This window comes from Miscanthus floridulus, chromosome 9 (assembly GCF_019320115.1).
Source record: "Miscanthus floridulus cultivar M001 chromosome 9, ASM1932011v1, whole genome shotgun sequence".
NCBI classification, from domain to species: domain Eukaryota; kingdom Viridiplantae; phylum Streptophyta; class Magnoliopsida; order Poales; family Poaceae; genus Miscanthus; species Miscanthus floridulus.
Genome location: NC_089588.1, coordinates 102365119 through 102437207, shown reverse-complemented (window position 1 = coordinate 102437207; position 72089 = coordinate 102365119). Strand labels below are relative to the sequence as shown.

The 72089-nt window shown below is 47.0% G+C and overlaps 1 protein-coding gene and 1 non-coding gene across 2 annotated transcripts; both read right to left on the bottom strand.

Moving 5' to 3' along the window:
- Nucleotides 1–34687: 34687 nt before the first annotated feature.
- Nucleotides 34688–39663, bottom strand: LOC136480440 (uncharacterized). The gene is made up of 4 exons (XM_066477978.1): nucleotides 39481–39663; nucleotides 35360–35672; nucleotides 35182–35286; nucleotides 34688–34839 (listed from the first exon to the last, which is right to left on the bottom strand). The coding sequence occupies exons 1-4, from the start codon at nucleotides 39661–39663 to the stop codon at nucleotides 34688–34690; spliced, it is 753 nt and encodes a 250-aa protein (XP_066334075.1).
- A 19193-nt stretch (nucleotides 39664–58856) lies between these two features.
- On the bottom strand, nucleotides 58857–58963 carry LOC136484500 (small nucleolar RNA R71). Its single transcript, XR_010766022.1, has one exon. It is a non-coding gene; the product is annotated as a small nucleolar RNA R71 (small nucleolar RNA).
- Between the last annotated feature and the right edge of the window lie 13126 nt (nucleotides 58964–72089).

Genomic DNA, 72089 nt, shown 5'->3' with positions numbered 1-72089 from the left:
GTCACAATAGATAAATGAATTCACGTACCCATGCTTGTTTGTATCCGGCGAGGCTACGGCTGCCTTGATGGTTGTTGGACCTTGCATCTACAAATGACGGTCTCGGGCATCCCTGTGCATGTTGAGGTACTCCTCCGTGAACCACCTCTCCACCATCAGCGCCCAGCACTCGGGATACGCTTGGCACCACCAGGGAATTATCTACACGTCATCAAGTATTGGACATATAAGAAGATCATATTAAACCAACTTAATCTCAAAACGAATCAATATTGATGTTCTTCATTTACCTCAAGGTACTGCTCCTGGGTCAGTTGCATCTCTCTTGCGTCTTTCTTGGTTTTCCTCTCTCCAAGCTTTGACCCGTAGTAGGTTACGATGGCCTAGATGTGCACCTCGTGATGCATGTTGGTGACGAGTTTTTTATAGGCTTTGGTAGTCACCTGCTCCGCCCTGGCCTCAAATCCCTCCTCGCATCTGTAATAAGTCTGCATACAAAAGTGATGTATCCATTCATTATTTTAAGAAAAGTCCAATGAATGCGACGTATTGAGCAATGTTGTGCGAGGGAGACTTACCCAAAACTCTGCCTTCACCCGCGCCGCCTTGTTGGGGTACTCCGCATCAGTGGCGACGGCGTAGTGGTCAAACGAGTAGGCCGGCTCCATCTTCGATGCGTACGTGACAATGCCGGGGAAGTGTTGCCTGCACAGAAGACCTAGGATGCCGTTGACTAGCCGTGCGCAACCACCTGACACAACCACCCAGTTCCTGCATAAGTGATTAAGAAAAATTATTAGTTTTTTTTATCATATCATATGAAGTAGTGGTGATAACATTTAAAGTTACTTACTTTTGCCCTTCGGGGCAAATCACTGGGCGTTGGTGAGGAAGCGGAACCTGTGGGAGGCTCGCAGGACCTCGTAAGTAGACACTCGAAGAGGAGTCGGAGGAAGCCAAACCCGTGCCTACCGCCTCCAACTCGTTGTCCTCGTGCGGCCCCTCCTCGTCCGTCTGCCGAACCAGCTCATCGTCGGACTCATCCACGGGCGCCACCTCCTCCTCCGGCTCCTCCTCACGTGGCGTGGGAGGAGACGGCCCCCTCATGCGTCTAGCGGTCCTCCTTCTCCTCCTGTCCGATCCCTCTACCTCCTCCTGTAGCGGGCTGCGTCTTTGGTTAATCGAGTTCATGGACCTATGACGGTCGCCCGCCATCTTTGTTCAATCACCTGCAATAAAAAAGAAAAAACAAGACATAATTAGAAATAGGTGCAAAAATGAAGAAAACATAATTACAAAAAACATAGTAATACATGTATTAGAAATATTTGCAAAAATGAACAAAACATAATTAAAAAAAACATAGTATTACATGTATTAGAAATAATCTTCATGATTGAGATTAGCTAGATCATAGGTCTCGTCATCACTATCAACATTATCCAACTCATCAACACTACCCAAAGGAGGAATGTTGTCTTCATTGTCATTGCCTAAACGTAATCGCTCAAGCATTTGTATGTCCTTCAGATTTCGCACCTTGTCTCCAGCGTCCTCGTCATTATCCCTTTCATTGTCTACTTCCATTACTATCTCTTCGGTTAAGTCTATGTCAAACCTCCCTTGTAGGCCCTCTTCTTGATAGAACTCTCCATCATATGTATTTGGATTGAAGTTGTAATCTTCATCATTTGGGTCAGGTAGTTTACCGTGTGGCGATACCTTGTGCACAGTAGACCAACCCTTAAGATGCTCGGTGTCTTTGCACGCGTATGATGTATAATAAACCTGGATAGTTCTGCACGGGCCCCCTCATTCGTGCCTCATACGGGAGGTGCACAATCAAATGCTGCATCGGCAAGAAGAAGCCAGGTGGAAAGATCTTCTCCAACTTACAGAGCAACACGGGTGCCGCTTTTTCCAAGTCATCAATGACGGTCCAAGAGAGCTTCTTGGCACAAAGTTGGCGGAATAAGTAGCTCAACTCTGCCAGCACTTGCCAGACATGCTCTAGGACATAGCCTCGAACCATCGCCGAAAGAAGCCGCTGAATCCATATGTGGTAGTCATGACTCTTCATCCCGTTGACTCGCAGAGTGCCTAAGTTCACTCCCCTCTTTAGATTCGCTGCATGCCCATCAAGGAACATTAACGTCTTGATCCATTCAAGTACTTCCCTCCTTTGATCCTTTTTCAAGACCAAATCGGCCTTAGGCCTTCTACAGGTCTTGCCATGACTAGGAGGCTACATCCCTTGATTTGGTCTATCGCTCAATGTTGCCAGGTCCACTCTAGCCTTAGGGTTGTCCTTAGACTTTTCAGTGTCCATGAGTGTTGCCCAAAGTGCCTCAGCGACATTCTTTACAGTGTGCATTACATCAATGGTATGTGGCAGAAGAAGGTCAATGAAATAGGGAAGCCTCGTTATGCCCGAGATATGAGTCCACATATGTTGCTCACCATATCCCACAAAACCACCTTCTTCATTGGGCACGAGAGCATCTATATGAGCATGAACCTCGACACCAGTCATCATCCGTGGTGCAGGGTTTGTCACTTTGACACCTTTCGTAAAGTTCTTGATGTCTTGTCTAAATGGATGGTCAAGAGGTAGGAATTGACGATGTCTGTCAAACGACAAATACTTGCCACCCTTCTACAACCAAATGAACCTCACACCTTCCTTGCATATTGGGCATGGGAACTTCCCGTGAACACACCAGGCATAGAATATCCCATACGCCAGGAAGTCATGCAGGGAGTAGTGGTACCAAACGTGCATTTTGAAGGTTGTCTTTGTAGCTCGATCGTATGTCCATACCCCTTCATCCCAAGCATGAACCAATTCATCAAACATGGGCTCCATGAACACACCCATATTTCTCCCTGGGTGTCCTGGAATTATCAACGACAAGAATACGTTATGTCGTTGAAAGGAGACATCAGGGGGGAGATTAAGGGGGATAACGAAGACGGGCCAACATGTGTATGGGGCAGCATCATTCCATAAGGATTGAGCCCATCTGTTGCTAGTGCGACACATACATTACGAGCCTCATCTGCTTTGTCACGATGTTTGTCATTAAAGCGGATCCAAGCTTCACCATCGGATGGATGTACCATCTTGTTAGGATTGTACCATTTGCCATTTTTGTGCCATGTCATTTGTTTCGCGGATTCCTCGGTCATGTATAGCCATTGGATCCTTGGTAGGAACGGAAGGTACCGTAGGATTTTCATGAGGATCGTAAGTTGCCTCTTCTGGCCATCATCAGAGTCTACCTCCAGGTACCTAGAGAATTTACACTTTGGACAAAACTTTGTATGCTCGTGTTCTTTCCTAAATAGGTCGCACCCCTTCGAACAAGCATGTATCTGCTCATATGGCATCTTAAGTGCACGAAGGAGTTTCTGTGACTCGTACATGCTCTTTGGTAGAATGTGGCCCTCCGGAAGCAATGTGCCAATCACAGCCAACATTTTATCAAAGCCAGGTCCACTCAAGTTTAACTCGGACTTCAACCCCATTAAGCGTCCAATGGCATCCAGTTGAGACACCATTGACCGATCGTGAAGGGGTTTCTGTGCCGAGTCCATCATGTCGTAGAACGCCTATGCAGCTGCCTCCATCTCCTCCTTCTCACATCCCTCATCGAACTGTCCTTGGTGAAAGTCATCTAACATGTCTGCTACCTCGGCATCAGCATCAAAAGCCTCCACCTGTGGTCTCACCACCTCCTCTCTCATACAATGGGCTTCACCATGGTGGACCCACCGGGTGTAGTCCGACGTAAATCCATTCTTCACAAGATGTTTACCCATTTCCACCTTATTTACCCTTCTCCTGTTTCCACATTTGCTGTAGGGACACAAAACTAGGCAATGTCCTTTAGCAGGCTTGCCAAATGCACTGTTCAAGAAAGCATTGGTCTTGTTCATCCATTCCGTGGTGTAATCACTCTGACTTCTCTAGCCCGTGTACATCCACTAGCGGTCATCCATCCTCTAACATATGTATTAGCGAGTAATGTAACCATCAATTGTATCTACATGGCGTTCCTACTGTCTAATAGGTGAGGATAGGTCCTAATCCCACCGCGGATGCATAGATGAGGTTAGTTTCCATGCTCTACTCCTATCCAAGATAGAATTTTGGCAGCACCTCCCCGCTGTTCTCCAGATACACGTCCTGCCAAAGAAGAGTGTGTATCCGAAGAACAACAGGGAGGTGATGCTAAAACTCTGCCTCGGACTAGAGCAGACCATGGAAACTAACCCATCTACACATCCGCGGGCTGTCCAAAAAACGTGGACAATCCGAAATAGATACGGTCATAGATATGCAAAGATCTGCATACCTCCAACCGTATCTCTTTCGAACGGGAGACGCCTAACTAGGTTACGCGATCTATGACCATGGTACGGAAAGAGGGGTTATACCTAGGGTGGCGGTGGAGTCAGGCTAGCAGGGCCGTGGCGGGTTGGTGCAGTGGCGAGGCGACGCAGTGCAGGCAGACCGGCATGGCGACGGGAACTCCGACTCGGCTCTAAAGGGCTCTTCTCTACAAAAATGGAACAAAATACTGTCATTTAAAAAAATTTGATAGAACCTCCCCTGCACGGTGAGGTTTCCAAAACCTAGAAAAAACAACGGCACGATGGCCGACAAGCACATATGTCTCAAGAGAAGCCATATAGTTTGGATATCAATCCATGCGGAAGAATATATCCAAGTAGTACCACTACTTCTACTACTACTTCCACTATTGCTACTACTACTACCACTAGTTCTACTACTACTACTACCAATATTGGTACAACTACTACCACTAGTTCTACTACTACTACTAATACTACTTCTACTACTACCACTAATTCTACTACTACTACTACCACTAGTTGTACTACTACTACCACTACTTCTAACAATACTTCTACCACTAGCACTACTAGTACAACTAATACTACTACAACTATCACTACCACGACAACAACAAGAGAGAAGGCATACCTGACGGGCGCCGGGGGTAGGGGTGGGCGGCGTCGGGGTCGGAGTCAGGGTCACTAGAGTCGAGCACGGGCGGCGTCGGGGCGGCCGGTCCACGGGGCACGACCGAGGGCAGGGCTGGCGTGGCCGGGGGTAGGGCACGGCCGGGGGCAGGGCGCGGTCGGGGGCAGGGCATGACCGGGGGCAGGGTGCGGGCCGCGCGGGAGGCGCGGGTGGCACGGGAGCGCGGGCGGTGGCGGCGCGAGCGAGCGGGCGGTGGCACGTGCGCATGGTGTGTGTGCGGGCTGCGTACGTGACAACGTGCACCAAACCTTCTCAAATTTTTATCATAGCCTCCACATACGATATCACGACATCTCAACAAGTTTCATGATTTTCAGACTTCGTTTGCTTTTTATAGAATTTAAAAATACTTTGCACGCAAGTTCGCGGTCATGTTTCGTGAACAAGATGTCCGAAATTTCGGGTCTGTTCCTAGACACGGCCTCACACTACACTTAGTAACAGGTCTATCATTTTTTGAATCATTAAATTCCATTATTCGTACCACATGCAGTTCAAATTTATATTTTTCGAAAAAATTCAAGTAAACGAAATAAAGTAACTAAATATATCAAAAAGCTACAAAAAATCCCCAAATTCTAACTAGGAGTTCCTGGTACTTTAAAAGGGCAGCACAAAAAATTTGGAGGCCAAAAACAAAAAAAATAAAAAAAACTTTGCCGAGTGTCGGGTCATGGCACTCGACAAAGGGGGTCTTTGCCGAGTGCCAAGAATAAGGCACTCAGCAAAGAGGGTTTTGGATTTTTTTTAAATATCCTCTTTGCCGAGTGCCTTCACAGGGGCACTCGGCAAAGAAATTTTGAAAAAAAAATTCTTTGCCGAGCGCCGTGTCAGGGGCACTCGGCAAAGTATTTAAAAAAAACAAAAATTTTTGCCGAGTGCCAGATCTAGGGCACTCGGCAAAGATTTTTTTTTTATAAAAAAACCTTCTTTGCCGAGTGCCTAACAGCAGGCACTCGGCAAAGAAGGACGTGGCCAAACACCGTTACGCGGGTAGCCTATGCCGAGTGCCGCACTTTTGCCGAGAGCTTGGCACTCGGCAAAGAAGTCCTTTGCCGAGAGTTTTTTTTTTGCCGAGTGTCCGATTTTTGATACTTGGCAAAGCAGTTTGCACTCAGCACAGATCCCGTTTCTGGTAGTGCCCCCACCCATACCCCCACCTCACACACACAAACACACAACTCCCTCTCGTGTTCCTCCCCTCAAGTAAGCAAGCAGGTGCCAGCTGCATCTCCAACCAAATTAATTTGCTCTCATCGATCTCTCCTGCTTTTGATTTCCCATTCTGCACATCATCATGAAGAGGGAAATTTGATTCTCTAGCAAATGGGTGGTGCCCAAGTCAGGATTTCTTACCTGAGAAAGATTAATGAACTAGATCACAGAGTCTGGATTAGATCACTGCTTTGACAATCTAAGGTGCTTCATCCACTACTGGAAACAATAGGTATGCCGAGTGCCTGGGGGTTTGCCGAGTGCACAGCAAACCTACTATGTGTCGAGTGCCGCCGTGGAAACATTCAGCAAACATATTGCACTCGGCAAAAACCCTCTTTGCTGAGTGCCTTAAAGTAAACACTCAGCAAATAATAACGAAACACTCGGCAAACATCGAGCACTCGACAAAATAGCAGCACGTGCATCGGCCGCCAACTAGAGCGCCCTATTGTTAGCACTTTGCCTAGTGTTCGTTAGTGACACTCGGCGAAGACATTATTTACCGAGTGTTTTTTGTTGGCTCTTGGCAAAGCCTAAACTTTTTTCCCTCTGCTACCCTCAAAAATTTTTCTAATCTCTACATATAGTACGTGGTACTCCATGTTAAAATTTGATATATTTCTCGGTCTGTTTGCTATATTTAATTAATTTATTTCATTTAAAGAAATTTTTTGGTCTAACTCAAATTTGAACTGCAAGTGATTCAATTAATGGAGTAAAATGAGTGGAAAAATGATATTCATGTTCTTGAGTCTAGTGTGAGGCCTTATGTGGGAAATGAAAGGAAATTTCAAACATCTTATTCACGAAACACGACCACAAACGTGTGACCAAATTATTTTTAAATTCTATAAAAAGCAAACGAAGTCTAAAAATCATGAGATTTGTTAAGATCTCATGATATCATACATGGAGGCTGTGGTAAAAAATTGAGAAGGTTTCGCACAATCTATCATGTACGATGTTTACAAACCAAAATATCTCAGAAGAGCGATTCGGTAAGATTTGGAGTCAAAGTGACGGTGGAATTGGGGTTTGACTTCAAAATATTTTGTATAGGCAATAGAGAACATAGATTAATTCATGTGTAATTTTGGTAATTTTTTGAATCTGTTTGATAATTTTAATTTATTAAGTGTAATTATAGAATTTTAATTGATATAAATTGAATTTGAGCTATAACTGCATGAAATAATAAGTTTTTTCTCTTCTGACCATGAAACTTTTTCTGCTATCCACATACAATATGTGGTACTCTATGTTAAGATTTGGTATATTTCTACATCTGTTTCCTATATTTAATTAATTTATTGCATTTCAAGGAATTTTTTGGTATAAGTCAAATTTGAACTGCAAGTGATTCAAATAATAGAATAAAATGAGTACAAAAATAATATTCATGTTATTGAGTCTGGTGTGAGGCCTTACCCTAGAAATGAAAAGAAATTTTGAACATCTTGTTCAGGAAACACGACCACGAATGTGTGCCCGAATGGTTTTTAAATTCTAAAAAAAGCAAACAAAGTCTAAAAATTATGAGATTTGTCTAGATCTCATGATATCATACGTGGAGGCCATGGTAAAAAATTGAGAAGGTTTCACATAATCTATCACGTACGATGTTTATAAACCGAAGTATGTTAGAAGAAGAATCGTAGCGTTGAGAATGATTCAGTAAGATTTGGAGTCAATGTGACGGTGGAATTGGGGTTTGACTTCAAAACTTTTTATATAGGCAATAGGGAACATAGATTGATTCATGTGTAATTTAGGTAATTTTTTGGATCCGTTTGATAATTTTAATTTATTAAGTTATAAGATTTTAATTAATATAGATTGAATTTAAGCTATAACTACATGAAATAATTAGTTTTTTTCTCTTCTGACCTTGAAACTTTTTCTACTCTCCACATACAACATGCGGTACTTCATGTTAAGATTTGGTATATTTCTGGATCTATTTGCTATATTTAATTAATTTATTGAATTTCAAGGAATTTTTTGGTATAAGTCAAATTTGAACTGCAAGTGATTCAAATAATAGAATAAAATGAGTAGAAAAATCATATTCATGTTATTGAGTCTGGTGTGAGGCCTTACCTAGGAAATGAAAAGAAATTTCGAACATCTTGTTCAGGAAACACGACCATGAACGTGTGGCCAAATGATTTTTAAATTCTAAAGAAAGCAAACAAAGTCTGAAAATCATGAGATTTGTCAAGATCTCAAGATATCATACGTGGAGGCCATGGTAAAAAATAAGAAGGTTTCATACAATCTATCAAGTATGATGTTTACAAACCGACGTATCTCCGAGTAAGTATCGTAGCGTTGAGAAGGATTTGGTAGGATTTGGAGTCAAAGTGACTTTCGAATTGGGGTTTAACTTCAAAACTTTTTTGTATAGGCAATAGAGCACATAGATTGATTCATGTGTAATTTTGGTATTTTCTTGGATCCGTTTGATAATTTTAATTTATTAAGTGCAATTATAGGATTTTAATTGATACCGATTGAATTTAAGCTATAACCGCATGAAATAATAAGTTTTTTTCTCATCTGACCTTGAAACTGTGTTGTTAAACAAATAATGTGATGTGGAGTTAGTGTGATGAAATGTCTATTTGAGCATGAGTTAGTAGATCAGTTTGCTAGTGTATTGCTAGAAACTCTAAACCCCCAATAATTTGCTAGTGTATTGTGTTGTTTTCAACCTTCCTATAAACATTAGCACCTAGAGCCTTGACCACCTAGATGCAAGCTATCAACTAAAAGATCAAATAAAATGTTAGTTGGTGCATCCTCTCATTGAAGAGATTCATTCCATCGGTGCTCAGGCCAAACCGTACATTCCTTGGGTCATTGCTGAATTCTTTGTGCTTCTCATCAAACCTTTGCCACTGACTACAATCAGCCGGGTGTGCAATCTTATCATCATCCACCTTGCGCTCATCATCCCACCATGTCATGAGTGCAGCTTCTTTAGGGTTTAGGAACATATGTCTCAAGCGGTCGGTCACTGGCAGGTACCACATTACCAGGGCAGGAATTCTTCTCTGCTTTGCATCATTGCCTAATGGAGTGTCCTCTGGGGGCTGAGATTCTTGTACCACCTTTTTTGTACCCTTCTTATTCCTCTTTTTCCCTGTGGATGGTTCGTCCCCACCGTAAAGGTCATTGTTCTTGTACCGGCTGGCCCCACACCGGGGACATTTATCCAATGACTTGAACGTTTCACCACGAAAAAGTATACAGTGGTTGGGGCATGCATGTATTTTTTCAACCCCCATTGTCAATAGACTTATGATCTTCTTCGCTTGGTATGTATTGGCGGGAACTGAGTTTGGTTGTGGTAGCACCCATGACAGGAGATGCAATAGATCATTGAAACTACAGTCTGACCAGCCGTACTTAGCCTTCAGGATGAGCAGCTCAAGTACGAAACGTAGCAATGTCCAATGTGTCGGACAACCCTTTTCAACACCATACACAGTCTCCTTCGATGCTTTTGTCACTCTTTCCAAATTTTCTAGACCTTTTAGGCTATTTAGTAAAATCTCTGGTCCAAGGGTTCGAATCATGTCATCTAAATCATCTTCAACTCCGACACGTGCTCCACCATCATTATTGGCACCACCTTTGTCGTTACCATCCCAACCACCAGCATCACCACCTTGTTTATTGCCAAACTCGAAACCCATTTGTGCATCAAGCTCGGCTGAATATTGGGACAGGGATTCTATGGTTTCATCATCGTATTCCTCCTCATCCTCGTCGTTAACAATAACCGTTTCACCATGATGAATCGACACTGTGTAGTCCTCAACAAATCCTCGTATAATCAAATGTGATCTGATGATAGTCACATCTGTCCATGCCATACGGTTCTTGCAATCTTTACAGGGGCAAATAATTGTATCCTTATTCTCTTTCAATGTCGTTGCATGCTTCGTTGCGGCTTCAATAAATTTATCCACCTCTTCACGGAAACTTGCCTTGAACCTTAACGAACCATACATTCAAGAGTTCCTGTACTCCATCTTTTACAACAACAACAAAACAAACATTAAAGGACTACTTATTCAGATATATATAAAAATTAATCAAAGTAATAATTATTTGAGAATAATTGTATATACCTCAGATATATATGAATATAAATCTAATATAATTACATGAAGCATACAAACACACCATGGTAGAGGAAAATTAATTAATGGCCCATTTATCCATAAATAATTAAAATACATATTTATTGATTACAATAAACAATTTCAAAGACAACAATTAGCAATAATTATACTTTACCCAATATCTTTCGTACAAATCCTAGTCCAATTTTATCAAACATAAATTTACAAAAACGAAATTAATAAAAAAACCAAACCCTAGATCTAGATCACATGCACATGAAACATCCATAAAACTAACTAATGGTTCACTAAAATCAAGAAACATGGACCAAATAAGGGTATGGTCTTGTTCCCCTCCCTAATTTACCCTAGTACATTTAAAAGTTGGGTCTAATTTGCTCATAAATAACTCAAGCACCATAGAAGAGAGAGAAAAACAAAACTCTAATTATTCACTAATCAACCATTAAAACTTTAAAAAAAAGTGTGGAATAGCATTTTCTTACCTTCTAAAACCTCTCAACCAAAGGATTTGAGACCAAAACCTTCCCCCCTTAGTAGAGCAATTTTTGGGAGGTGCCCAAGGCCTCTCCACCTTTCTTTCACGGGTTGGAGTGAGTGACCTGAGGAGGAAGAAGGTGCTGCCTCAGTTTTATATGGGGGCCATTTGTAGGGGCGGCTGGTGATTGAGCCGCCCCTACAAATAGGAGCTATAAATACGGGGCCATTTTTAGGGGCGGCTCAATCACCAGCCGCCCCTACAAATAGAATTTCCAGGGGCGGCTGGTTATTGAGCCGCCCCTACAAATCAGACCCTATTTGTAGGGGCGGCTCGTAACACCAGCCGCCCCTGCTGTTCCATTTGTAGGGGCGGCTGGTGTCTGGGCACCCAAGCACGTCACTGTAGGGGCGGCTCCGTCACCAGCCGCCCCTACAAAAAAATCGATCCGTTGCTAAAAATCGTTTTCTACGTAGTGTAATCATTTGCAAAGAAAAGATGAGTTGGTTACACAAGTAGTCACTGGTCATATATCAAATGCATTTGGTCTAGGTAACAACAGGACTATAGAAGGGTAGGTTTAGCTAAATGGTTCATGCTTCAACAAGAAATGCCATGCCTAATCTAGGTATAGTTGCGATTGTACTGATGAAATATGGGAGTGACATGCTAGTTCAATCGGTTCTTTAGCTGTCATTGTTGTCCAATTTGACTAGTATCAGCATGAACCCTCCCTGGGTCATGCTTGACTGTTAGTTTCTTTTAGCTACAGCCTTGTGTTGCTATGGCTGAAATTAACTCTCCTAGATAAAGTCCTTCCTTGGAACAAATTTAGAAAAACACGGTATGGAAAAGAAGGAAAAGAAGAAAAATAAAAAAACTGGGTTTGCCGAGTGTCTCTAATCTGGCACTCGACAAACCGGTGTTTGCCAACCGGCCGCACACACGAACAGTGTGAAAATGAAAAAAGGTTTGCCGAGTGCCCCTGATCTAGCACTCGACAAATCGGGGTATGTCGAGTGCCAGATCAGGGGCACGTGGCAAACCCCACATCATATCCACCCCACCTGGGCCGGCCGCACGCACACACCCACGCACACACACAGCCACCCGTGCCCGACCGCTTGCCCCGCGCCCGCAGCCGGCCGCGCTCGCGCGCCAGCGCCGCCTGCCCCGCCCCCGTCGCCTGCCCCGTGCCTCTTCGTCACCAAGCCACCTCTTCATCACCAAGCCAGAAGCCACTGCCCAGGACCTACTCCACCATGGCCACGACGCCTCTCGGAGCCCTGGACCTGCCTCGAGCCTTCGCCACCACGGACCGCGGCGCCGCGTCCAACGCTCCGCGTCCAGAACCCCGGCGCGACCTCTCGGAGCCACCACGTCGTCACCACGAACGCCGGCGCGCGCACCTCTGCACCGGCCCTGCCTGCACCGACCCCGACCGGCGTCACGCGATTTGCCTTCACCTAGCCCGCCGGTGAGCAACCTGACCCAAAGCTCCACCTTTTGGCCTTGACAACATCCCTCTCTTGCTTGACTTGGTCAGACACTAATTTCTGTGAATATAACTTATCGATGATTGCTTTACTTCAAGTCTGGCATTGCCAGATGTCTCTATATGCTTGATAGCTGTTTCTAAACCTTGAAGGAACAGATTGGCATTGGTTGTTCTGTGGATGATGCAAGCAGCAGAATCTGCCATAGTCTTGCTTGGTGCATATATTATGTACAATTGTTCCTGTCTTTTCGGGAATGGGGAAAAAAGTAGGCTCCTTTTTGAAAGGCACACATGAGCATGCCGATAACATGCTGTTGCGTGCAGATTCTTGATTAGTTCAAACAGATTTGTTCTTTATCAGTTCAAACAGATTGCCACGAACATGCTTGATTGCCTTCATTTGACAGAGAAACCAATATTCTAAGATTGGCTGGTGAACATGGGGGACATGATTTAGGCTGGTGGTGCCGTTGCACAGCCTTGTCATGCCCTGGTGTTTGTAATATATAAAATCCATGAGCAGAGGTCCCTGAACCTTGGTATTATAGTGGGCCTCTGGGTACTCTGTATCTGCTCTAACCTTAGACTAATCCAGGCATTAGTTTATGTGTTGCTACCTGTTTGTTTACTTGATATAATATATGGTTGAAGTTAGATATTTGGGGAAATTTTGGTGTGCTCTTTCTTTTTGTGTGTGTGAATGGATTTACGGCGGACTATACCCGGTGGATCTACCATGGTGAATCCGATCGTGTCAGAGACGAGATCGTGAGACAACGCATCGAGGATTATGATGCTAATGCCAGGGTAGGAGACATGTTAAATGACTATCATGAAGCACACTTCGATGAAGGACGTAGGGAGGAGGAGCCAGAGCCAACCACAAAGGCGTATTACGATATGTTGTCTGCGTCACAGCAACCCCTTCATGAGCATGCCAAGGTTTCTCAACTAATGCCATTGCACGTCTAATGGCCCTAAAGTCCCAATTTAACTTGAGTTGAGAAGCCTTCGATGTTATGCTGACAGTTGTTGGTAGCCTGCTCTCGGATGGTCACATCCTACCAAAGAGCATGTATGAGGCACAGAAACTCCTTCGTGCACTTAAGATGCATATGAGCAGATACATGCTTGTCCGAAGGGATGCATCTTATTTAGGAAAGAACATGCGGAAGCAAAGTACTGTGTGAAGTATAAATCATCTTGGTTCTTGGAGGTAGACTCTGGTGATGGTCAGAAGAGGCAGCTCGCCGTCCCTGTGAAGATCCTACGGTACCTTCCATTCATACCGAGGATCCAACGGCTTTATATGACCGAGGAATCCGCGAAATAGATGACATGGCACAAATACGGACGTCAATACAATCCTAAGAAGTTGGTGCATCCATCCGATGGTGAAGCATGGACAAGGTTTGATATGATTCATCGTGAGAAAGCTCCAGAGGCTCGTAATGTACGTGTTGCGCTGGCAACAGATGGGTTAAATCCTTATGTTATGGCGGCTGCCTCATACACTTGTTGGCCCATGTTCGTTATCCCTCTCAATCTCCCCCCCTGACGTCCTCTTTCAATGACAGAACATATTCTTGTCGTTGATAATTCCTGAACACCTGGGGAATAATATGAGTGTGTACATGAAGCATCTGATTGATGATTTGGTCTATGCTTGGGAGGAAGGGGTATGAACATACGACCGAGCTACAAAGACAAACTTCAAAATGCATGTTTGGTACCAGTACTCCCTGCATGACTTTCCGGTGTACGGGATATTCTGCAGCTAGTGTGTTCACGAGAAGTTCTCATGCCCAGTATGCAAGATGTCTCTGATGTTCATTTGGTTGACGAAGGGTGGTAAGTATTCTTCGTTCGACAAACATCGACAATTCCTCCCTCTTGATCATCCATTCGGACGAGACATCAAGAACTTTATGAAAGATGTAGTAGTTGAAGGCCCTGCACCCTAGATGATGATTGGTGCCGCGGTTCGTGCTCAGTTAGACACTCTCGAGGTCAATGACCAAGGAGATCGTTTTCTGGGATATGGATACACATCAATGGCAAGGGTACACATCAATGGCAAGGGTGGTCCATGGCCCAGAGTACGATCCGAGCGCCCATGACCTTGATGGAGAAGTGGTCATGAGGGCGGGAGGAGGCAAGAAGCATGGCCGGTTCTGGATTGGCGACTACACAATCGACACGGTCAGTACTCCCACTCTCTCCTAGATTCGAGCATGGAGCACGGGTTCTAGTCCGGCGATACGCCCATGGCCGGACTCTACACGGTTCCAAATGAACGCACTCCAGGTTATTTCTGTTTTATTCATCGTTCATTGATTTTTACATACTTTTGCATTGCATTATAACATTAGGATGAAATATTGTAGGCTCAGCTGGAACAAGAAACGAGACACCGAGAGAAGCTAGAGGCAAAGATGGAGGCAGAGCGGCAGAGGATGGAGGCAGAGCGGCAGAGGATGGAGCTGCAGATGTTTGAATATATGAGGGGTGTTTATGCTGCAATCGGTCAACCTCCGCCACCGATGCCAGTCCCTCCTCCTCAGCCTGCTCCAAACACTGTTTCAGGCACTGTGTCGCTTTACAACCTTATAATCACCGTTTCTGGTTTATGTAGAATCAATCTTACAAAGATGCCCAAACACTAAAAACTTAGTGACTAATGCTATATGTTTGTTACCAACTAGTACTTAAGCAATCATACTAGAGCACAATGCAACCGAGAAGATATTGCTGATAGTTGCAAGGGTTATACTAGTTAGGCAGCAGAGAGACCATACGTGTTGTTCAATCTTGACTCACACATGCAATCTCTTCTCCTTTGTGCAGCATCAATCGGCAGCATCGAATGAGCCTCATGACCCAGCGTGGTCACAGTGGAACTCGTGGCCTAAGTGACTACATGTGATTTTATTTGCATTTGCATTTGTGGATTACCTGTGACTACTTGTGACTATTTGTGGTTGTGAATGAACCTACTAGTGATTCTGAAGTTTATTTGCATTAATATGTTGTCGATATATCTATATGAACTGCCTGTGATGACTATTGTGAACTATCTGTGATGGATGTGATGTTTATTTGAATGTGGTACGTGGCTGTGACCGAAACAAATAAACTGATTTGTGGCAGCTTTGCCGAGTGTTACACTCGGCAAAAGGGCTATTTGTCGAGTGCCATGGAAATTACACTCAGCAAAGAGGGACACGTGTCAAAAATCTGTGGGTTCTGGGACTAAAATGACTTCTTTGCCGAGTGTCTGCGCTGTGACACTCGGCAAAGAAGCCAATATTTGTACGTTCTGGGCCAGTCTTTGCCGAGTGTCAGGTATTTGACACTCGACAAAGAAGGCAGGTTTGCCGAGTGTCTGGAAGTTGACACTCGACAAAGGAGCCAGGTTTCCCGAGTGTCTGGAAGTTGACACTCGGCAAAGGAGCTAGGTTTGCCGAGTGTCTGGGAGTTGGCACTCGGCAAATGAGCCATGTTTGCCGAGTGTCTGGAAGTTGACACTCGCCAAAGGAGCCAGGTTTGCCGAGTATCTGGTCCGGGGCACTCGACAAACGCGCCGTGACCGTCTCGGCGCCGTCACGTTACTTTTTTTCACCGAGTGTCGATTTCAGCTCTGTAGATTCCATGTGCTGTTTGCTGAGTGTTACACTCAGCAAAGCCTTTACCGAGTGCCTGTGGCACACGGTAAAGCCAGTGTTTCCGATAGTGATATGAAAACAGTAGGGACAAAAAATTAGGGCGCATGATAGGAAAATAGGAGCAGTGTTCCTACTGGAATGAATGCATAGATAATAAGCGAAACCTACCTTGGTTAGTGCTTATTTCAAAAGTTATATATGGAGAAGCTACAAGACACATAAGTGATAACTGAAAATATGAAACAGGCGAAGATGCACAACTGAACTTTTTTTTAATAACGATGCATAATTGATTTGATATGAAAAGGATAGACAAAATGTCCTACTCCTTGTCAAATCCTCACCAAACAACCCGCTATAGTCTGTAAATAGCAAACATAAATAAACTGTTGATCTCTAAATAAGCTAAAACAACCTGCTGGCTCATCTTTTATAACTAAATAGGAGATCCCCACTAGCTTATTTTCCTGGCTTCTCCTTTGAGCCACGTCATCATCTTTGTTTTGAGCTATTCCTCCGTGCGCATGATGGAACCGGCCCGTCGTTTCTCCTGGCGCACTAACCGAATAGGCACAAAAATTATTGCCCACCGCATCGGTTCCTCTACCACAACAAACGCACAAGAAAACGGACAGGCATCGTTGCAGCCGAGTTTAAATGCTCCGCCTCGGCTACGCTCGCCGTCCATCCTGCTCCGCCTCGGACGTGCCCTATCCAGCTTGATTGTGCCTCGGCGCGTCGCCTCCGTCGGCCTTCTCCCTGCTCAGCAGTCGCGACGTCCCATGCACCGCGCTCACCGGTACCTGGGTGCAGAAGAAGAAGATGGACGTCCGGGGCTCAAGACCACCCTTTGCCGGACTCTGTCCTGCACGTTCGCGTGCGCCGATGGTGCCTGCGGAGCTTCGCCTGGCTGGGGAAGGAGAACATGGACATCCGGGGCTCTACGTCGCCTCCGCCGGCCTCTGCCCTGCCTGTTTGCTCGCGCCTGCGTAGCTTTGCTCGACAGCTCGCTCGCCGCGCCAGCCCCTCTCGCCGGCGGTAGAGCTCCCGTCCCCAACTCCGTCTTCTGTTTGGAGGATACGAGGGGGAAGACGACCGCGCGACTGCATCCGCACGACCGCATCCGCCCGTGACCGTGTGGGGTTGCGGCGGTTTTTTTTTTACGGAATTGTTTTTGAGCCGTACGTGATTTCCTTCAAGTGGGTCCCACGTTTGATACCGTAGGCCTGTTATTATATCTATCTATATGTGCGCGTTTTTTTAACAAAATGTAAACTACAAATTGCAGTCTTCCGGAGACCGAAACATATCCGAGAAATTGCAGAATTTGTTTGTACAGGTTGGACGCAGAATTTGTTTGTACAGGTTGGACGCGAGTTATGTAGGCTAGATGGATCATTGTTTTCCATTAATATTTGAAGCAAAAATCATCAAGAAACAAAGGTATATTTCTCCCTCCACGATCATCTACAATGCTTAAAAAATTTTTCGCAGGAACACGCGGGGTGTCATCTAGTTTCAAGAGAAGGCAGTACCAGAATAAAAAAAGTGACATGATTATCTTTTTTCATTTGGAACTGATGACTGTTTCTTCTTTTATTTCTACTTTTGAAAGTTCAGTGCTGCCAAAACAAAGTAATAAGTAAATCTTGACATGATCCAGCCATTACCTCTTGACTGATGTCAGCAGCGTCTTCAGGATCAATTGCTCCACTTGCCCAGATGAAAGGGGAGAATAATTATTAAATCTGAGGTCAGACAAGATGGCACCTAAGAATATGGAATACAGTTTTGAGACCAAATTTCAGACAAATACATTTTCAGGAAAATTTAAAACAATTTTAGCAGGAGAACAATTTTTAGGATCAAATGCTCCAATCCATTCATCATGCTCCAGTTATTTAGAATCTCGATCCTTACCATGCTCTTCTATCCGCTGGTCCTATCTAGCTTCTTGCCACTTTGCCATGCGTCACGAGCTGGACGCGTCCCGTACCTCCTCGGCCTCGCTAGTCCCGTGGCCCGACGCCGCCTCCTCTCTTCTCCTCATGACCTCGGGCTCGTCAGCAACTACGCGCGAGCATCTGCGAGGACGTGGGTGAACGCGACGAGCAGACTGCGGCAGAGGACAGGGGAGAAGCCGCCGCTGCCCGCACCAGTCACTGCGGAAGCTGCGAGCGATGGGGCGCCAGCGACCGAACGCCGGCTCTACAGACAGGGAGGTGCAAGGGCTGGAGCGGTGGCGGGCGCGGCCGTTCGAGCCGCGCCGCAACGCCCGCCGCGGACTGTGCGGGCGCCGTTGTGCTCGGAGAAGGCGGGGGCGTGATTGGGCGGCGGATGGGCCCGGGTTGGGCAGCGAGGGGCCGGATGTGGCGAGCAACCGCCACTCTTCCCTTCCCCAGCGGCTGGCTTCACCGACGGCGGGCTTCACCAGCGCACCAGGGCCACGCGACCGCCTCTTTTTCCTTCACCGGCGGCGGGCTTTACCGGCGGCGATCGCGGCGCGGCGAGCGACAGATTCTCTTCCCATCCCCGGCCGCGGGCTTCACCGGTGGCCCGGCGAGCGGTGGGAGTTGTGCGGCGTGCGAGGGAGACGCGTCGTGGGAGGGAGGCGCGACGTTGGAGAGCTGAGGAGGCAGCGGGTCGTGGCGGGGTGGGCAACTGGGCGGGTTAGCGAGCGGCGGGGCGATTACGAGTTGAGCGAAGCGATTAGTCGCGCGCTCTCTCTCTCTCTCTCTCTCTCTCTCTCTCTCTCTCTCTCTCTCTCTATATATATATATATATATATATATATATATATATTATATATATATATTATATTCAGTAGTCAGCTATAAAATAAATTATTCTATAGCTATCTCTATTTAAGATAATTTTATAAACTAATTTATAATAGTTGGGTTACTATAGCACATTGGAATATTTACGGTAACGTTATAGTAAATCACATAGTAAGGAGTTACTATAATCGTGTAAATTAGTATAGTAATTATCGTAACTTAAAGTGGCTACATAATAAATTATTTTGTAGCCAGTGTAGTAGTTCTCTCTCTATACATATATATATATATAGGACACTACTCATCAGATTGATGACAGACACAAACATATATGTAATCAACCATGAAAGGGAGTTCAGACATCACACTCCCTCATATTATTCAATCGATGCTTGCCTTTCGTATATCAAGACATAAAATGTATAAAGGTAGCCTTTGTTAGGTAACCTAGCCATACATAACATACGGAGCCGGCCAACAAATGGTATTTTTGTGGTTTTCGTCAAGCATGTAGTAGACAATAAGACGTACCCATCCTGCTTGGATTGGAGATGGGTGGTAGTTCACTGGATATACTCTTGCATCTCTTATATCTGGCCTTTCATTAAGCATCAGGTTAATATTTGCCGTAGTAATCTCCTCGCCAACCATGTCTTCCCATACTTCTCTAGGGGCAGGGGCAGGGGCAGGGGCAGCCATGATCACTTACTATTCTTAGCTTTTCTCCCTTTTGTAATTGTTATAACAACAATAAGAATCAATAATCGAGTAACAATGATATAATCAATAGAAACATAACATCTCATTTCTAACTAATGCTATCATACTTTCATACTAAGCAGATATCTTAATCGAATGCACTACATACCAACCGAGCAGCAAACTGTGTACTAAAATGTTAAAAGGAATTTTTTTTAAAGCAATAACTAACGAATAAATACCTGACAACCTCCAGAGAAGAAGAAGAAGAACGCAGTAGCCTATGGTGATGATACGTGCTCTAAGTATATGTTTGTATATATATAGACAAACATTTGTATAGTAGCTTGGCTTTTCTCGCTGAAAACAATACATGCAGGCTGCTTGCTCTGACCATAACAAGGCATGTAGTCACGGCCATCGTCATGTACGTGTAAGAGAAACGTCATAATAATGCATGCAGTCTGCCAATAACCTGTAAGCACAAACATGTAGTATGTACGTGAATTATCGTTCTGTCGCTTGCCTTACCGGCCATACTTTTTTTTAGTCAATGAACAATATTTTTCTCTCACAATAAATTAGCCAACAGTATTTTCAGCCATGACTTATCAGCCAAGCAAACAGGGCATATGTTTTTTGCAAAGCTGTCATATATAATACTTTAATTTAACAATGCAAGTCTTTTGTCCACATTTCATTAGGAAACACTGTCATATTGCATCTGTATAGGTGAAAACAATGTATGCGTTTTGTACACCTTTCATTAGTAAACACCGTCATATTGCCCTTTTGTTGAAAATAACAATAGTTGTCGACCATAACAATGAATGCAGTCTGCTAAGGAAGATGCAAAGGAAATTCTCTCATTGACAACTTGTGCTAAAAACCATCAGAAAATTAGCTGCAACATTTCTAATTGAATTCTCAGTAACAATTGGGGGGAAAAGCAACTTATACGTCCTCGGCGAATCTCACGGTTCTTGCCTCCAACTTATGTACCTCGGCGGTGATGTCGCGGAACGCATCTGTGAGCCCGCCGCGGGCGGCGTCCACCCAGACGCCTCCGCCGAAGAGCACGCGCGGCCTGCCGGCGTCCGAGCGGTCGGCGAGGACGTGGTCCGCAACGCGGCGGCCGAAGTCGGCGACCTCCTCGGCCGACGGTGCGCCGAGGAACGCGAGCAGCTGCGCCAGCGTGGCGCCACGCGCGCCCGCGGCCGTTAGTGCCAGCGCCGCATGCACGGACACCGGCGAGAACGCGAAGTTGGTGGTGGCCGCGGCTGTGGAGTCCTCAGCGCCAGGAGGCGGCAACGCGAGAGGTGCTGGGCGAGGCGGAGCGTGAGGGCCATCTACCCGTCTTGGGCTGCGGTTGCAGCGGCGGCCATGGTTGTCATCGAAATGGGAGACGAGGAGTCGCGCCAGGTCGTGCGAGGTGGCCGCGACCGCGAGGAGCGTGGCAAGCGACTTGTCCCATCGTCCAGGTCATCTGGGTCGGTGTCCTCACGCTCGAAGCAGCCCGTACGGTAGCGTCAGCCTGAGCGGCGAGAGGCAAGGTGCGCGCAGGGAGGTAGCTTCGCTGCCGGCGGTGGAGGCCAAGCGAAACTCGTCGCCACTTGCCGGGGCCAAGCGAGGTGGCCTCGAGGAGCGTGGCGAACGGTGGTTGGCCTCGCGTTCGAGGCTGCACCAGATGCAGAGCTTGCGCCCATGGGGATGAGCACGAGCGCGCCGTTGGCATGGTCCAGGACCCGACACTCCACCTCCACAACGCTCTCTTTTGTTCCACGGGCGGTGCTAGCTCCCGGAAAAAACCTGCGCGTTGCAGAGCTCGCGCCGGCGGCTGGCGCTCACACTCGGCGGAGCCCGCGTGCTGCAGAGCTCGTGGTGCCCTGTGGTCTGCGGCTGAAGGGCAAAGGCCCACGCACATAGAAGCCCGTTCATGTCCTCGGCCGCGGCAGCAGCAGCCCAGAGGCACCTCCAAGCACCACCGCCTCACCCGTCCACGATTCACAACGACCTCTTCGTGCTTCGCGCCGTTGTCCCTCTTCGAGCTTCATGGCGTGGCAAGCTTTAGGACCTTGACGAGCGTCACTCGCAGTAAGAGTGAGAGGGAGTTGTATAACAGACCTCAGTGTGGGAGGAAAGGATGGAGGAGCACTCATGGTGTGATCTCCAAATGGCTGGGGGCGATTATTGCGCTTTGGACATGATACACCGACTCGGAGATTTTTGTACGCCTCTCGATCGGACTTGAATCTGAATCTGGCGTCGCGTGAGTCGTGAGGAAGGCGCGTCACGAGCAGGCGTCCGGTGCGTCGTGCTCCCGGCCGGCAGTGGCAGGCGTCACACGCGCCTGATCGATCAACTCGACGTGCGATGGATCATGCATGCAGATTTTTCATTACCAGGCCTAATAGCAAAAAAAAAAAAGGAGGCTCTACAAATGGATAACACCAACAGCTCGTTTGAGACCACTCGTAGGGGCGGCTGAATATAGAATCGCTCCTATAAAAAATGGAGACGTTACTATAAATTGTTTTTTAGTAGTGTTTATAGACCTGGTTATATTACTAAGATAGTTTGCTAATCTAGAAACCTGCTTGTTCCCTAAGTTCGATAGTAACCTTTAGAATACTCCTAGAAAATAAAATGCTACAACATTACTGTGTGTGCGCGCGCGCTTGTAGTATAACTAGGTTTCATCACTGATGCCAACAACCTTACATTTGTCTCTCATTTGCTTTATGTTTCTGTGTTGAGCATGATCCACGATGAGGGTTTGACACTTCTTAGCATAGCTACTAGGTTTGTATCCTGGCAATGGCGTGGAAATACTTGTTGACACTTCTTAGCGTAGCTACTAGGTTTGTATCCCAGCAACTGTGCCAGAAGTGCTTGTTGGTATTTCTTAGCGTCATCACTAATAATTAGCAATGCCACTAAGTAATAGCCTTGATAGTTCCATAACAATTTTAGATATTTATCCACAAGCGCACGGAGCTATCATTGTAGCATTTCACCCGAAAGTATTCAGGATATCGTTATTTATATTTTCTCAAAGGGAGACATTTGATTAAGAGTCTAGTATGGATGTGAACTTGAATAATAATGCTTGCAAGTACACCAATGTTTATAATAGGGGTAAGAACGATAATTTCAAGATAGTGGATGCACACTTAATATTCCTTAAAGGATAAAATAAAGAGAAAGAATAAAAGAATAATCCTAAAGCGAGCAGGCACCGGTCTAGTATACTCATACAAATATTAGCTAATGATCATATAAATTACATAATTAGTTTTAGGGCTAAGTGTGAAGCAGGTCGGGAGGCCACCGAGTACTGGTCTGCCAGCAACCTCATGTGACAATTTAGACTCCTACACCCAAAGTCGAACGTGGGGGATTACAAGAGACGGACAGGGCTATCACACCTACCGCCTACCACCTCAACCGTGGAAAGGGACAATGCATTTTTCTATCTCTCCATACCCCAAGCACCACGCTTGCGTATACAAAAAACAACCCAAATCCCCCAGGGTCCCTGACCCTACGGATCGACAGGTATATGACTTGGGCACACCTGACGGCACGATGAACCACCACCTCAACTTAGAGCTAATTCCGATTATATAAGTTATATGAGTAGTTAAGCATAAAGTTAAGTGTGCTATCGAAGGTAGCTTTGCCTTGCTCTAAAGCTACTAAAAAATAAAAGCTATAACTAGAGATTGAGGTGTGTGAGGTGATGCTCAAGTTGAGTGTGTTATAGATGGGGGTACCCTATTTATACATGGAGCTAGGCGGTGCTGGAGGCTATTCCTGGCGCGAGGACCAGCTCCCACCGCCTTAGCATGGAGCCATGCCACCGCTTGTCGAAGGGGTGGCTGAGGCGCGTCGGCAGGGGGTCGCTCGCCCCTAGGGGTCGGCTGCCCCTTGACCATGCCACCTCGCCACCGCCTTCACACGGTGGGTTGTGGGTTGGACGTGGATCACTCCTCCATGGAGCTTTGCCCCAGTTGAGTTGAGTTGACGGGTGTCTCCCTTGTTCCTTTGCTTGAATCAACATCAGAAAGCGCCTTTCAGTGAATTATTCCATGTACTTGTGTTTATGACCTGCAAAATAATATTATCCAAATACATTTGGAACTTGGTTAATAGTAAATGCATATGTGTTTAAGATTGTCAATTTCCCCTCTTTTTGTACCTTAGTTGGCGGTCGGATTTGATCGTTAACGACCGCCAACAAGATTCCCAAGCTTAACCTTTGCTCGACCCGAGCAAATAGCTAAGTTATTGGTTGTTGATCAGAAGTTGCTACTATGCCGAATATAATTCACAAGTGCTATGCCTATAACAAAGTATTCTTCCTCAATTTAAATAAGTTTGTCCTTCTATCCACCCTTTTATCTTAATCCTTGTGGGACTTATTGCTTTTCCAAGTCTTAGGTGGTTGCAAGATAGAACGGTTTTAACAGAATTACCAATCATTTATTCTTTGATCAACCTTCTATCCGGAAGTTTTATGAGTTTTTAAAAAATAAAATGTAAGTTCCTCAAATGATTCACTCGATCGCTCAATCTGTATGATTCTCACCAAGGCATTTGATTGTTTTTCCTTCTTTTCATCCTATCTCTAAAAGGCTTTGAGTGGAGTTTTAGGTAGGTATGAATGAGAGGCATACATGCATCACATATATTGTTAAGTCAAAAATCGGATCCAAGAAGATGCAAGTCATACACTTTGATCAAGATGTGCAAGTGCATGGAATATTTTCCTAATCCTAATATTTTTTGAAACTCCTTTTGATCATGACTTTCTCTCTTTTTAATAATTGCCTTGGAAGTATGGGCTATCTCTCTTCTTTTTTTCAGTACTTTGGAGCCTTCATGTGTTCCATTCTTTTTCTTTTGCTATTTTGAGAGCTTCATGTGTCTCTTTTTTTTAGCATAGCCCTATATTTCTTTTTGGCATATGAAAACTTTGGAGAGAAAGACTCATGACAAATAAATGGAGTTTTTATTTTAGGTGGATGGAAAACATATTTTTGCGTAACTCACAGTGTAAGAGTTAGCATTTTATTTATGGGTGTACATGAATCTTGATCATGGGTGCATGATAAGAATCTCAACATGGGTCACAACAATTTGGCAAAACTCAATGTGAATACAAGTAGCATACGACTAGGGTTTTGAATTGAAACATGTTGTCGGGTTCATAAACCCGGGGTCCCCAATGGACCCGCTTCCCAGCAAAAACTCGGCCTAGTAGACGGCATAGCGACAACGCGTGCCTCCTGGGCCGGCCCAGTTACCTAACGACCGGCCGAGAGAATGATCCGGTCTCCGACTGGAAGGCATGGCCAAGGAGGGGACACAGTCCGACTCCGACCTCCTTTTCCGACCGGGGATACGCTAGACCTCCGCTCGTGATTCTTCCTCGACCAACACGGTTGGAGCCGACTGGGAACGACCGACCGGGGACACCCGCTCGGTAAGGACCCAAGGATCAGGCGGAGCAGATAAGGTAAGACGCTCAAGTCAACCACAATACCGAGGACCGTACCCTGCCATACCCTGCACACCAGCAGGGCAGTGCCACCAGGCCATGCCTGACGGGTACTATGCAACCTTCTAGGCGTGTCAGAACCTAAATAGTGTTGTGGGCGCCGACATTTGCCTTACATTATTGTAGGTGCCGACATTTACCATACCAGGCGAACACGATAAAACCTGCCAGACGCATCTGGGCATGAACAATATTGTGGGCGTTGACAATCGTCTCGTACCTGATGGCGTGAGCAACAAGACCAGATAGCACATATACACACTCTCTATCTCTTTCTCTCTCTAACTTGTAAGGCCATCCCCTTCACCTATAAAAGGGGATGCGCTCTCTCCCAATAGGGATGGTCGTTTAGACTCTCTCTTTGGCTGGCTCTAGACGATCTGAGCATTCGAACAACTCCACAGCTCTAGAACTCTAAAGCTACACAGAGTACACGCTTCAATACTTAGCGCACATAAGAGCCCATATCACTCTCAGCCCTTCAGTTTAGAGTCCGACCGGGCCTTTAACACCCCCTTCTTATTCCTACTCATTTGTAACCCCATAGCAAACTTTGAGCACCTGGGCTCAGGAATAAAGTCACCGACCGACTGAAACTGGATGTAGGGCACGTTGCCTGAACCAGTATAAATCCTGTGTCATTAAGTGCTAGGCCACATCCGATCACAACGCACGGCAAAACTACAAATATTTACTTGTTGGTCACTTTTCGCACCGACAGTTGGCGCCGTCCGTGGGGACGACGCCGTGCGTTCACGCTTTTGGTCATCAGATGACCCACTTTTCCCATGCTCTCACCTATTGGGATGTGGGTTCCTCCTAGCTTTGAGCCGCTCTACACCTTCATCTTTGGAAGTCTGGACTTCGTCACCGACCAGCTCGTCATACTCCACCTCTGCGAGGAGGCACCTGTCCTAGTGCCCACTGGAGGAGGAGCGCCCTCCGCCGACCCTGGGCCACTCGATGACCTCAACATCAAGACACCTACGCTTCGCTTCGAGCCCATGCTGGGCTCAAACTTCATGGTGAGTAATGTACATATTGTTCTTTATTCACTATTTAACACCTTCCACCGACTCTCCGGAGGGGCCCCGTTGTCCTCACCACGACTGCCGTACGACCGGTTCCCCTATGGCTTCGCGTCCCCTGCGGACGCGTACATGCAGGGGCTCCAAAGGATGCTAACACCGCCCCCTCTCACATCCAAATTCATGGGGGTGGCGGGCTATGCTCCCGCCTCCTTTCACGACCTCGTGGATGATGAGGTCGATAGCGATGGCTCCAGCATCGGCGATGTCACGGCACCTAGCCACCAGTTGTCCTGAGAGTGCGCTATGGCGAACACTCTGGGACAGTCACAGGTGGTAGTGGAGTCTCTATAGACTCACAAACCTCCGGACCCTCGTGTGGAGGCCCTCACGCGTGCGCTGAAGCATGGCAAGGAGTTACGACATAGGCAGCAGAGCCAGCCACCACCTGCGCTAGCGCGCTTGGTGCAGCACGCTACGCCACGCGTGTGTAACCTGGCAAGCAGTGCTTGGGGTCACGCCCGCCATGTCCAGCACAACATCCTAGATGGAGGGAACGACCCCCCTCAGTTTGCTCACGCTGGCTAGAACATCACTGCTGCGGCGATGCTTCTACGTGGCCTCCCCGAGCCGGCCGACCCTCGGGAACAGGGAATCCACTGGAACCTCTAGGCGCTGGTGGAGACCGCTGTCGTTCAACAGGCGGAGAGCTCCACGTCGCGACACCAGCTCGTGGCCTCTTGTCCAACCAGAGGACTAGGGCCACACCAGTCGAATCGCTCCATCCACTCATCACTGTTGTTGCCAAGGGTGGGGCAGGATGCCACGGCTGCACCACGGCCCGACCCAGCACCTGCTCCACACTAACCACCTCTAAGACAGGACGGTATGCCAAGGAAAGGAAAAGGCATGGAGGCAGTAGCCAAGAAAGGAGGCACGACGGGCAAGGATGATGACGGCTTCCCTGACCCCAAGGAATGCCTCATGATCTTTGGGTGATCCAATGCCATCCACTCTATGGGGGGTACGACCCCAGATACCCACGGCAGACCACATGGGCTGCGCCCCTAGGGGTGGCCCAGACCACAAGAAGAAGCCTTGCGAGGCACGACTCTGCTCGGCGCCTTCCGCAAGACATCGGGAAGATATCCTGAAGATACTACGAGATCTGTTAGGATATGTATGATCCCAAGATTCATGTAATCAGTTATTACTTTCCGGTTATCTCTTAGATCTAACCGACTTGTAACCCTGCCTCCTGGACTATATAAGGCGGGCAGGGACCCCCTCTAAAATCATGGCATATCATACGATAGCTAATACAAACCAACAGACCACAGGAGTAGGGTATTACGTCATACTGACGGCCTGAACCTGTCTAACTCGTGTGTCTCTGTTGCCTTCTTGTTCTTGATCTCACGCTCCTCTACCGATCAATCTACCTTTGTGGGATACCCCTCGGAGGACTACCGACGATAATATATCGATAGTTGGCGCGCCAGGTAGGGGTGTGCGTGTTGTTTCCTTGTCGAACAAGATGGCTTTTTCCACAGGCTCTTCGTTCCTTCCACAGCCCGGCCAGATCTTATGGTCGGATCCATCTCGTGGGTCATCAGCGCTGATGGAGTCGGAGAGCTCCTCGAGCCAGAGCAGATCATTTCTGCGTCGGCCACCCCTGCGCCTGCAACTGCAGATGCGATCTCGGAGGTGATTCTGAGATCTCTTTCGGCAACAACTCGCCGTCCGCTTCCTCGCTACCAGAGGAGGCCGATCAACAACGACGATCTGATCGAATCTATCGATCGGGTCAGACTGAAGCTCGCCGATTGTCTCTCCATCGCCGAATCGGCACTGGACACTCTGGTTCAGCGCCGACCACCCTCCGATCTAGATCTATCGGAGGGTGCTCGGGAAACTGCATGGGCTATGGTCCAACCTTTCGGATTCTCCAACACCGCTGCCGCTTACCAGCATGCCCTAAGGGGCAAACTCGCCGACCAAATCGCCGTCCAGCTCCCGCCGGCTGTCAACACGCTACACTTAGGCCGGAGCCCTAGGGCGCACCTCCAGACCATCCCGGAAGAAACTCCGGGCTCTGAGTCTCAGGGCTCTATGGAGACCCTCGCCGAAACCTTCTCCGATCAATTTCTCCTCCCACCCTTCTGGGGTGGTGCAATCTTCAACGTCAGCATCGACAGCCCTCCTCGGAACGGCAAAACCGAGGAGGAGCGCGCTACTCAGGAAAGCCGAAACATCAACCGCGCGTAGTGGTGAGAGAACGAGGCAGCCATTGCAAGGGCCGAGGCTGCTTAGAATAATCGGCTTGACTCTCAAGGAAGACCGCTCCCGCTCTACCACAACCTCGACGAAGAATTTCTCCGCGTCGACGGCCACGACGTCTTCAAGGCTCCAAGCACCAATTTGGTAGTAGCCGCCAACGAGCTCGCCCGTTTCCCTCAAACGCCCGAGCTCGCCAAGATCGCCGCCATGCTTAAAGCGGCTCACTGTCAGGTCAATGAGATCCGCGAGGACCAGAGACCTTCGTGCTCTACGAGCACAATTCACCGATCAGCTACGCCGAGGTTCAACCGCCGCCCAAGTCAAAGCCGTTTCGCTGACCAGTCATTACCTCTCCAAGGGGTACCCGGGGGGCATCGTGCCAAACACCATCGCCAACATGACCAGGAGGTCGAACAGGATGCTAGAGTACATCTCAGCAACCTCCGAGATGCATGGCGGCATATCGAGCACTATCGCTTTGGTCGCCACGAAGACAAAGTACGTCGCTGCCATGATTACGAAAGGGAGTACGGCAACCCGAACTCAGCCCTCGAGCCTATCCCTGACCACAACGCCGTAGATTACGGTGTCGATAATCCTAAGGGTCCTCCAGCTTTAACAAAGGATCTCTGAATGCTTCGATGGCCCCATGGTTTTAAGATCACCGGGGTCGAGCCCTACGAAGGAAGAATGAACCCAACTCAGTGGCTGCAGGCTTATGCCACTACCGTCCATGCCGTGGGAGGAGACACCAGCGTTATGGCAAATTATCTCCCCATCATGCTCATGCCACCCGCCATGAGCTGGTTCACCAGCCTTGCGTCGGACTCCATCAGCTCGTGGGAAGAGTTGAAGAAAGTCTTCACCGACAACTATATGGCCACATGTACTCGACCCGGCACGAAGCATGATCTCAGCCACATCAACCAGAAGCCATCCGAGCTCCTCCGCAGCTACATTCGGCGTTTCTTCGAGATGAGGAATTCTATCCCCAACATCATGGAAGCTGAAGTCATCACCGCCTTTATCCGAGGACTCCACCATCGCGAACTTCACTCCAAATTCAACCATAAGCCGCCAACCGGTATCGGTGAAATGATACCTACCGCCAACTAGTACGCCGATGCAGAGGAAGCCGAGGTGCGCTTCAACGAGGATGCAGGCACTCAGCGACCACCCCACCGATACGACGATCGCCCCGACAACTGACGTCACAATGACAGCCGCCCCGACGACCGTAGCTATCATCGCGATAGCGGCTGTGATCGAACAGGAGGACAAAGGCCTGGCCAAAATCGCCGCCACCGGCCAGAACACATCTTCACCGCCGCTAGTCAACCTCGCGCCAAGCGTAACTATGACGAGCAATACCAAAAGATACTCGACGGCCCGTGCCCTCTTCACAAGAACGCCAAACACAAGATGAAGGACTACATTGGTCTAGCCAGGGAGTTCCAGGACAAGAGGCTCGACGATGACGCCAACAACGGAACAGGAGGTCGCCGACCACCTGGGAACAACAGCAACGCCTTTCAGGACCACGATAAGGTGGTCGCCACCATCTTTGGGGGCCTCGCCTCCACTGAGAGTCGAAGGGAACGAAAGCTTGCCGCTCGATGAGTGCTTACCGTCGCTTCAGAAGAAACTACCGCCGACCCCAGCTATCGCCCATGGTCCAAGGTCCCCATCACCTTCAGTAGGGCCGACCAGTGGGCAGACATACCATACATAGGGCATTTCCCCCACGTCCTTGACACAACCGTCCAGAAGGTGCTATTTAGAAAAGTCCTTGTTGACGGTGGCAGTGCTTTGAACCTACTCTTAGCCGGAGAGATCACCTTCGGACTCCTCCTTCTGGGGCGTGGTACCTGGAAGGGCATCCAAGCCACTTGGAGAGATCACCTTGCCAGTACAGTTCAGCACGGCAAGCAACTACCGCATCGAGCATATCAACTTCTATGTCACCGACTTTGACACCGCCTACCACGCCATACTTGGCCGGCCAGCTCTGGCCAAATTAATGGCCATACCGCACTACGCGTATCTGGTGTTGAAGATGCCTTCGCCTGTAGGAGTCCTGGCACTGCGGGCCAACCTTTCCGTCGCCTACGCCTACGAGACAGAGAGTCTCACCCTCGCTGAAGCCACCGACCTCTCCATCCAGATGGATAGCGTGGTCACCGAAGCCAAGACAGTACCCGCCGATGACATGGAGATCCTAGAGCTAGAGCTTCCCCGTGCCTCCGCCAAGTCCATGGAAATCAAGGAGGTCGGCCTTCATCAGATCTCCCTCAAGGAAGAAGACCAGATGAAGACGTCATTCATTACACCTTTCGGAGCATACTGCTACAAAACTATGTCCTTCGGACTCAAGAACGCTGGGGCTACCTATCAAAGGGCCATTCAGATGTGCCTCAACCAGCAAATAGGCTGCAATGTTGAAGCATACATCGATGACGTGGTCATCAAAACCAAGACAGCCAACAACCTTATCACCGACCTCGAAGAAACCTTTGCCAATCTGAACAAGTACTGATGGAAGCTGAACCCTTCAAAGTGCATCTTTGGAGTTCCATCTGGTATACTGCTGGGCTACATCATCAGTGCTCGAGGCATCGAGCCTAATCCTGACAAGGTCTCCGCCATCACCAATATGAAACAGCCAACATGTGTCAAGGATATACAAAAGCTTACAGGTTGCATGGTTGCTTTAAGCCACTTCATATCACGCCTCGGCGAAAAAGGACTACCTTTCTTTAAGCTCCTCAAGGCCTCCGAGCACTTTTCTTGGTTGGAGGAGGCAGACTCAGCTTTCGAGCAGCTCAAGTTATTCTTAACAAAACCTCCGATCATGGCAGCGCCACGACCAGATCAAACTCTGCTGATCTACATCGCCGCCACTTCTCGCGTCATCAGCACGGCTATTGTCGTCGAACGCGAAGAGTCCGAGCACGCCTACAAGGTGCAACGCCCGATATACTTCATCAGCGAGGTGCTTCATGAGCCCAAAACTCGCTACCCTCGGGTACAGAAGCTATTATACGCAATTCTAATTACAGCGCGAAAGCTCCAACACTACTTCGAGTATTACAAGATCGCCGTGGTTACTGAGTTCCCTCTGGGGGACATTCTCCGCAACAAAGAGGCCAACGGCCGCATCATTAAGTGGGCTATTGAGCTCGGCACTTACTCCATTGAATTCAGAAGCAGACCTACCATTAAGTCACAGGCGCTTGCTGATTTCATCGCTGAGTGGACCGAGATCCAAGAACCTATTGCCGCCACTTGCCCTGAGCACTGGGTGATGTATTTTGACGACGCCCTTAACATCAGCAGTGCCAGCACAGGCATTCTGTTCATTACGCTGACCAAAGATAAGCTCCGCTATGTCCTCTGGATACACTTTCCGGCCTCCAACAACGTTGTGGAATACGAAGCATGTCTCCATGGTCTACGAATAGCTGTCGAGCTTGGCGTCAAGCGACTTATGGTCTACGGGGACTCCGCGCTGGTTATCAACCAGCTCAACAAAGACTGGTCCTGTTCTAGTGAGAAGATGGACGCATACTGCGCCGAAATCAGGAAGCTTGAAGGGAAGTTCTACAGTATCGAGTACCACCACGTGGTACGAGATCAAAATCAACCAGCCGACCACCTCTCAAAAATAGGTTCGTCTCGCGTCCCAATTCCCCCGGGGGTTTTCGTGCAAGATCTCCTGGTGCCATCCATTAAAGAAGAAAAGGAAGTTGAGGTTCCCCCTGCCGAGCAGTTGGTACTTGCGGTGCCTTCGCCGGTCGCCGATTGGAGGGAGCAGTTCATCAAGTACCTCACCAACTCTCAAGTACCCACCGACAAGACCGACACCGAATGACTAATCCGCCGAAGTAAGCACTACGTGTTGGTAGATGGTAACTTGATGAGGAAGAGTGCCAAGGAAGGGATATTGCAGAAGTGCGTCCCTCAAGATGAAGGAGTGAAGCTGCTTCACGAAATTCATTCTGGTTCCTGTGGCAATCACGCGGCCTCAAGAAACCTGGTTGGCAAAGCTTTCCGAGCTAGCTTCTACTGGCCCACAGCCATCTTCGATGCATAAGACCTTGTCCGGCGCTGTGAAGGATGTCAGTTCTTCGCCAAGCAAATACACATACCGGCATAGGAACTGCAGACCATCCCAGCTTCTTAGCCTTTCGCATGCTGGGGACTGGACATGATTGGGCCTTTCAAGCCAGCGCCAGGAGGTTTCCGGTATGTATACGTCGCCATTGATAAGTTCTCCAAGTGGATCGAGCACAAACCGCTCATTTCAGCTACTGCAAAGAAAGCAGTCGACTTCTTTGAAGATATCATACACAGGTTCGGTCTCCCGAACAGCATTATCACCGACCTCGGAACCACGTTTACCGGCCATCATTTTTGGGACTTCTGTGAAGACCGGTGCATCTCTGTTAAATATGTTTCCGTTGCTCATCCTAGAGCTAATGGCTAGGTTGAGCGGGCTAATGGTATGATCCTTGACGCTCTCAAAAAGAGGCTTTATCAGAAAGAAGAAAAGCATCCGGGCAGATGGCTCAAAGAACTACCGGCTGTGGTCTGGGGACTGCGCACTCAAGCTGGTCGCAGTACCGGTGTGTCTCCATATTTTTTGGTCTACGGCTCAGAGGCCATACTACCAGTAGATGTTGCCTTCCGAGCACCTAGGGTGGAAAATTATGTTGAAGAGCAAGCCGCGGCTGTTCGGATAGAGGACATTGACTGGGCCGAGGAAGAATGCCTGATCACCTACGTCCGCACATCCAAGTATCTAGAAGTTCTGCGAAGGTACTATAACCACAACGTAAAAGGTCGTTCATTCACTGCCAGTGGCCTCGTTCTCTATAGAAAACAAAGGACCGAAGGGTTGCACAAGCTTTCTTCCCCTTGGGAAGGGCCCTACGTCGTCAAAGAGGTCACCCGACCAGGATCTTATCGCTTATGTGACTTAGATGGGATTGATGTTCCAAACTCATGGCACATCGAGCACCTTATACGTTTCTACCCTTGAAACGCTCCAGATATGTACTCTCCACTTCATGATGAATAAAGTTTTGGTCTCCATAATTTGTCTCCATTTTTTCCCCTTTAACTTTCGATCTCTGCATACGGTCACCGAGCATTACGATACTCCATAATGATCTCCAAAATCGCTGAACGGTTTTCTCCAAAAACGCCGAACGATTTCTCCAAAACGCCGAACACGATTTCTCCAAAACACCGAACGATTTCTCCAAAACGCTGAACACGATTTCTCCAAAACTTTGAACGATTTCTCCAAAATGCCGAACGATTTCTCCAAAACACCGAACACGATTTCTCCAAAACGCCGAACACGATTTCTCCAAAACGCCGAACGATTTCTCCAAAACGCTGAACACGATTTCTCCAAAACGCCGAACGATTTCTCCAAAATGCTGAACGATTTCTCCAAAACGCCGAACACGATTTCTCCAAAACGGTGAACATGATTTCTTCAAAACCCCGACCACGTTTTCTCTAAATCGCCAAATCGCAGAGCATGTTCTCCACATAGCGAAAACATTCTTTGATCGGAGAGTAACATTTTTTCTTTGTTCTCTTCGGAGAAGACCCAATCTTCGATTTCGCCCTACACGTACTACGGGCTCCGCGCTCTGCGTTATGGGTGGTCGGCTGCGGTCCTTTGGTCACACTTGTTTTTTCTACATGTCTACGGGCTCCGCGCTCGACGTTATGGATTATGGGTCAGCCAAGGCCGAGAGTTCAACATAGAATACATTGCTCGGGCGCCGCTTGTGTTGCCTTTATATCCGAGTTTGTTTAACAACTGTCTACCAAAACACATTCAACGCTATTTTCTATGGAAAAGACTCAGCCACCAATTTTTCCCTACACGTGCCACGGGCTCTGCGCTCTACGTCATGCGTGGTCGGCTGCGGTTCCTGGGTCATGTCCGTTACTCCTACACGTGCACGGGCTCTACGCTCGATGTTATGGACTCTGGGCTGGCCAAGGCCATAGGGACCAGCAGCAGTCCCACTGGTCGGATGTTAGTTGAACTACGCATAACCGCGTCCATTTTGAAACTTCGAAGATTATTTCGCCGAATTATAAGCAAATTGCATATATTGCATATACAAGCACCTAATGACAAATATTTGATAAGTATTTGTTTCTTGCGCTTTCGCGCTTTCTAACCATACTGCCAAGATATTACAGATGATGTCTACCGAGGAGACCGTTATGCTTCGCCACTACCATCATTCTCTCCGAACAGGTATATATCGCCGGCCAACTTTTTCGCCGCGTCCTCCACCTCATCTTCAAGCCGCTGGATCTCTGCTTTGCTTAGCCCTTCGGCGTACCCGCCCCCTATCGCCTCCAGGTCAGTGGCTGGATAGTGGGATTAGACAACAGCAAGGGTGTGGGTAGCGGCAGAAACAACGGCGTCGTGGTTGAAGCTCTTAAAGCTTTCCCATGCCATCTTGCATCTTTTGATGATAATATCCGGTGAGTGGCCTGCCGTCGGGATGAGGAGCAGTTTTCGGTTCGATGCAGTCGAGCACTGGTTTGATTCCGATAACTACGCCATCAAATTTGTTCCTCTAGGTACGGGCGTCTTGCTCCAACACATCGAATTGTGCCTTGACCCTCTGACGGTAGTCTGCATGCATTTTGAAGTTCCATCAGGGAAGACATTAACCTCAGCAAAAAACCCGGCCACGGGGTACTCACCATCCAGCTCCTCGGTCAGTTTGTTCGCTCGCTCTGTCTTCTTCGTTTTCTCCTCCCGGAGGTGCTCGAGGGCCCAGCGGAGTTGACTGAGCTCCGCGTCTTGTTCTACAAATTTGTCATTCATCAACAAAAGTAATCGTATCCAACTATGTGAGGCATTTTTTTGGATCGAACGTACCTCTCTTCTCCTCAGAGACTTTTTGCAGCTTTTCCAATTGCTCGGAAACATCTTTAAGTTGTGTAGAGGCAGTGATCAGCTGCTCGGACTTGCTCCAAAGTTGTTCTTTCGCAGTCGCCAGTTGTCCAGACAGGACCCCCTTCTGGTATTTTAGGTCCCACGCGTTGGACTCGGCAAGGTCTCGCTCGCGCTGGGCCCTTTGAATATTCTTCTCTGAAAGGTTCATCACCTCCTTGAGTTTTTTGTTCTCCTCGGCGAGGGGCTCCATCCTCTTAATCAATAGGTAACGGTGCTTGGCAGTTCGAATTATCCCCTAGAAATGCACAATGACAATGATAGAAGGAAACAAATAATGACAACGAAGAATTTTCGAGATTCAGTATCAACCTCGATTTGTTTTACTACTCTGCCGAGGGCGGATTTCAGCCTCCTCATATCTCTAGGGGTGTCCTCTTCCTCGACAACTACCACTTTGTCACTCGTGCTTGCGAAGGATCCAGATGGATTGGGTTCGAGGCTCATCACAAACGATCTCCTCGACCTCGTCCTCCTCTTCCGCAGCAGTAGGGCTCACCATAGGGGGGCTCTATGGCCGGACAGTGGGTCCGAGCATGACTTGCGACCACTCAAGGGGCACCATTAGCTCCTCGGGTACCCTTGGTCTCGCCAACCCAGACTCTGCTGCCTCGCTGGCAACTATAGTTTCAGCTCCTGAGGGTCTGGCGCTACCCAATGTTGCTTCAGGCATTGTTGCCGAGCCGGCCTCTGCTGATGCCGGTCCCTCACCGTCTCCAGTTCCACCTGTAGCGGTTGTTGTTTGTTCCGCCGATCGCTGAGCACTGGGAGACGCTGACATGGGGGCGGCAGGCGCTACCTCCGTCTCGGGATCAGCTTGAGACTGCTTGTCAGTCTGGGCGGTTGACTTCGGATCCTCCATGTGCCTTGTGCTGTGTCAGAACATTTGGTCAATCACCCAAAAAACAGAGATCAAATAGCAAAACAATAACAATGCGAGGGTACTTACCGTTTGGTCTGTCGGTGTGCTTTTTTGAATCGGTGAGGTCTGTTCGAGCCCCCGGGTGCGGCTGTGGGATCGACCTCCATAGCATCGGGTGGAGGTCTGTCCTCCTCTACAGTTGACCTCTGCTCTACTTGTTGTTCTTGTGTTTGCTCCGCCTGTACCACCGGGTTTAGTCCCGTCTGATGCTCGGGGACTCCCGTCGTCTGCTGCTCGGGGACTTCGTCGCTTCCCCTTGGTCGCTCCTCCACACGTGTTCTGCGTGAAGTTGTTTGCACGCTTGGAGGAGGAGGAGAGCGAGCTCGTTGACTTCCTACGCGCCAACCGCGATGTATTCACGTGAAACCTTCTGACATGCCAGGCATACAAAGGGAGGTCACCAAGCACACACTACGCCTCATCCTAGGCTCAAAGCCCGCCAAGCAACGCCTGCGCTGCTTTGGCGACGAGAGGCGCAGGGCCACAGGCGAGGAGATCATCAAACTCCTAGCAGCTAGATTCATCAAAGAGGTATACCACTCCGACTAGCTAGCCAATCCTGTTCTTGTTAAAAAGAAGACTGAAAAATGGAGAATGTGTGTTGATTATATTGGCCTCAATAAGGCATGTCCAAAGGACCATTTTTCTTTGCCACGCATAGACTAGATAGTCGGCGCCACCTCAGGATGCGAAATCCTCTCATTTCTGGATGCCTACTCTGGCTACCACCAGATCACGATGAAAGAGTCTGACCAGGTCACGACTTCATTCATCACCCCATATGGTTCATACTATTACATAACCATGCCTTTCAGTCTAAAGAATCCTGGAGCCACCTATCAACGGTGCATGCAGTGATGCTTCGCAGACCAAATTGACCCGCCCGACCAGCCTGACCAAGTTGAGCGGCTGAAACCAACAATTGTCGTCGATGTAGATGACATAGTGGTCAAAATGGCTCGAGCTAGCAACCTGATCACAAACTTGGATGCAACATTCGTGAACCTTCGAAGGTTCAGCATCAAATTGTATCCTGAAAAATGTGTTTTCGGGGTCCTGAAGGGGAAGCTGCTCGGATACATCATGTCCAAGCATGGCATCAAAGCCAACCCCAATAAAATCACGGCATCTCCAACATGGGCCCTATACGCAATGTCAAGGGCGTATAGAGGCTCACCGGTTGTTTGGCCACCCTGAGCCGGTTCATTTCCCGATGAGTGGGGGATGCCTCTCTATAAACTTCTCAAGAGGGCAGACACATTCGTCTGGACAAAGGATGCACAATAGGTTCTAGAAAGCCTCAAAGCATCACTGACGTTGGCCCCAATCCTCGTCGCTCCCAAATGGGGAGAACCCCTCCTCCTCTACATCGTGGCAAACAACCACATCGTAAGCACCACCCTAGTCGTCGAAAGGGAGGAGCCAAGACACCCCCAGAAGGTCCAACGACCAGTATAATTTGTCGGTGAGGTACTCACCGAGGCCAAGGTTCGATACCCCCAGGTTCAGAAGCTTCTGTACGCCATGCTAATGGCGACCTGGAAGCACCTGAACTACTTCACCGACCATGAAGTCATGGTCGTTACTTCATACCCGAGCACCGAGGAGTTCCCGACGCAGCTGGTGATGTCCGAGCAGCGAGGAGTTCCCGACGTAGGTGGCGATGTCCGAACACCGAAGAGTTCCCCACGAAGCTGGTGAGGTCCGAGCACCGATGTAGCTGGCGATCTCCGTGCGGTGAAGTGTGCCCACTTAGTCCTCGAGCACGAAGAATCCGAGCGTCGAGGAATAATTGGCGTAACTGGCAATGAAGCACGAGCGACGAACTGTCTGGTCAATTGGTCGGCGGCGAAGTGAGCATTGAGTAGAAGCGACCGGCAAACAGACCGATCAACTAGTCAGCAACGGAGTCCATGAAGCAAGTGGTCCGACTAGTTGATTGGTGGAGAAGTCCGAGCACCAGGTGGTCCGATCACCTGGACGATGATCCTGCAATACAAATATGTAGAATGGGTAGTACATGATGTAAAAATATATGAACTCCGGAGAAAAATTAGCAATGGTGATGAAACGGCGTATGCAGCTCAGCGATTAGTTGGTGTGATGGTGTATTTATATTTAATACAAACCTCCCGAACAGTTAGTGTGTAGCTGAGTCTCCAGCCCTAGCTAGCCTGTTAACCATAACGCGGGGCGCGGAGCCCATGCATGTGTAGGAAGAACAAAGCGTCGCTAAGGAGCCGCTGCCGACCACCCATAACGCAGAGGGCAGACGCTCGTGCACGTGTAGGGAGGAGCCAGAGACTGGGCCGTCTCTGGAGGTGTCCGAGCATCAACATGACTGTTCAGGGGTTCAGAAAATCGTTTGGAGAGCAAATATGGAGAAAACAGCTCAGAGAAACATTATGGTGATATACGGAGATTGGAGAATATTTAGAAGAATATTAAAACATAACTTAGCTTTAGACAGAAAGTCTGGTCGGTGACATATGGCGTTATCTGGTTAGCGTTGACGGCGAGCACCTGGCGGGCGGTGAGTTGTTGGTGAAGACGACCTCGGAGGTGGTTCTGAGATTGGATCTGCTGTCGCGGGGGCTGGTGTAGCCAGTGATGAATCGTCGTCGTGGACCGACATGGATCTCCATGAGATTGACGACGAGAACGCGTTGTTCATTTGAGGTCCATCTGGCTCGCCATGGGATCAAGCGCACACCCCTACCTGGTGCACCAACTGTCGACAAAAGATGCTCGGTAGTCCACCGAGGGGTATCCCATGATGGTACATTTGTCGTAGAGGTGAGCGAGATGGTAATACAAGCACCAAGACACAAGATTTAGATAGGTTCGGCCGTTAGTATGATGTAATACCTACATCCTGTGTTATGATGTATTGCATTGAGATGTATGGATCGTTGTGTAGATGTATGTATCTTGTCCGCTAGGGGACCCCTACCTTTCCTTATATACTCTAGAGGGGCAGGGTTACAAGGAAAGTATCCTATTTGGTACTATACAATATCTTGCGGTGCACGCCGAGCAGCGTCGTGCACGCCTTGATCTTGTGGGCTGGGCCACCTCTGATGGTGCGGCCCATGTCTTGTCTTGTGGATACCGGGGGCCATACCCCCACACGCTGGGAGACATCGTCTGCAACCATGATGCCATGGGATGGATCTCCAAGTGGGCACTTGAGCTCATGGATCATGACATCAGGTATATCCCCCGCACTGCTATTAAGTCTCAGGCTCTCATCGACTTTATTGCCGAATGGACGGAGGTCCAGCTCCTGACCCTGGACATCACCCATGAGTACTGGACGATGTACTTTGATGGGTCAGTCATGGTGCTCGGCTCAGGGGCTAGAGTGGTTTTGATCTCCCTGGATGGGAGCAGCCTCTGTTATGCGATCCATCTCCATTTTTTAGCCTCAAACAATGCCACAGAATACGAGGCCCTCATCAACGTACTATGCATCACCGTCGAGCTCGGCGCCACGTGGTTGTATGTCCGCAGCGACCCGAAGTTGGTTGTCGACCAAGTCATGAAGGAGTCCTCTGTAACACCCAGTTTACAAATAAAGCCATGAAGTGAATATATGTGGGCCCAGGAAGTCCTAATCCACATATACATACAAATTGAGTGATATCATAGCACGAACAAATATTATAACTTTATTACATCTCATCATCATGTCTTACACATCATTGCCAATGGCGTTATTACAGCGGATACATAGAAAAGCTATAAAAACTCCATCCCACGTGGACACCGACTGGTGGTACGCCCTCCTCAATTGTCCTGGACATCCTCAGGAAACTCCTCATAACCTTCACCATGTGGTACCCATCCGGGGTTTTCATTGGTGACAACGACAAGCGTCAGCTCACCATGCTCAGCAAGTATAACTATGGGGATGCAAGGCTCAAAGGGTTGACACGGCTAAAGCGGTCAACATTTTAGTAGATCACATTTTATTTTAGCACCTAAGTTACTAACTTAGTGAGAAACCCTTTCCCATGTGAAAAGGTTATTATAAGCATCAATATTAAGATATCTCCCAACCATTCACATATCTGGCTATACAAAAAGGATCCAGGCCGCTCGTGTCCATGAGCACGGCTGATATATCAGTTTGATTAACCTCCAAAGAGTGTGTACACTTTCACCTTGAGTCATGATTCCCATTTGCCCAGGGCCCGTCGACCCCCTAACACTTCTAAGGTGAGTAGGCAAGGTCTCACTACAAAACCTTTCCCTAACTACCCTAACAAATTAGTAGCCGCGAGGTTTCAACAGCTAGGCGAATGGAGGCCCCCTTCAAGACAGGCACACCTTGACCGCAGCCCAGCACACATCTTGACAGGGAAGAAGCCATTCTGCAACCTAGGTCGCCCTCTTGCGCCTTTTGGTAACCACTAACGAGCTAGAGAAAACTTAGTTATACAGCTAAGATTAGAGCCATGTGATCCCCAGGGTTGTACAGACCTCCTGGGTCGCCGCTTTATTTATGAGTCCTTACATAGAGCAACTGGAGTAACAAAAAGGCCCATACTCAAGCCCTCTTTAAATTGCTAAAAACATCTTTTATCCATTGTTAAACTTAACCATTAGTCAAATTTTTAATTAGGCCTTTGTTGCTCATAGCAAAACTTGTCCTTCTAATATGCAAAACCTCCCATGGGTAACAAAAGAATGTAGAACAAATATTTCTAGGAAAATCCTTAGGGTATATCAAATTTAGACACATGCATATGTAATAAGTGATTAAAGATTTATAGGTAACAAGGAAACCATAGGCTATACTTGCCTTGCTCACAAGCTTGGTCCTGGTACTACTCCTCAAACTCATGTTCCTCGAACACCTTGCCCTTTATACGCATATCCATCACCAAGCAAGATATCCTGACAATCATCACATGCAAGAAAATATATATCTATAAGATCATTACACCATGCAATAGAAACATATACAGAGACACTTATAAAACTAATCCACGCGTTTCTATGAACACATGAGCGCTAATATCACTCTAATCGGACCTAAAATGAGAAAGTTATGAACAAAACCATTTTTAGGGACTTTTCTGTAAATAAATACATTTTTTCTAAGGGCCTATGCACTAAAACCGAGGCCTAAAATGTAATTAAACCTAACATAGAGGGGTTCTAAAACAAAAACAAGGGTTTCGGACTATGGCTTCAAATACCAGAGAACTCGAGGTTTAAACTGCTAAAAACAGAACCTAAATCTAAGCTTTCTTAAACTGCGGTGGACTGCGGGTTAATTCCCCAAAAGAGCAGGGGCTTTTGCGCAAAAGCATGGTGGCTGCCAGGCGGAAGCCGACATAGCGCCATGCGGTATGGCTCTGTTGGGCGGGCCGTGGATGCGTCGTGGACCGTGCGCATGCTCTCGGTCCACCGTGGACCAGCGGCGGGGTTCGCGGCGGCGCCCATGGGGATGGGCCTGAGCTCGCTGAAGAGCATCTAGAATGGCGCTCCTGGCCTCAGCTTGCGACGCGGTTGGCACCAAGGCGATGTGGGGATGACGAAGAGCACGATGGGGAGCACGGCAATGGCGGGGAGGCTCACCACGATGTGGGCGGCGATGGGGATCTGCAGAGAGAGAAACGGAGCTCCGGTGAGCTGTTGTTCACACGACACAAAAGAAAAGGGCAAGAGGTCACCATGGGTGGGTGCGGCTTCACCTTCTGGGGCCCGTCGACGCAGCGACGAGGGTAGCGACTACAGGGGACAGCAGCCAAGCAGTCGAGGGCAGTGGGGTGGTGGAACCCAAAAAGAGAAGGAAGGGGAGGTCGGGACCTCGGCTTTAGAGGCCAAGGAGGGAGGTGGGTGACTGCGGGTGCGCCACTATGGCCCCTGAGGGTGGTTGAGTGGCCATCAAGGCCACTACCACGATGACGGTTACTGGTGGGGTGAAACGGGCGGCGACTGCTTCGGCTGGAGGTAGGGGAAGGGGTGCGGGCCGCTGACGGGTGGGGATAGGGCGACAGTGGGAGGAGGAGCGACGCGACGCGGCGGCGGCTTGGTTGGGCCGAGCAGGCCGTGGAGCGGGCCTCCGGTTGGGCTGTGGCGCGCGCGGAAAAAGGAAAGAGGGGGAGGGAAGTAGGCTGGGCCGGCTTTGGCTCTGGGCCAAAAGAGAGGGAAGGGAGAAAAAGAAAAAGAAAAGCCTTTTCTATTTTTCTACTTTACAAACTTGTCTCAAATTGAAACAAGGTTTGAATTCAAGCCACACAACTCTAGCTCTACTCTCAAACAAAATTTATGCTCCAGCATGAATGCAACAAAAAGTGTTTTTTAAACCCTTATATTTGTTTGTAATATTCATAAAAATTGTTATTTGGCCTAGATAAATCTTGAAAAATTAAAAGAAACCAAATTAATTACTAATTCTGAGAATGATTTTTAGGGTGTTACAAACCTACCCTCTTAAGATAAATCTCGTCCCTGAGATTCGGAAGATTGAAAAAGATGGGGATGCTGTGATTTTAAATCTTCCTCTCTTTCCCATGTTGCCTCATCCTCGGAATGTCTGTTCCACAGAACCTTATAAATTCTGATAATTTTACTCCGAGTGATTCTTTCCGCTACTCCAAATATCTTGATAGGATACTCGATATATGTGAGATCTCCCTTAATATCAAGTAACTCCAAAGGTAACTGTTCTTCGGGCACACGTAAACACCTTTTGAGCTGTGACACGTGAAACACATCGTGCACTCCTGATAAATTTTCTGGTAATTCCAGCTCATAAGCTACCTCTCCTCTTCTATCCATGATTTTGAAAGGGCACACGTACCTTGGTGACAATTTTCCTTTTACATTGAACCTCTTAATTCCCCTCATGGGAGACACTTTAAGATACACATAATCACTAACTTTAAACTCCAAATCTCTTCTCCTGGTATCTGCATAGCTTTTTTGTCTTGATTGTGCTACTTTCATATTCTGACGAATGGTCTAAACTTGTTCTTCGGCATCCCTCAAAACTTCAGGACCAAACACTTGGCTTTCCCCTGTTTGGTTTCAAAACAATGGGGTCCTGCATTTTCTGCCATACAATGCCTCAAATGGTGCCATCTTGAAACTCTTCTGATGGCTATTATTGTAGGAAAACTCTGCATATGGCAAACTCTTATCCCAGCTAGTTCCATACTATAGCGTGCATGCCCTCAGCATATCCTCAAGTATTTGATTTGTTCTTTTTGTTTGCCCGTCTGTTTGAGGATGATATGCGGAGCTAAAGTTCAATTTCGTACCCAATGATTCATGAACCTTTCGCCAAAACTGAGATGTAAACTGAGTTCCTCTGTCTGATACAATCTTCTTCGGGACTCCATGCAGGCATACAATCCTTTCCATATATAGTTCTGCTAGCTTTGCCCATGTGTATGTGGTCTTAACAAGTAGGAAATGAGCTACTTTGGTTAACCGATCCACGATTACCCATATCGAGTCATACCCTTTCTGGGTGCGGGGTAAACCTACTATGAAATCCATTCCCAAAATGACATCTATACTGGCAGAATTTAGAACCATGAGGCCTGCTTCAAACTCTATCCCCCTTATGACGAGCTTAACTCAAGGACACATCAATGATGCCCTCATCTCACCCCCAGGTGAACTAACTAGCATAGTTTTCTTCATAGTGTGCATGAGCATGGTATTTTTCTTCACAAACCGTGTAGATATAAAGGAATGTGATGCTCCTGAATCAAACAAGACTGAAGCGGAATGGGAGTTGACTGGAAACATACCGATCACTACATCTGGCGCATCCTGAGCCGATTGTAAAGTCACATGGTTCACCTTTCCCCTGACATAGTTCAACTGTCCTTGTTTTTTTGGAGTATGAGCATTCATCTTCTGATTGCTTGCCTGCCCCTAAGGGCCTTGAGCCACTTTCTTAAGACAGCTGTACGAAAGGTGTCCTGTATCATCACATACAAAGCATCTGTTGTTGTTTGATGCATTGGGGGTATTGGGGGTGTTGTTCTTCATCGGGGCATTGCCCTCTTGAACCTGGCGGGGAGCTTGAGCATGATACTGACCCTGTTGTTGCTGCTGCAATGGCTTCTGCTGGAACTGGGTGCGGTTTGCCACATTAGATGGTCCCTGAAATCTCTGCGAGTTGTTCTGCCCCAGAGAAAAACGAGGTCGGCTGCTACTGCCAAGCTGTTGATTCTGGAACTTCCGCTTCTGCTCCATATCACGCCTCTTGCTCTCAATAACAAGAGCTTTGTCAACAAGCTGTTGGTAGTTAGCAAAGCTGTGGGAAAGCAGCTGATATTCCAGCCCATCATTCAAGCCTTCCATAAAGAGTTCCTGCTTGTCTTGATCTGCTTCCACATCATTTGGTGCATAGCGAGAAAGTTGAGTGAACTTATCCCTGTATTCACTCACTGACATGCCTCCTTGCTTTAGTGCAAGAAATTCTTTCCTCTTGAGTCTCATGAGCCCTGCTGGCACATGATGTGAGCGAAAATTTTCTCTAAACACTTGCCAAGTAATTTGATTGGCATTTGGGTAACCATTCCGGAATGATTCCCACCAATCGAGAGCTGCCCCTTGGAGCTGTCCTGAAGCGTACAATACTTTCTCACGATCATCACATTGCGCTATCTCAAGCTGTCGCTCCACAGCGCGAAGCCAATCATCGGCTTGCAGCGGGTCAAGAGAGTGATTGAAGGTAGGTGGGCGTCCCTTCAAAAACTCGCCCCGCTTGTCCCTGACTTGATGGAACTGCTGTGGAGGATTATTTTGATTATTTTGTATGGTCTGCGCCATCTGCTGCATGAGCTGTGTTTGCATCATAAGGAGTTGTTCAATTGATGCAGGCGGTGGTGGAGGTGGTGGGTTTCCCCCTCCTGAGGCGGACCTCCTGGTGTCAACCATCTGTAACATACATACCACATGAGCTTCAGTTATCCATGATCCATATGGTGCTTAAGAATCATCAACAAGTTAACAAATAGGTGATACGTGACAAGGACAAAAGTAATATAGACAATCTGAAAATTTCTGGCGAGGTGCACAAATAGGAGTGCAGTAAATCGGTCATATCTCCCTGTCTGATGATCATCTGACTGCATACCATACCTTTCTGAAAAGCTAGGAAAATCTCTACAACTTTTATATAGAACGTGTTCCCAGATTCGGCAGTTATAAAGGACAAAACTGGTTACAAACAGAACTGTTCCAGAATCCGAACAGCACCGTCACACCAAATAGAAACAGCCATATCTCCCGAACTGCTATAGATATTAACATGGTTCCAGTTGCATATGACAGGTACTGAAGTTTATTTTCACCCATATGATTTTCATGACATTTGGGTATCCCGATTTAGAGATATAATCAAAGAAAACAGGTTGCTCAGAAAAAGACTGAACTGAGAAACAAGATATATATAACACCAACTATTTATTCATCCACCTTATGCCTTACATTAAGAGTGCTAGTTGGACGTGGACAAGCCCCACAACTCAACTCCATCATGCAAAGATCCAAATCATACATTAAGCATCATGACAAGCATGTAGGCACATTATTAAAACTCTTGTTCACATAGACACGAAACTGACTCAACTGAGTCGCATTATTACTCGCTCCTCAAGGCATAGGAATGGGAACTCCTATGGGTCAATGGTAGTGCGAGTGCACGTGCAGCCTGGGTGATGCCTCTTGCGTGAGGTGACAATGGCGTGGTTGATGGCAAGGACGGGTGGAGGTGGGTCCTATAGCTGACCCCCTGCTGCTGCTGCTGCTGGCGCTCGTACTCATCAGCCTTGGACCGAAGACTCTCCACCTCGATCCACAAGCTCCTCTGATCAAGCATAGGGCAGTCCAAGGTGCTGTTGAGTGTAACCTCCAGTGGCACACAGTCTCAGCCAGTCTGGCACTCTCACCCTCCTCAAGCTTGGCCACCCTGCAGCCTGACGCCTCGGCGCGACGACGTGGGAAGTAGCGATCGTTGTCGTCCTAAAGGGTCGGGAACACCATCTCACGGTGGAAGTAGTAAGCCTGCCTCGTGGCGTCCTCAACACCAAACTCCCTGGTGTAGGTAGGGCTCATGGCGCCGTGGCAGGTGCGAACCTTCCACGTGCCATCCTCAGCGCTCCAAGTCTTCACGAAAGCCTTCTTGCTGTGGTACTCCACCATAGCTGGAACGGGTCCGTACTGAACCTGGACAATACCAAAAAGTCTAGGGTGGTAGAAGTTGTCGGCGTGGTCGGTGGTGAGGGTCTCCCAGGTCCACCCGGAACATGGCTCCTTGCCCTCCTCGTCGTCTCCCACGTGGTACTTGGGTGGCTCATGACCACCCGCTCCACCACACGGGTACTGGGCCTGGTCCTCGTCCTGGCCCCCGTCAGCGTGGGAGCTCTCGGAGCTGCTATCAGAGCTGTCCGAAGAGTCGCTAGAGTCTCCGGAGTCGTCGTCGAGGTCTCCAGCCCCAACCTGCTGCTGCTCGGGCTCGGGGTCCTCATCGTGCTGGGGCTCGGGGATGGGAACACGTCCACCGGTGCTCTTACGGGCAGTCTTCTTGGTGCGAGCCATCTACAAAATTTTAAATATGAGTCAGATCCAAGAAATTTTCGCAGAGAACAGTGGTAAAGTACCAGGAAAATTTGTAAAGTACCAAAAGCAACAATTTTTTGGAATTAATCCTTAGAAAGGTGTCCAGTCTATCTATGGTGAGCGTCCTACAGTCAGTTCAACTTTGATACCAATTTGTAACACCCGGTTTTATAAATAAAACCATGGAGTGAATGTATGTGGACCCAGGAAGTCCTAATCCACATATACATACAAATTGAGTGATATCATAGCACGAACAATGATTATAACTTCATTACATCTCATCGTCATGTCTTACACATCATTGCCAACCGTGTTATTACAGCGGATACATAGAAAAGCTATAAAAACTCCATCCCACGGGGACACCGACTGGTGGAACGCCCTCCTCAATAGTCCTGCACATCCTCAGGAAACTCCTCATAACCTTCACCATCTGGTACCCATCCGGGGTTTTCATTGGTGACAACAACAAGCGTCAGCTCACCATGCTTAGCAAGTATAACTATGGGGATGCAAGGCTCAAAGGGTTGACACGGCTAAAGCGGGCAACATTTTAGTAGATCACATTTTATTTTAGCACCTAAGTTACTAACTTAGTGAGAAACCCGTTCCCATGTGAAAAGTAATTATAAGCATCAATATTAAGATATTTCCCAACCATCCACATATCTGGCTATACAAAAAGGATCCTGGCCGCTCGTGTCTGTGAGCACGGCTGATATATCAGTTTGATTAAACTCTACAGAGTGTGTACACTTTCACCTTGAGTCGTGATTCCCATTTGCTCGGGTCCTGTTGACCCCCTAACACTTCCAAGGTGAGTAGGCAGGGTCTCACTACAAAACCTTTCACTAGTTACGCTAACAAGTTAGTAGCCGCGAGGTTTCAGCAGCTAGGTGAATGGAGGCCCCTTCAAGACTGGCACACCTTGACCGCAGCCAAACACACATCATGACAGGGAATAAGCCATTGTGCAACCTAAGCCCCCTCTTGTGCCTTTTGGTAACCACTAACGAGCTAGATAAAACTTTGTTATATAGCTAAGATCAGAGCCATGTGATCCCTAGGGTTGTACGGACCTCCTGGGTGGCCGCTTTATGTATGAGTCATTAAGGAGAGCTACTGGAGTAACAAAAAGGCCCATACTCCAGACCTCTTTAAATTGCTAAAAACATCTTTTATCCATTGTAAAACTTATCCATTAGTCAAAATTTTAATTAGGCCTTTGTTGCGCATAGCAAAACTTATCCTTCTAATATGCAAAACCTCCCATGGGTAACAAGGAATGTAGAACAAATATTTCTAGGCAAATCCTTAGGGTATATCAAATTTAGACACATGCATATGTAATAAGTGATTAAAGATTTCTAGGTAACAAGGAAACCATAGGCTATACTTGCCTTGCTCACAAGCTTGGTCCTGGTACTGCTCCTCAAACTCCTGTTCCTCGAACACCTTGCCCTCTATACACATATCCATCACCAAGCAAGATATCCAGACAATCATCACATGCAAGAAAATATATATCTATTAGATCATTACACCATGCAATAGAAACATATAGAGAGACACTTATAAAACTAGTCCACGCATTTCTATGAACACATGAGCGCGAAGATCACTCTAATCGGACCTAAAATGAGAAAGTTATGAACAAAACCATTTTTAGGGACTTTTCTATAAATAAATACATTTTTTCTAAGGGCCTATGCACTAAAACCGAGGCCTAAAATGTAATTAAACCTAAAACAGAGGGGTTCTAAAACAAAAACAAGGGTTCCAGACCGCAGCTTCAAATACCAGAGAACTCGGGGTTTAAACTACTAAAAAACAGGACCTAAATCTAAGCTTTCTTAAACTACGATGGACAGCGGGTTAATTCCCCAAAAGAGCAGGGGCTTTTGCGCAAAAGCGTGGTGGCTGCTGGGCGGATGCCGACACGGCGCCACGCGGCACGACTCTTTTGGGCAGGCCGTGGATGCGCCGTGGACCATGCGCATGCTCTCGGTCCACCTATCCATCGTGGACCAGCGGCGGGGTTCACGGCGGGGCCCATGGGGACAGGCCCGAGCTCATTGGAGAGCGGCCGGAATGGCTCTCCCGGCCCTAGTTCACAATGCGGGTGGCACCAGGGTGATACGGGGACGATGGAGACGCTCACCACGATGAGTGCGGCGACGGGGATCTGTAGAGAGACAAACGAAGCTCCGATGAGCTGTTGTTCGTGCGACACAAAAGAAAAGAGCACGAGGTCACTATGGGTGGGTGTGTCTTCACCTTCCAGGGCTCGTCGACGCAGCGACTAGGGTAGCGACTATAGGGGACGACAACCGAGCGATTGAGGGCGGTGGGGTGATGGAACCCAGAAAGAGAAGGAAGGGGAGGCCAGGACCTCAGCTTTATTGGCCGGGGAGGGCGGTGGGTGACTGCGGGTGCACCACTATGGCCCCCAAGGGCGGCTGAGTGGCCATCAAGGCCACTACCATGGCGGCGGTTACCGGTGGGGTGAAATAGGTGACGTCCGCTTTGGCTAGAGATAGGGGAAGGGGTGCGAGCCGCTAACGAGTGGGGACGGGGCGGCAGTGGGAGGAGGAGCGACATGGCAGCAGCTTGGTTGGGCCGAGTGGGGAGGCGGTCGGGCAGGCCGAGCTGGCCACGGAGCCGGCCTCCGGTTGGGCTGTGGCGTGCGCGGAAGAATGAAAGAGGGGGAGGGAAGTAGGCTGGGCTGGCTTTGGCTCTTGGCCCAAAGAGAGGGAAGGGAGAAAAAGAAAAAGAAAAGCCTTTTCTATTTTTCTACTTTACAAACTTGTCTCAAATTCAAACAAGGTTTGAATTCAAGCCACACAACTCTAGCTCTACACTCAAACAAAATTTATGCTCCAGCATGAATGTAGCAAAAAGTGTTTTTTAAACCCTTATATTTGTTTATAATATTCATAAAAATTGTTATTTGGCCTAAATCATGAAAAATTAAAAAAACCAAATTAATTACTAATTCTGAGAATGATTTTTAGGGTGTTACATCCGCCTCCAAGAGCCCTCTCAAGGTAGCATATTGCCAGGAGGTGCACAAGCTTATGGACAGATTCTGAGGGATCGAACTGTATCATGTCCCCCGAAAGGACAACGATGTCGCCGATTTCCTCGCAAAATTGGCTGCCAGGCGGGTGCCATCTCTAGATGGGGTCTTCATCAATGACCTCCACGAGCCATCTGTCCGCGTCCTAGAGGATCCAATCCCGATGCACTCCAACACTAATGTAGCACATGGGGTCTCTGACCTACCAACGCGCCCCTACCCCAATCAAGTTCTCGGGGGCTCCGACCTTGGTGCCTCCATGACGACATCCCCCACCGACGTCGCCGTGGTGGCACTCGATCAGGTTGACTAGAGAGCACCACTGCTCGCCTACCTCCTCAAGGAGATTCTCCCGCTGGAAAGGACTGAAGCACGATGAATCGCTCAACGTGCCAAGACGTTCGTCACCATTGGTCACAAACTTTACAAACAAAGCCCATTGGGAGTACTCATGAGGTGCATCACGACCGACCAAGGGAAACAGCTTCTCCTCAAAATCCATGCCAGAATCCATGGACACCACACGACCCAAGGTCGCTGGTCGGAAAAGCCTTCCGCCAAGGTTTTTACTAGCCCACCGAACTACAAGATGCAGAACAGGTCGTCCGTAGATGTGAGGGATGCCAATTCTTCGCTCGGCAAACTCATTTGCCGACACAGGAGCTTCAAACCATCCCCATCACCTAGCCATTCGCAGTCTGGGGCCTCGACATGGTCGGACCCCTCAAAAAGGCCCTAGGCGGCTTCACTCACCTGCTCGTAGCGGTGGACAAGTTTACCAAGTGGATAGAGACGAAGCCCATCACCAATATTTGCTCGAAAGAGGCGGTCAAATTCTTCCTCGACATCATCTATCGATTTGGTGTTCCTAACTGTATCATGACCGACCACAGAACAAACATCACCAGGATAAAGTTCCTAGACTTCTGTGATGGATACGGCATCCGAATTGACTGGGCCTCAGTCGAACATCAGCGTACTAATGGTCAGGTCGAGCGGGCCAATGGCATGGTCCTCCAAGGACTCAAGCCCCGCATCTTTGACCAACTCAATAAGTATGACGAGCGATGGGTTGTAGAGGTCCCAATGATCCTCTAGAGCCTAAGAACGACCCCAAACTAATCCACGGGGTTCACACCCTTCTTCCTAGCCTCTAGAGCTGAAGCAGTGTTGCCCTCCAACCTCGACCACAATGCCCCAAGGGTGAAGGCCTTCGACTGAGATCGAGCCACGGAGACTCAGTAGGACGCAGTTGACCTACTCGAGGAGGCTCATGAGACGACCGTCATTCGCGTCGCTCGCTACCAGCAAACTCTTTGTAGGTACCATGAAAGAAAAATCAAGGGGAGGATCCTCAAGGTCGGTGATCTCATGCTCCGAAGAACCCAGTCGACCAAGGAGAGACATAAACTCTCTCCACCATGGGAAGGACCCTACATGGTAACTGAGGTGATCCAACCGGGCGCCTACTGGCTGAAGAATGACAACGACAATGTTCTCACCAACACATGGAACACCGAACAGTTATGTCGTTTCTTCCCCTAAAGGTCGGTATTTCTATTTTCTTTCCATTCAGCGTTTGCTCCTACAACACCCCAGCCCGAGCACTCTTGGCCTGGGTCGCTCGGGGGCTCCATGGGGGTGTGATACCACCCTCCTTTTTTACTAATCTCCATGGTGGTGCGATACCACCCTCCCTTTTTACTATCATATAGTAATACTTTTTTGCCCAAACGAAAGGGCGTGGCCCAAACGAAAGGGCATTCCGTTCCTTTGATTACCCTACATAACTTCTATTTTAATCTCCCGACTGATTACATCCTACCATGACCTACAGTTACAAGCAGCTAAGCCTCATGAGCCACGCTTGGGTTCTTAAGGTTGCAGCCTACGGGTCAATGGGCAGGTGCGAAAAAGAAAGGATAAAAAATAAAGCTATGCTAGGGAAAAAACAAGGGCGGATGGGACAAGCTTCCCCTCATGAGTGATTTCATCACAAAAATGAACTCAAAATAGTCACGAGTGTAAAAATGTTCATATAGGGGCTCCCCCATGAACTCTTCTTTTACATCTACTGACTATTTCTACTCTAAACTATATTATGGCCGCCAGGCGGCATCTGCTAATGGCACGATTGATGAGGACGAAGGTAGCTCGCTCTCGGTCAGGACGACATTTAGCTCTATTGGGGGCAGGATGACGCTCGCCTCTGACCCGGTATCCACTCCCTCCACAGGCTGGATGACATCTTCCCGGCGCACTTCTTTAGCCATGGCAAGCCTCCATCACCCACTACACGGTGACCTGCTCGGTGACCATCTGTGCGTATGGCACCAAACTCTCCCCCAGCGCATGGATTTCATCTGCGCTCCACCCGTCGGCGTATCCTCAGTAGATGGCCATGAAATCCAGATTGGGGTGGTGGGTCGCCACCGAGGTTAGCACCCCCTACATCAGAGATGAGCACCCAAACTTTGTTGGAGACCTCCGCCAGCTAGGCAGCGGGAGTACTGGTGCTCGGTCCCGACCCGAACACCTAGGAGATGACCACCTGTGTGACGTTATGAATCTGGTTGAGCTCTCCCTCGAGAGCATGTCACTCCTCAAGGGACTTGGCTACCGCCTCCGCACCCCAACCGATCGCCACTTTGGCCATCTCTAGCTCTTGCTCCAGAGAGCTGATTTTTCCACCTAGTTCTAGAAAAAGACGACACATTTAGAAGCAAAGGAAAGGAAAAACCAAGGCATCAACTGAAGGTAGAACATATACATACCAAGGCGGGCGCTTTCAAGGATGGAAAGTCCTTTCTCTTACCAGGTTACCTTCTCGAGCAGTCGAGCGTCCAAAGGGCGCGGTGACCGCGCCCGCTTTGCCTCTCATTCGATGATGGTGTCTTCACTCATGGCGTGCTTCCTAGACTCTGGAACATTGCCGTGCGTCTTTGTATCCTGCCCGCCACCGACGGATGTGGCTGTAGGCTCACGATGCTCCGACATGGTCACAACAGTGCCCCTGTCTCCTTCATCCTCGGAGGCACTCGCGTTGCCACCGAACTCTGTGGGCTCCTTCGACTCGAGCTCTGCCTCCATGTCTCTCTAGCTCTCACCCCCTAGACCCACCGGCTAATCTCCTTCTCCTTTTTGAACCTCCTTTGGGCCTTCTCGGCTCTCTTCCTCTTCTTGGCAAGCGTCGCCTCCCTCTAGGTAGCTTGCCGTGCTACACCTTCCGCCCCCCTCGGAAGATGCGGCTAGGATTTATAGCTTGAGAGTCCCTTCACAATGGACGATTTGAAATCAATCAAAACATCAAAACAAGGTGGATAAGGTCATGGGAAAAGGGGACATACTAGATTGGTCCTTGTGTCCCTTCGAGGGAGTCTTTATCCCTCAGTTGTAGCACCTGATCGAGTCGACTCCAGACTTCGTCCTTTGGCAACTCCTCCGGCGATGCGTGGTCGGGTTCCATCGGGCCAATGTATGCCCACATTGGCCATGTTCTTTCTGCCAATGGGTGACCCAACTATGGAAGAAGGTGTGGAAGACCCACAACCCATCAAGGCCATGCTGCACAAGGTTCTAAATCTCCGCCTCGATAACCACCAACTTGTTCTATCAACCGATAGGACCCAACGACTAGCTTTCCCTCCTCTCCTGTCTTCTTACGGTGAACGATGGGAATGGCGCCTCCACTGGGTTCTTGATATAGAACCACTCGTTGTGCCACCCCTGATTGGAGTCATAGGGGGAGTACGCAGGGTAGGGGGTTGACGGCTTCGGCTTCTTCTACAAGGTGAATCCCCCAACCGGTGTGGTTCTAGGTGGGTTCCCTCGGACAGGGCTCGCCCACTAAGGATCCACCAGAAGAGGTCCACGTGCAGCTCCATCCCAAGGAAGGCCTCATAGATGGTGACAAAGCCGGTGATGTGCAGTACCCTAGTCGAGTTGAGCGGTTGCAGCTCTAGGCCCCACTTGTTGAGGAGCTCGCGTAGGAACCAGTGCGCGGGATACCCAAGCATGCACTTATGGATGGTGAGGAAGGAGATGACCTTGTTGGCCCAGGGTTGCGGAACAACTTCCCCTAGTGCAGGAGCCATCCAATGTGCCACCTCGTTCGATGGGAGCAGCCCCTTCTCAGCGAAGGCGGCCAGCACCTCCTCATCCACGGTGGAAGGCCTCTAGTTCAACATCATGCCTTAGATTCACAAACGGATCTGTAAGTTCTCCTCTCCCTTGCTTTACTCTCTCTCCTAGAAACCACTGCGGTGCACGAAGGAGAAGAGGCAATAGTTGGAGAAAGGCAAAAGAATGGGAGGAAAACCCTCTCCCTTCCCCCTATTTAATGTAGGAAGGCGTGCGGTAGGACACATCCTGGCTAATGGGACATGCCCAGCCCAACAAAATGTCGCCTGGTTAAAGAGGACGTGGCCTGGGCAGGGCCCACCACTACCGCAACCTAGGCGCGGGAAACAAGGTGCAACTACAAGCAAATGACCCTCGACCTTCCTAGGTAGGGTTTGGAAGGGCCCACCAATGGGATCTCCATCGAGGAGAGACCAACGGGTCACTAGAGTTGATCGGGTCGCTCAGGCGGCTATCGAGAGACAGGTAAGGAGCAGTGGGATAACAATGCGGGCTATGCCGACTCCGTCACGAACGACAGGCCCGGGGTCCATTTGGACATATCCAATAAAGAGCGCCCCAAACCCTTCACTCAAGCCATCGAGGTAACTTTACCAAAACCCCCTTTTTGTTCTCTGGTGCATGATCATTCATTCATCCATTCTCATGCATGCATTCATACATTCATCCATACATTCATCCCATACATCCAAGCATTGCATATGCAATTGTTGCATCACAATGCTTCGCGTTGCGTCACAAAGCGACAGTCGCCTCATTCAATTTGAGTGATGACCGACCAGGGTTCGAAGGCCGGCCCACGAAGGGCTTGAGGCCACCTCGCGTCAAACAGAGCCAGGGGAGAAAAACATAGATGAGCCCCAGCAGACCTTGCCCAATCTGCCAAAGCGGACAGGGTCATCTTGACCTTCTCGTTCGATCCTAACCTCGAGCCAGGCCCACAGAATCTCCATCGAGGGGAGACCAGCGGGCCACCTAAGTTGGTCTCCGAAATGGCTCAGGCATCTGCCGTGAGGTGGGTTAAGGAGCAGTGGAATGCCACATGAGGGCTATGTCGACCCCGTTATGAACGACGGACCTAGATTCCACTCGAACGTACCTGTTATTAAAGCTCACCCCCTCTAGTTGTGGAAACCATGGACGGGGTAACGCACAAAACTAGACCGACCCCTCAGCCACACCTAACACTTGGGTTGGTGACTCCGTCTCGCCCGATCCCTCGGCCGCGCCTGACGCTTGGGTTGGCTCCCGACACTTTGGGTTGGTGACTCCGCCTCGCTGACCCCTTGGCCGCGCCCAACACTTGGGTTGGTGACTCCATCTCGCCTGACCCCCTCGGCCACGCCTGACCCCTAGGTTGGTGCTCCATCTTGTTCGACGACGACCCACGATCTTACACCCACCAGTTGCTCTCGTAAAACGAGTATAAACAGCCCCTTCACGGCTTCATAGAAGTCCCAAAAGGGCTCGGGGGCTCCTGTCGGGTTCATAAACCTGGGGTCCCCAATGTACCCACTTCCTAGCAAAAACTCAGCCTAGGAGACAGTGTAGCAACAACGCGCGCCTCTCGGGCTGGCCCAATTACCTAACGACCGACCGGGAGAACAATCTAGCCGCCAACCGGAAGACGTGGCCAAGGAGGGGACACAGTCTGACTCTAACCTCCTTTTCTGACTGGGGATACGTCGGACCTCCACTTGTGATTCTTCCACAACCGACACGGTCAGAGCCGACTAGGAACGACTGACCGGGGACAGCCGCTTGGTAAGAACCCAAGGATTAGGTGAAGCAGATAAGGTAAGGCGCTCAAGCCAACCGCAATACCGAGGACCGTACCCTGCCATACCCTGCACACCAGCAGGCAGTAACACCAGGCCATGCCAGACGGGTACTATGCAACCTTCTAGGCATGTTAGAACCCAAACAGTGTTGTGGGCGCTGACATTTGTCTCATATTATTGTAGGCGCTGACATTTACCATACCAGACGAACACGGTAAAACCTGCTAGACGAATCTGGGCATGAACAGTATTGTGGGCATCAACAATCGTCTCGTACCCAATGGCGTGAGCAACAAGACTAGGTAAAATACATACACTCTCTCTCTTTCTCTCTCTAACTTGTAAGGCCATCCCCTTTACCTATAAAAGGGGATGCGCTCTCTCCCAACAGGGACGATCGTTCAGATTCTCTCTCTCTGGCGGGCTCTAAACGATCTGAGCTTTCGAATAGCTCCACAGCTCTAGAACTCTAAAGCTACATAGAGTACACGCTTCAATACTTAGCGCACGTTAGAGTCCCTGTCACTCTTAGCCCTTCAGTTCAGAGTCCAACCGGGACTTTAACATCCCCTTCTTATTCCTACTCGTTTGTAACCCCACATCAAACTTTGAGCACCTGGGCTCAGGAATAAAGTCATCGACCGACTGAAACTGGACATTGCCTGAACCAGTATAAATCATGTGTCATTGAGTGCTAGGCCACATCCGATCACAACGTACGGCAAAACTACAAATATTTACTTGTTGGTCACTTTTCGCACCGACACATGTCGTACAAGTGGTGGGAATTCATAATCATCGAGAAAATTTGGATTTTAGCATTTTTAAAATGAAAACTCTGGATGTCAAGTTTCCTTAGAATAAAATTATAACATATTATATTTACCATATCATAACTTGCAACAACTTAGAAAATGATCATTCTTTTGCAACCCATAAGTTTCAAGTTTTAGGATGAGATAATTTAGCCGACTAACTTAAATCTTGAAGAATACTAAGTTACAGCCTAGGCACAGATAAATTATAGATAACGCAACTATTCATCATTTCAATATAGGAGAAACTAAACATTATTAAATCACACATAGGAGTGGAATAGATATTTTTGTTGTTTTTATTATATGTAATTTTTTTGGGATTTTATATTTTTCAAAAAAAAATAAATGCTAATAATTAAATAAATGTAGAAAATCAATAATGCAAAAATTAAAATGTAAAAATTAAAAGATACTAATTACCTTTGCAGGGGTCCTCCCCCAAGATAGCTCGTTGCCTATGGTCTGAGATTGTATCCCATGGACCGTCAATAGGCCACCTATGCGTCGTGCTGTTGCTTCAGCATCGCGTCCATTTGCGCCATCTATTGCTGCTACTGAAGCTACCATTGTGATGTATCTTGCATGTGAGTGTTAAGCATGTTTTGGATATCACCAGTGCAGATTTCTAACCCTCTGAGATGGTGTTGACGTCCTCCTATCCTGAGATAGACTATCATGGTTGTATATGTGAAGGTAGCCCCTCTGAGTTAGATGAGTGCATCGCCCATGCTGCGGCGTCACCCTCTGTCCACCCGGATCCTCTGGCCCCGTGTGTCTACATAGTATGATCCCAACCGGGGTGGTACACGGGTATGAACCCCAGCACTTGCCCAGTCGGGAACGACTCCATGTGGAATACCTCGGGCACGACTGGAAAAGGCGGTGGCTGCGGCTGTTGCGAATTGCCCGCTTCGTCCCGGGTTCTGCTCCTTGTGCCCTGCCTTACACAGATTTTTTGTTTGCTTCCTCTGGTGGAACAAGAGGAAAGGTTAGTGCAGGGGAATTATATAAATGAAGATTCGGGTTAGGTAATGGGATTTCGTTTGTACAGCCCTAGAAGAAAAATACAAGTTGTCCAGCTGCAATATGTTTCAAGTGATGTCCTTGTAACAAGTAATGCTCATCAATAATAATGTGGGGAGTTCAAATATAGTCTACATCTTGATCTTCCAATGCACCAACACCATTGGCAATACGAGTAACAAGAGATGTACATGATATGGAGGTAGAGAACAACTTGAGCATGTCTAACTAGTGCTTGAATATTTCTTCGACAGGAGCAATTTTAATCTTAATAATCATGGCATAGAGTATTGCATTTCGGTATTATGAACAACTCGAATATCTTGCCTCGAGAACAAAGTCATGGTGATCCACCGATGCTTGAGCCTAAGAGTGGGGTGTTGGATGTCCATGTTATGAGGTTAAAATTTTCCAACTACGACTTGACCCAAAATTTCATTCCAAAATTTATGCCAATTAAAACCTATAAGGGCATGATCTAGGTCAATCAAGCATCTTCTTTGGAAACCTATGTGTTGAGCAAGATCTTTCCAAGTGCAAAAATGTTCTACTTCAAACAAGGAAAAGGTGATCCCATTGTCAACTTCTTTTAGTGAGCATAAAAATTGGATGGTTAAAAGACGAGAACCTTATCTCCTAAGGAAGAAACGGTCTCACGCCACTTCTTCTACTACTCCTGCACCATCTGCTACTCCAATCAAGGCCGACCCTCCATGACTACTCCACCCCCGCTGTTACCAACGTGCCAGTTGGGCCCACTGTTAACATTGGGGATGGGAACTTCGAGATCCGTACCGGCCTCATAACGATAGTGCAGGCAAACCAATTCCATTGTTTGCCTAGCGAGGACGCAAACACGCATCTCCAACACTTCCTCGAGTTGTGCGACACCATCGTCATCAAGGATGTCACACCTAAGAGCATCAGGCTCTGCTTGTTTCCCTTCTCCCTCTTGGGGAAGGTGAAGTAGTGGTTCTATAAGGGCAAGGAGGCTGTCAAAACGTGGGACAAATGTTCCACGTCGTTCCTCGCTAATTTCTTCCCCATGGGCAAAACCAATGCCCTGAGGGGATGAATTTCAAACTTCCAACAAAGCTCCATGGAAACCATTCCTGAGGCGTGGGAGAGGCTGCAGGGCTAAATCCAAGCATGCCTACACCATGGGATTGAAAACTGGTTAGTGCACCAAAATTTGTATGATAGATTAATACCTATGTCTAGGGGCCACCTCGGCACTACTGCTGGAGGCGCCTTTCTTTCCCTGATGATTGATGGAGCCACGACTCTCATCAATAAAATTGTGTCGAATCAAAGGTAGGGGAGGAAACGAAAACACAAAAAGGAATACATACCATGAAGGAGACGGATATGCTTTTTGCAAAAATAGAATTATTGATGAAAAAACTGGAGGAACGGGCCCAAGATAAAGACGCCATGATGGGCACCGTCCAGGCTATGGACTCATACATGAAGTGTGAGGTCTGTGGGAACGTTGGCCATTCGGGGAATGATTGCCCTAAAACCCGTGAAGAAGCTGCCTTCAACAACAACGGGTTTCGCCAACCACCAGGTAATAATGGGTGGAATAACTAGTCCCGCCCGCAAGGTAATTCGAACTACAATTCAAATTACAATTTGAATCAATCTTCTTTCAAAGACTTCGTATTAGGACAAGATAAGATCAAAGAAAATATCACTAAAAAGTTGATGTATTATGATAAAGTGTTAGAGAACATCAACTCTCAAATAGAAAGTTTATCCTCTGCAGTGAAAATCAATAAGCTTCAACAAAATGATAGAAACTCAAATTTCAGAAATAGCTGCTGCTATTCCTGTCGATCATTCGGAGAAAACCACGGGCAACTCGAGAATTCCCTTGAAAATGTTAATGCAGCTGCAAATCAACGAAGGAGGAGAGGTCTTGTCCGATGGACCAAACATGTCAAACCCTTGCTGAAGGTAAATCAGTAGTTATCGTTAAAATTAATAATATTCAAAATAAATATTTCTAAAATTTAAAAAATTTGAATTTTTATGACAAAATAAAAATCTTCAAAAAATTCTACAAAAATCATTTCCTTAATAAGAATAATTTATTATTACTAGTTATAATTTTTGCAATAATTATAAAAATTAAAAATTTAATAAAAATTTGTTGGAAAATAAAAAACGAGCAAACCGTTGGGGATCTGGACGAAACCCCAATGACCATATGTTTGAAATGGCCGTTGGCCACTACCTACCAAAGGGCAGGCCCGGTAGGACCACCAGGGGGGCGGGCGACCCAATGCGGTGGTTGGCCCCTGAAGGTCGCCGTTGTCCCTGCCGTTTGGACATCGCGTAGGTGGCTGTTGCGTCTCCCTCTCCTCTCAGATTTTTGCTCTTTAAATACCTAAGGTGGCCAGGAGAGCTCCTCACCCCTCTCACACTCTCACATTTTCACTCTCCCACTCACTCACTTGCTCCAAAGTTTCTTTCAAACATCTTCCAACAATTTTTTGTGCAAGAAAGCTCTATAGAAATTTCAAGCTCAAGCTAGTCTTCAGGTTCTCATTTTATATTTTGTGCTAACCCTAACCCGCCATCGATGGAGGAGGATGATGCACCCCACCTCGATTTGGAAAGAGGCCAGGAGATGGAAGCCTACAACATCATCAAGAACCACGAGTTCGGCCACACGCCGTTGTACGACCCCGCGCTTCTTCAAGCCTGTTGGTATTTATTAACTTGTCACTTGTTTTAGTAGCCACCTAATATATGTCTACATCTCTTAACATTACTTTACTAGGTTGTCATCCCAAGTGATGATGCCAGAGATGCTTGTTGGTACTACTTAGCATTACTACTAGAATAATACTAAGTAGCTCTTTATTATTTTATGTGACTAGGGAGAACATATATATATACGAAAGTGATCTGCAAGCGCACAAATAATATACCATTGTAGCACTTCACCTAAGAGTATTCTAGGTATCGTTATTTATATTTTTACCACAAGAAAGGTCTGGCAAGGACATGTATTGATAACTTATGCTATTTATGGAGAAGTAAACCATAACCAATATTCTACTCACAAAAGGGGTAAGTCAAGTGGTAAATGTATATATGAATAGTGCATAATAACTAATCATTGTTCACTCAGAGTACTCCTTTCTATGGCATTAGCATGGTTAAGTAGAATATTAGAATTCCTAAGTCATTCTCAATTACAAGTCAAAGCATACATTGATTAGTGCAATTACACCTAATAGTCATCGCTAAGATCAACTTCATATCTACACATAAGGGATATTACTAAGGAAGATTAAGAATAGAGCTTGTCTTCCTTCATAACTAGATCCTACTTGTATACCTATATTCGGAGAGTGGACTACAAAGGACTCAATGGGAGTGTCACATCCACATTCTACCACATGACCCGGAATATAGGTTGTATCTACAGGTAAACAACGTATAAGCACCACGCTTACACAATGTCAACCAGTCACCCATGGTACCTTAGAGTGAGCGCTACACAAACTTATGCATAAATATAAGGATAATCTAGCTATACTAAGTATATAATCAAAGTAGACTATGAACATCATAACTAGGAACATAAATGATATGAATAATGTTTTCATAACAATTGTAGCAAACATATAAAAGTAATGAGAGATACAAAAGAGAGGGGTACAAAGATTATACCAAACCATGCTCTTGACATGATCATGAATCCAAGCGAAATCTACTTGCCTCCCTCTAGACCTAGCCTAACTAGCTATGCCTATAACACTCTAGTGTTAACCATTACATTTGGCACTTACATTTCATGAGCACAAGCATCATCCAAGAATTCATGAACACGAGCATATGAAATTTCATCTCATTCTAATACCTTATCACATGAAATGTTGATTATATATATATATATGTTTATGCTTGCTATCATGTATGACCAATGTATGAAATGGTGGTAAGGTCACAACAATACCTTAGACGCATCTAGAATGGTGGATGGAACAAGTTTTGTATTCATGACATGAACCAATTTTGCTTCTAAGTGTTTGTGTACTTTGAAATGTCATTTTCATGATGCTAGTTTGACCAAAGTTGAACAGTAGCTTAGAGTGTTTGCATGGCTGTGTGACCTAAATAAAAGTTGTAGTTTATATCGAGGTAACAAACTTTATTTAAGGGTCATGAGCTGAATCAATGTATAACATGGTCAAATGGAGATCACATGTATCAACAAAATGTTGTTTGGTGACTAAAGAATTTTTCTAAGTGTTGAAGTTGTTTTTAGTTTCAAAGTACCTTGCTTTGGAGCACTATAGTTTGAAACATTGGGAATTAGGAAACTCCTTTAAGAATTTTTGTAGTGTTCATGTAGCTCTACAAATTTTATTAATGAAGCTTTCACAGATTTGCCACGGATTAGCAGTACAAATCGCTTTAAGATGCGCTGCCAATCGGGTTCAGAGTGGACTGAATCGACGCCATGCGCGAGCATCGTGGCCGATAGGTGTCGGGCTGCAGCCACCGTGTGGTGGCCATACGCTAGTGTCAGCCCCACCCATCAGGACATCATGGGCAGATAAGCACACCACTCCCTCCCACTCTCTCTCACGCGCTCACTCACCTCTGCCTCGCCTCCCTCTTTCACTCTCACGCTCACCGAGCGAACCGCAGTGTTGCGCCATCACCGTCGCACCCCCACCCCGCTCGCACGCCACTAGCATCGTGCCATTGTGCGATTGCTCGTGCACACCGCTTGGCCATCACCTCCTCCACCTCACCGACCTGTTATTTATGCCAATTGAGCCAAGGTAAAGGCCTATAGGTGAGTTTGCCGTTGTTGTGCCCTTGCTGGAGCGCTGCCGAGCTTGCGCTCATTGTGGCCATGCTCCACCGTCTTGCTCCCACGTTCCTCTCTTAGGGTTAGCCTAGGGTTAGGTCTAGGTCACACCGCTGCCCATTGAGCCAATGTCATCAAACTGGCCTTGGAACACGGCTGCGCACCACCGTGCTCGTGCCGCCGAGCCGCCATGCACGTAGCCAAGCTTCGCCGCCGCTCCACCTTGACCTAATCCACACGGTAGAGCTTTGCTAGGGTTTGTAGATACTATAGCCGTGCTCGCCTGGCCATGCCGTCGCTGGGGATGGTCGGAGCACCACCGCACACCGCCGTCAAGCTGTCATGCTCACCGGCGATCTAGGTCCGGTGATCCTATGAGCAAACCGACGGTACCTGTAGGTGCAGAATAGGATGGGGAACACGTTGGTGCCGACCTCATCGCCGATGACCTCGCCGACGGTGAGTTCTCGCCGGTCAAAGCTGGTGCTCTACTTGGATTCACTAACGTGTGGGGTCAGTTGACCCATGGGGCCCAGTCATGAGCGCCTCTGTGGCGTATAGACCGGGCGCACCTAGCAGTTAGGGTTTAGTTGTTTTTGAATTATTTTCACAGATTTGAATACAAACTTCAAAAATTCATATCTAGAGCTAGGAGTATCCAAATGAGGTGAACCAAATTTTGTTGGATTCATATTAAAGTGTACTATTTGATAAAAAATATGAAATCTACTTCTTAGAGTATTTTTATCGGATAATTAAATTGAGCAAGTTAAGTGCTTTTAAATATGTTTATATCTTGTAAATTGCGTAACTTGAGCTAGGGAGGTAATAAAATTGTGATTCTAATTTTGCTGGTTTTGTGTTGGCATGCTCTAGCTAGGAAAAATATTAAACCTATAGTAGATATACTTGAAATATGGTCTTCCTATTTAATCTTGATTAATTACCAGTTTCTAGTGAAATTAAATGGGGTAAAAATACATAACATATGATCATGCAAAATTTACACAGTATTCCTATGCTTGGAGGAAAGTAAGAAAAATATTAAATCTATTTCTTGACACTTTTCACTAGGCTAAACTATTTTTGTTAAAATAAGCATATGTAACTTGTCATTTTATTAGAGGTGGCTACGCTTATCCAAGTAGCATGAAATTTGTACAGTAGACTACTGGGGTCATTTTTAGGCCACCGTAATTTTCTTTGAATTTATGGAGCACTAGAAATATTTATCCTTTAAATTAACTTATTATATGAGGAAATTAATAAATGAATACAAATAAATTAGTTAGGCTTAACCATGATGTTTTATGTGGCATTTGTGATGCACATATTCTGTGGATGCTATTAGTCAGTCTTAGAAGTAATTGATTATAGGCAGCTAGTTAATTATTACTTTATAATTCAACTAGATGGTTGCATGTATAGTTTCTATTGTGGATGTAAATTCATGATTATAATGATCTTTTCTGTGGAACTTGTTAATAACCAAGTTGTATATAACTTACTCATCTACCTTGTGTTAAATTTTCATAGTCATAGGCCTAATGGTTTAGGAATTATAGTGTTAGAAGTCTGCTATCAGAAATGAATTATTCTCTGAACAGATCTGAAAGATTGAATTGTTTGACCTAGATAACTACTAAATAACCTTAAGATGATTAAAATAAAGTTGTACCCAATTTCATAAGATTTCTAGAAAGTCCACAACCATATTATTTAGATGTGTATAACTCAAGTTATGGTCAAAACAAGTGGATGTTGTCTTGTAGTCTAGAAAATTACTTAGGTGAGAATTTGTTTAATTACTGGAGAAGAGATATACACCTACTCAGTAAAAGAAAATGTAATGCATTATCACCTTAATGCAATACTGCTAAGAACACTTATGAGGATGTATTCATCCCATCGTATCATATTATACACGTCATTATATATGCATCCATGATATCTTATTTCCTACTCATGCATATAGGATCGTCTGAGGAGATAACTCTATTGGAATTCGATGATGAGCCAAAGGAACAATAGGAGGCACCTCAGCCCATAGCTCTAGAAGGAGAGGAGCAAACTCTTGAAGACTTACTTGAGTGCCCAGACAATAGGCCAACTTCTTTTATCAAAGGCAAGCCTCGGAGCATTTTAAGCCTCCCATGTTTTACAAACTATCACTTGAGTCCTTTATGTTTGGTGCATTAGGTTATAAGAGTTGATTGGAAACACTTGATGCATAGAACTATCTTGTTTAGATATATACCTCTAACCCTATATAGGTCCAGGATTGAATAAATGCTTAGTCATGCTTAGACCGGTAGAAGTCAGGTGATTTCCTGTCACCTACGAGATATAGATGGATACCGGAGCACGGTTGGCTATATTTGCTATCGTGAAAAAAGAACCATGGGACAATGTAACTGGAGGCTGGGCAGAGTCTATGTGTAGGTTGACTCATGTGATTCCGTCTGTACCAGTTAAGGACCGTACCGTTGTTGGCACTTCTGTCGAGGTTGAACGCATGCCTCTCACTTAGCTATCCGGATAACTCATTCCAACCGCAAAGCCGAGTAGCTCAACTCAGGCAAGGCCCCATTATGTTAGAGTGCGCACTCTGGATGGTAGTAAGGATATGTGGGGAGCTAGACATGAGCCCAAGGGTGGGGTAGTCCTGATCGTCCGAGCAGCTGGTTGTCCCTGATTGTGCGGTGCTGGTCAAACCCATGAAATGTGTACCTGAGTTGTACCAAAGGTGACCTAAGGTGATCGTTGATCTGGTCGTCTTGGGTTTGTGTTAGGAATAAATTCCCTACTGGTTGAAATCGATTCAAATCGCCATCTCTCCTAGACAGTGAGAAACTTGGCTAGCCCCAACATCGTAGTAACTATATTATGGAATGATGGTTATGATGAACATGGAATTACTACACCAGCTATGGTTACTATTGTATGCTACTAAATGATACACCACATGTTTGGCACAGGTTAGTTGCTAATCTAGAGATGAATAACTATAATTAACTTGATGAACGAATTATAAATGTACAACTATATTAGTCATTTTTTTATTGAAAATGTTGTCAAGATAGCTCTACTTATAAAGCCTTGCATGATCCTTGGAGTCACTTTATTTTTAGTTTATGATAGGTAAGTCTAGCTGAGTACCTTCTTGTACTCAGGTTTATTTTCCACTTGTTGTAGACAATACAATGTATCATGGCTACTGTAGGAACTGCTTCTGTCCGACCGTGGACGATGAGTAGGGCCCTGGGCAAGGCATCTCTTATTAATCCCTCTCTTATGCTTTTGTGGGATTGTGATCATGACTTAGCATAGTATTTGAACAACGATGGAGATGTTGGTTTCAAACTTTAATTGTTTCCGCTACTATTTTACCTGAACTTGGTTTGTAATAACTTTTAATCCTACTCTGATGTATGAAGTTGTATTTGTGAACTTTATGTAACATGTGATATGTATGTTGAATCATGTATGATCTTAGTTGTATGTTGGTTGAATCGAGACCCTTCGTGGTACTCGATAGACTACCGTTTTTATATGAGCTCAAGTATGACAGTGCGACCGCTTGCGGGCTACCGATGTACTTGTGCTTTTATAAATTAGACGGTTCTGCTACAGCTGGTATTAGAGCAAGATTCAACATTAATTGCCATATGTGTATTTGAAACAAAGGTTTTTGTTTTTCCAAAACCAGCTTTGGCAACTGATAGATATATATATAGGTGTTTAAACCTAAAGTTTGAATCTAAAGTGTGCCAGTGATCACTTCCTTTATGCCCAGTTAAGGATTTTAGGTGGCTAAATAAGTACTAACTTGGGGGTTTTTATTTTCGTCATCCATACGACGTGCTATTGTATGGATGTCATTCACTTGAGTGGTAATGTATGGATCAAATGCCTCTACGCCCAAGGTAAGATGCCACTCATCATCATAGTGGCATGACCACAAGATGTGAGCGTGCGGTCTAATGGGGAGAGTTAGCTTTTACTAAAGTATATATGTCTCATATATATATGGAGGTATTTAATTGTGGGTTAGTTTTGATACGACTGTATATGCATATTTATATGTATATATGGGATGTATTTACTTTTGAGTAGCTTTGATACGGATGTATATATGGGTATATATATGGAAGCATTTAGCTTGCAACCTAGAGCCTAGATTTTTATTTCTGCATATATACTTGTCAGGTTGGGCTAAAATGAAATTCTTGTGCAGGTACACTAACAGCGAAACGTGTAGCCCAACTAGCTATCTTATATATATGAGAAAACACATGCATGCCACCGTGTATGGCATTAGATGTTTTAATTTTCCTAAGTTTATGAGGATGTACGGAACGTGCACACATCATGATCAATCATTCATTACAAACTTGCATTGTTCCTCCCCTTATAAGTCTCTTATTCGGTTAAGTAACTCTTTTCTATTATAATGTTGTTCTCACAAGAGTTGCACCATTTTATTGGAATAGATGGCAGCGTTAGCTGGGAGTGAGACTATCTGGAAATGTTTGGTACCCTTGCCCTACTTTGGAGGGTCCTACATTATGCGGGATATACCAAACCGCATCTCTATTATTAGAATGAGGTATACCTAGAAGGATAGCCATGGCATGAGGTATAGCTAACCATACCAGCTCGTACCCAAGCACCCCAGTGGCAGGAGTGGAAGACAGAATCTGAGGGCAAATCTCCATGGGAAGGTGCCCAGGTAGTTGCTTTTGAGGTGCTGAGCCAGATATGTCAGCAACACGGGGATGAGCTTACTGGCCGTGCCACTGGTACTTTTCCTCGGGTGGATCCATCAATTGTAGTTTGGGCACAGCGCAACCGTAATGCATTGATCCAAGATCGGGATGGGCGGGTAGATAGTTTTAGTCCCGCTATGAGTGCTATGTTTGCCGTGATGAACATGTTTTATACTCGTCAGGACACCCGGGACTTCTGGCAGGAGTCCTATACCACTTGCATGGATATGCTCATGAGGGCCGAAGCTGCACAGCACAAACTGAGGAAGTATATGCACAAGCACAAAAAGGTAGCAAGTGAGGCTCGTTTGGACACCGATCAAGCTTATGTAGCATTAGGAAATCTCTACACTCAGATGGAATTGGTCGATCAGTAGCTTTTTGTGCTTGTGCATATACTTCCTCAGTTTGTGCTGTGCAGCTTCGGCCCTCATGAGCATATCCATGCAAGTGGTATAGGACTCCTGCCAGAAGTCCCGGGTGTCCTGATGAGTATAAAACATGTTCATCACGGCAAACATAGCACTCATAGCGGGACTAAAACTATCTACCCGCCCATCCCGATCTTGGATCAATGCATTACGGTTGCGCTGTGCCCAAACTACAATTGATGGATCCACCCGAGGAAAAGTACCAGTGGCACGGCCAGTAAGCTCATCCCCGTGTTGCTGACATATCTGGCTCAGCACCTCAAAAGCAACTACCTGGGCACCTTCCCATGGAGATTTGCCCTCAGATTCTGTCTTCCACTCCTGCCACTGGGGTGCTTGGGTACGAGCTGGTATGGTTAGCTATACTGATAGATATATATATAGGTGTTTAAACCTAAAGTTTGAATCTAAAGTGTGCCAGTGATCACTTCCTTTATGCCCAGTTAAGGATTTTAGGTGGCTAAATAAGTACTAACTTGGGGGTTTTTATTTTCGTCATCCATACGACGTGCTATTGTATGGATGTCATTCACTTGAGTGGTAATGTATGGATCAAATGCCTCTACGCCCAAGGTAAGATGCCACTCATCATCATAGTGGCATGACCACAAGATGTGAGCGTGCGGTCTAATGGGGAGAGTTAGCTTTTACTAAAGTATATATGTCTCATATATATATGGAGGTATTTAATTGTGGGTTAGTTTTGATACGACTGTATATGCATATTTATATGTATATATGGGATGTATTTACTTTTGAGTAGCTTTGATACGGATGTATATATGGGTATATATATGGAAGCATTTAGCTTGCAACCTAGAGCCTAGATTTTTATTTCTGCATATATACTTGTCAGGTTGGGCTAAAATGAAATTCTTGTGCAGGTACACTAACAGCGAAACGTGTAGCCCAACTAGCTATCTTATATATATGAGAAAACACATGCATGCCACCGTGTATGGCATTAGATGTTTTAATTTTCCTAAGTTTATGAGGATGTACGGAACGTGCACACATCATGATCAATCATTCATTACAAACTTGCATTGTTCCTCCCCTTATAAGTCTCTTATTCGGTTAAGTAACTCTTTTCTATTATAATGTTGTTCTCACAAGAGTTGCACCATTTTATTGGAATAGATGGCAGCGTTAGCTGGGAGTGAGACTATCTGGAAATGTTTGGTACCCTTGCCCTACTTTGGAGGGTCCTACATTATGCGGGATATACCGAACCGCATCTCTATTATTAGAATGAGGTATACCTAGAAGGATAGCCATGGCATGAGGTATAGCTAACCATACCAGCTCGTACCCAAGCACCCCAGTGGCAGGAGTGGAAGACAGAATCTGAGGGCAAATCTCCATGGGAAGGTGCCCATGTAGTTGCTTTTGAGGTGCTGAGCCAGATATGTCAGCAACACGGGGATGAGCTTACTGGCCGTGCCACTGGTACTTTTCCTCGGGTGGATCCATCAATTGTAGTTTGGGCACAGCGCAACCGTAATGCATTGATCCAAGATCGGGATGGGCGGGTAGATAGTTTTAGTCCCGCTATGAGTGCTATGTTTGCCGTGATGAACATGTTTTATACTCGTCAGGACACCCGGGACTTCTGGCAGGAGTCCTATACCACTTGCATGGATATGCTCATGAGGGCCGAAGCTGCACAGCACAAACTGAGGAAGTATATGCACAAGCACAAAAAGGTAGCAAGTGAGGCTCGTTTGGACACCGATCAAGCTTATGTAGCATTAGGAAATCTCTACACTTAGATGGAATAGGTCGATCAGTAGAGAGCTGCCGCCCAAGCGGCAAGAGCTAATGATCAGGTAGTGCTAACAGGACTATAGGAGCAGCTAGAGACCGCTCGCGCTGAGGCACTCACCTCTACGCGCTAGCGGATCCAAGCAAACAACTGTGCAGTAATGGCAGAAGTAGCACAAAACAATGCTGAAGCCTTAGCCTCGTAGTAGGACTGAGTCAAAAGGGACTTGCGCTAGCAACTTGCACATACCCAGAATGTGGTGGTTGATCTTCAACATGAGGTGCATTATCTGAACAACCAACTACACTCGCTCCTTAATGAGGAAGAAGAAGATCCGAAGATGTTAGTTGAAGATGACGGTTGGGAGGAAGAAGAAGTGGATCTAGAGGATGAGGATGATTCTATCTTTGACCATGACAGCGAGCACGCTGAAAAGTAGAACCATTTAGTGACTAGTTTGAAGCGATAGCTGTATCCCTACTATTTATGTAATGGACTTGTAGTTTGAATTTTAGTATTCGTGATGTGACTTCGGTGTAATATTGGCACTTTGCATGTCGTTTCACTTTGTGTTGAACTTTAATGAAATTCTAGTTTCGTTTTACTGGTGAAATATGACATGCATGTTAACGCGTTGCGAGCACGATAAGTGATCAAATTGGTGATGCCATATTGCGAGAATGAATTATTATACCTCTATTTTATTGTATGAATTTAGGATTCTCTCTAGTAATTTCAGTTTGGCATGATTACACAATTCATCTGCGATCTCTTGACGTCAACAAATAATCACTTATTGTTGCAATTTTGTAGATCACTCGCACTCGCGCTGGGGCAGGCACCAGCCAAGGTGGCAATGATGGTGATTTACCACCACCGCCGTCACCATCTACGAATGAATTCTTCGCACAGTTCCTGGGTAATCAGAGAGCCATGGAGGATACACTACGCCTCATTACACAGAACACCGCTCACGCCTGTCAACAACATCAAGGGCCTGCACTGAATCAATATAGCTCGTTCAAAGATTTCCAAGATACTAAGCCTCCTATCTTCAAAGAGGTCGAAGAACCGCTCTAGGCAGATGTGTGGCTTAACAGGATAGAGCAGAAGTTCCATCTATAGGGTATTGAGCATTTGAAGGCCAAGTATGTGTCCCACCAACTGTAGGGACTGGCAGGGATATGGTGGACCCATTTCCTGTCCTCTCTACCTACCAACTCATAGGTCACTTGGGAGCAGTTCAAGTTAGCATTTAGGGGACATCACATTCCCCCGGGGCTGATGCATATGAAAGCAGCCGAGTTCATGAGACTCACACAAGGGACCAAGACCCTTACCGAGTACATGCAAGCCTTCAACAATTTGTCCCAATATGCCCTAGGCTTTGTCGATACGGAGGAAAAGAAGATAGAAAGCTTCAAGAGAGGCCTTGGCACTAAACTGATCAAGACCATGGCGAACTCGAGGTGTGCTACGTACAATGAGTTTGTCAGTGATGCCTTAACTCAGGAGAATTAGAACAACTTGCATGCAGCAGCAAAGGGCCACAAAAGAGCAGCTGAGGTAGGTGCTTCAGGATCATCTTAGGCTAGAGCTCTAGTGGCAGCTAGGCCACAATTTCATCCACCGATGCCTAAGTATTGGACTCCTCAGCCAAAAGCTTAGGCTAATCGCCCCTAGAAGACATTTCGCATGGCATTCACCATTGCCATACCCAAGGTCAATGCAGGCCAAGGAAGCTCAGCTGGACCCAGGAACAATAAGCCGTGCTTCAACTGTAATTAGTTGGGCCATTGGTCCAAGGAGTGTCCCCATCCTAAGAAGAATAGCAATCAAAACTAGGGTTATCAGAAACAGGCCAATCCCAAAGCACGTCCTGGATACGTGCATTATACAGCTATGGAAGAAATCCCTGCGGGAGAAGTTGTCACCGCCAGTATGTTTCTTGTTAACAAACATCCTGCTATTGTTTTATTGGATTTTGGAGCTTCTCATTCATTTATGAGCCAAGCATTTGCATCTAAGTATGATCAGAAAATAATTGAGGTAAACAAGGCTCGTTATAGTATAAGTTTAGCTGGACCTACTATCTCTACAAATCAAATAGTCAGAGATGTGCTCATCTCGATACAAGAGAGGGAGTACACAATGGATCTGATAGTATTGCCCGGACTAGCCATAGATGTGATCTTAGGCATGAGTTGGATGAGTGATCATGGAGTTCTCATTGACACATCCACTCGTTCAATTATATTGAGAGAACCAAAGGGGAGTAATGCTTTTCTAGTACCACTTCCCCAAAGTTTTGATCTCCAGAACTTGTCTTGTGCTATCCAAGCCACTACCCTCTATGATATTCTAGTGGTTTGCGAGTTTCCTGATGTATTTCCAGATAAATTGCTGGGTCTATCACCTGATAGGGATGTGGAATTTAAGATCAAATGAGTGCTAGGTAGGGCACCTGTCTTAAGAAAACCCAATAGGATGC

Coding starts and splice junctions, on each gene's coding strand:
- LOC136480440 (XM_066477978.1), bottom strand. CDS start 39,663: ATGGGTGATGTCCAGGGTCAGGAGCTGGACCTCCGTCCATTCGGCAAT. Junction 35,287..35,359: donor AGTCTCTGAGGAGAAGAGAG/GTACGTTCGATC, acceptor ACAAATTTGTAG/AACAAGACGCGGAGCTCAGT. Junction 34,840..35,181: donor ACTGACCGAGGAGCTGGATG/GTGAGTACCCCG, acceptor CCCACTATCCAG/CCACTGACCTGGAGGCGATA.